Source organism: Triticum urartu, chromosome 1 (genome assembly GCF_003073215.2).
Source record: "Triticum urartu cultivar G1812 chromosome 1, Tu2.1, whole genome shotgun sequence".
Classification (NCBI taxonomy): Eukaryota; Viridiplantae; Streptophyta; class Magnoliopsida; order Poales; family Poaceae; genus Triticum; species Triticum urartu.
The window spans coordinates 11807340-11878755 of NC_053022.1; the positions used below are offsets into that span (position 1 = coordinate 11807340).

A 71416-nucleotide genomic window follows, 5' to 3' on the forward strand; every position below is an offset into this window, starting at 1 on the left:
CGTCGCCGCCGTCCACCAGAAAGGTGCGCTGTTCTTCTGCCAGATCTGGCACTGCGGCCGCGTGTCCACGTTCGAGCTGCAGCCCGGCGGCACCGCACCACTGTCGAGCACAGAGAAGGGGGTCGGCCCGCAGATGAGCTTCGACGGCCGGCTAGAGGAGTTCGCGCCTCCGAGGAGACTGACGGTGGAGGAGATACCTGCCATCGTCGACGACTTCAGGAAGGCCGCCAGGAACGCCATCGACGCCGGTACGTACCTACAGTTGGACGTTGACACGCCAGCCTTCTGTTCAGAAATGCTCGGTCAAACATTGCTTCCCTGGACAGCCAAAAAACATAAATTTACCTTTTTAGCAGAAAATTATACTGTTAGTTATCCAATGAAAATAGTTTCACAGCGAATAATCCTTTACAAATCATCCCTTAACATGTAAAAATATAGAGTAGAGTGTCCAAAGTTTGTATCTCGGATACTGCGTCCATGTCTAAAATGGTCGTATATCTTGGAATGGTGCTCTCATCTCTCGTACATGGATGGTTTGGCCTGGCAGGTTTCGACGGCGTGGAGATCCATGGCGCAAACGGGTACATCATCGAGCAGTTCCTCAAAGATAGTGCCAACGACCGCATAGACGAGTATGGCGGTAGCCTAGAAAACCGGTGTCGTTTCGCTCTCGAGGTGGTTGATGCTGTCGTCAAGGAGGTCGGCGGCCACCGTGTGGGCATCCGCCTCTCTCCATTCACCGACTATATGGAGTGCCATGACTCTGATCCCCACTCCCTTGCACTTTACATGTCCACCAAACTCAACGATCACGGCATCCTGTACATCCACATGATCGAGCCGAGGATGGCCATTGTGGACGGGCGAAGAGTGGTGCCGAAGCGGCTGCTGCCGTACAGAGAGGCGTTCAAAGGGACCTTCATCGCAAATGGTGGATACGACCGTGAAGAAGGGGGCAAGGTGGTCACCGAGGGGTACACTGACTTGGTGGCCTTCGGGCGGCTATTCCTGGCGAATCCCGACCTGCCAAAGCGGTTCGAGGTCGGCGCGGAGCTGAACAAGTATGACAGGATGACCTTCTACACGTCCGACCCCGTCGTTGGCTACACCGACTACCCATTCCTCGAGTAATCATCGGTGGAGCTTCTTTCTTGGATGATGCAATTAATTGTACCACAGGGTCTGTAATTAAATGTATGTGTGAATGATGTGCTTCATCCAGCAATAAACTTTTTATGATGATTGCTGCAGCTGCTCAACTCTTTGTAGAAACATTGCTTTCTCTATCCCAAAGTATAAAACACAATTTTTACAGTCTCCCTACACTATTTCAACTATTATTTCCATTTATAAAAACAGTAAAAGGGCATATGACATAAGGTTCTTTTGCAAGGCAATCATTTCTCAAAAGTCAGAGGGAGATCCTAAGTTATACGAGCTCATATCAAACCTGACATGGAACTGTATCGTGGTCGCTTAACAGAATGTTAGTTTTATCATTGGGATATCTTATGCTCCTTTCATTTTCAAATAGGTGACTTTTAGTCTCTTCATTTCTGAAAAAGTGTCATTGTATTTTCAATGCAATTTTTAGTCACATATGTTTGTATTTTAATAGCCCAAGAAAAAAGTAGAGTCCTCGCCCCTCTCGCAAAAGGACGTGGCAAGAAAATGGTAAGCATTAGTGAAGTTATGCAAGTCCTTCCCTTTTGCTTGGAGGAGCTCACCGTAATCGGTTCTAATGAATAGTGGCTTTTCAATGCCATGCCCATACCTGCATCAGAACCAAACGCCCCATAGAATGGTTGAGAGGAAAAATCGGCCTTAAGTACAAATACTATGTGTAATTCGTTGTTCTAAAAAAAAATGTGTAATTCGTTAGTCCGGTCCGCCCAAGCTTTTTCTTTAGCTTGGCCTCTGATAGGCTAGGAAAACAACGAGAAAAAACCCACCGCGAGAGATGGGGTAAAAAACTCGTTGATTGTGTATGTGTCGTGTGTATGATTCTTGTTGCTTGCTTCACATAAATTAGTGCAATTATGGTGAGGAGTGGCTCAAATAATTCGATCACTAAATTACTATGTGGGAATGCATGTTCATTGTACGAAAAATAGTTATTGATTTTGGATACACTCGGCTAAACTAATTCGGTCAGTGGTTAGCGTGGGATGCAGACTAATTAGTTTATTCATCACAACCACATGGCCATCAGTCGCACCTCTGCTCTCCTTCCTACCTCCCCGACTCATCTTCGACTACTCTACAAGCCGCACGCGTCCTCCCCATGGAGCCCCATGACCTAAAACCCTTTCCCGCCAGTCATGGCTCCGATAGCCGCCGTCGTCCCTCCACGGGAACTCGTCCCCGTCGTCAAGGTCCAACAAAGGGTAGCAACAAGTGTAGGGCGAAGATCCTGGCCTTCTAGTGCCCCACTGCCCTCTGCTTGGTGGTCGCCATAGACGCCGGGCCTCCGTTCTCCTGGGGCTGCCCGTGGTGGTCCTCCGGCAGAGCTCGTTCGACACCGAGCAGGGGGGCCGGTCAGCTACATGAGAGAGACTAGGGATTTGAGAAAAATAAAGGGCTCGGTTGCTTTTTGTAAAAAGTGAGAGAGGGATTCGATAATTGACTTCTAAGCCCAGGCTTAGCTGCACCCACGCCGACGAAAAAAATAAAAAATAAAATACTAGAAAATTCCAAAAACAATTTGTGCCATAGATAATTTTATGCGTGAGGTCCACTTCAATTTTCAAATCATTTGGACACCGGAGCTGCGCTCGGCAAAAAAGACAAATTCAGGATCTGTAAAAAAAGTTATTGTTCATGCACTATTCTGGCCCGATTTGTCTTTCTTTTTTGCCGAGAGCTGCTCAGATGTCCAAACGATCTGAAAATTGGACCGGACCTCACCCAATAAATTTTCTACAATGCAATTTTCTTGAATTTTTTTGTATTTTTTTTCTGACCGGATGCAGATGAGCCTTGGCTTCTATAAAAAGACAGGGACTAGAATGATAGCCCAAAAACATGACAAAAGCAAAAAAAAAACATCTACATCGCACGTCTACTTAGCACAAAATACCCGTAAAATCCAATTTGATGAATTTGGGAGTCAAAATGTGGAAATAATCTTTAATTTTGGTATTAAAATGTGACTGGATCTCGATTTGAGGTCAATTTCTGTCACTAGCGTTAATTTTGGGGGTAAAAAAATGAAATTAACTCTTAAACCAAAGGATCTCTAGCTTAATTTTTTTCTAAGATAAAGTTGAAGGAGCAGTTGCTAGGTGTGCATAATCTATTTTTTCCCTCCAAATACGACTCTAACATGCATCAACTTAGTTTCTTTCCAATAAAATAATTCTATTAGCACTAAGAACTAGACACAGTACCACTTGTATGGTGCCTTTTCTTCTGTTTGCGTATGCGTGTGGAGTCACGTCGTAAGTAGTAGATCATGGATTTCAGGGAAACAAAGCTTTTATTCGTGTTTGTTGGTAGCTCTAGTGTTGCTCCTTGCGCAAATATGAAAAGATAAGAGATGCTCTGGTGCAGCAAAATTTCTGGTCTACCTAATCAGGGCCGGCCCTGGGTAGGGGCAAGAAGTGTGATGCCCTAGGGCCCAATGGGGGGGCCGACCCTGTGCACAATCCGTAGCCCAACAACTAGCTTACTATTATTACTAGGTTACTTGTTTCTGAAAAAAAAAACTATTAGGTTACTTCATTGTGAAAGGCACTAATCCAATTTCAAATCGATGGATCCATCTCATAACACTAGCCGCCGTCGTTTCTTCTTCCTCTGCCTAGCAAATTAATGGCTATTGCCGTTGTAGATGATTTTATTTTGAACCGCTTTCAGTTTCTCCATCTCACCCCCTTATGGATTAGCCTATAAGTTTTCCAATCCAACAGACGGCAGCACGCAGAGGCAACACTTCACCAGCTGAGTTCCTTTGCAAGTTGAAACATGACTGTTTCTTGTGTCAAAGGCTTACAAAGTTCTTGTAATTTATGAGTCTTTTTTCGCTTGATCTTTGTACTGATTGTTTTGGTTTCCTAGTGATTCCTTAACCGGTCTTCTATTTTCTGTAGAGGTTTATAACAAGGGGCCTCAAATTTTACTTTCGCCCCAGGCCTCCGAAATCTCAGGACCGGCCCTGTATCTAATCAGTCCATCTGTACATGCGTTGTACGTATGTCCAAGCATGACGTAGCTAGGCGAGAAGGTGGAGGTCCAGTTTCTGACCGGGCTGAGGTACCTGGCCTTCATGGCCGATCTTGACCATGCTGTTGGCCGGACCGCTAGCGGCATAATCAACGACCACCCGTTTCTTCGCGCTCATAGCAGCTCAGCCTGCCGTGTGCAAACTTTGCAATGATAATTTCTACCTCTCCGCCTTCAAGAACATGCGCGACGATTGGTTCTCTTTCCAGGGCTAATAATCCAACCTACTGGACCTCAGGGGCTATTGTTCACGGGCAACTATGTAGATATTTTCAGACTGAAGGGCCACCCAGGTTTGGACCATGTTGGCGTCAATATAATTCAGTCCCTAGCCCGACACTGTGTGCATCCGAGAAGCCCACTTCAACACAAGGGGTAGGGGGGCAGTGCCCCCCTCCCCTATTACGACGAGTAAGTATTGCGTTGACCAAACCAATTAAAAATGAATTGATGCACTCTGTTGGCACTTCTGTATTCCGAGACACATACACCGAGCGCTAGGACTAATAAATATACAACGAGCTCGACACGGGCGCTACACTTAGATACAAATTGTCGGTTCTGTAGTAGAGCTTCACCATGCGCTGGCCCGTCTGGCTGAGGTCGACATAGTCACGTGGGTCCAGATCGCCGGCGGCCGCGTCAGGTCTTGCCTAGGAGGAGCAACTTTGTACGTGAGCTGAGATTGGAAGGTTTTGTTGATCGCTCGATTTTAAAGGGAGTGAGACCGGAAGTGCTTAGATAGGCAGGAAATGTTAATATACGTACACACGTCCATGCATGCCTATTGATCGACAGTTTTGATGTACTAGCCAATCTATGTCATAGACATGTGAGTAGGAGGGCCTGACTCGCATCTTCCTTCACAACCCCACTGCCCACAACTTCCCCTCTGTTAAGTCTCTTGTTGAATTTCAGGCCGCCACCCACCCCATCTCCGGCCGCCGGAGCCCATCCCATCCCCGGCCGGTGAAAGTGGAACGCACCCCCCCCCCCCCCCCCCCCCCAAGGAACACAGACACAAACTCGGCCGCAATGGAGCACACCAACTCCATGGAGGCCAGATCGAGCCCATCCCTGATGCCAGGCCGCTGGCCCGCTGCCCCGAGCCACACATGCCGACGCTGGGATTATAAATGGGTGATTTCCATCATAATTTTATATGGAATTATCTTGATGGATAATAATGTATGAAAAGCTGTTGTTCTTTTAGAGAAAAACCTGCAGTTAAGATTACCTCAAGCATGTTGTCCTACTTGAGAATTTAAGCATGATCATTTTTTTAACTTTAATATGATTGTTGTGATTACTTTGTTAGTATACCGTGATATAGGTCGTGCGCACATGAACGTTTAAAGATTACACACACACCTAAGATGATCATGTAATACCTATGTGCATTGGATTGCGGCAAGCTGCTAAATATTGTCTGTTACACTTACTCTTTAGAAAGGAAAGGGTTAGCTTAATCTACTGTGGCAGTGATCGAGCCAACCTGTTGATAGAGCCGGGCCAAACTTTATCAAATATTGAGAGGTTGACGAGTTGACGCAAGGGTTCATTTTTACTGTACATTGTAGTGGAAATGCTTCTTTAGTTTGTACTCTTTTTCCCCCTTAAATTACATATCGAGTCATCCATATAACTGAGCTGTTGAGAAAAGTTCCGAGTTTAATGCTTTTTCTTTATTAATTATTTTCATGATCAAATGTTTTACATATCACCTAATCAATATATAACTGAGCTAGGGAGAAAGGCGGAGAGGTACGAGGGGGCCATCAGGCCATGGCGGAGAAGCATGGATGGCAACTGCCAGCACACACATTCCAGGTGAAAATTCCATCGCTTGTCGATTCTTTCTTGCTCTGCTTGAAGATGCGGCGTCAACAGTAGAATTTATTGGGCCAGTTAAACCCCTTGCAGAGTCCCTTCACTTGCAGTGTTGTATCTTGAGTGCCTTGGATTCAGATCAGTTGGGATAGTTTGTCTTCTCCCCCGGTTCTTTTGTGTGCCTAGTGTTTTGATGGAGTTCAATCTCTAGGACGCGATGCTCGCGGGAATTATTCTTGCTCCTAGTCATTAGCAAAAAGGGATTATGTGAACTGTTTCAGAATTGGGCGAATTTTGTGTTATTGAAAAAATTAAGGCAAGATTTGGGTGAGGTATCTAGGGCAGGCTGGTTTAGTCCTTGATTCCTCCATCGTCGGCAACCATACTGATGCTGCGCTGGCAGGGTCTCCGGCGGTAAGGTAAAACATCCTACAACCAGGGGGTCCTCGGCGGTAGGATCGACGGCAGGGACCAACGGACGTTTACTAGCGCTGATGTGAATGAGTGGCCTACCGCCAGGAGCCTCGGCGGTAGGGACCCCGGCGGTAGGAAAAGGGGTCAGATTCTGATTTTTTTTTGAAACGAGCATCAGATCCGGCTAAACTCCGGGCAAAGGATTAAAACATCAAATGTGGCCTCCGCTGGTACTTCCGTATTGCGAAACTTATGACTAAAAGTAGCTAGCTTGCTCGCGGCATGCATGCATGGATCAATCATGAGCGCAACTCCTCCTCGTCTTGATCTTGCCAACTCCAACGAGCCAACGGCCACAGGAACAGGGCTCCAGGTTTCTAGAACAGCACAACACGTGTTAATCTCTACAAACCCTAAAAAAATTCTGTTATTTTTTGTTAATGTTCACAACACATGTGTCTATAATCCTTCAAAATTACAAATCCAGACTCAAAATACACAAGGAGATTTGGGATTATAGATACATGCTTGTTAGCATTTAAGAGAATCAAATATTGTTGAAACTTTAAATTTGTGTATTTAAATATGGGAGCATGTTTTTTTAGAGAAAAACATGTTTGTTTTAGGATAATAGAATCCGCTAAGCTTTATCCTGTGCGGTGGGCCGGTGACCTTCATAGCCTGAGGCGGGCCCAAAGAATTCCCAGCACAGCATGCCCTGTCGTTCGTTGAAGGCCCGTTCGTGTCTCTCTTCTCCCATTCTTCTCCTCTCCAAAATTAAGGTGCTGAGACTTCAGTTGAGGCTTGCATTTGCTGGTCGAATTTCGTCTCGTCACACTTGGACTACATCACTATACTTTGCCATGTTCTACACCAGACTGTTGATTTTTCTTCTCTGTGTTTCTTACTTGCTTGTTTATGTGCTGCCATCCATGCAGCCAATATATTGAAGAGGAGGCAGCCTATTATTTTAGATATGATATTGATGCATGATTTGTTTCATTAGTCCTCAACTTGGAAATGCTACAGAGGAAAAGCTTCCCAGCTGAACTTTGAGTTGCTTGCTTTCTGATCTTGTGCAGGTTAATTTGAGCCCAAATACATGCATGCCTGCTTGCCGGCTCAAACAATGATCCTAGCTAATTTTCTAGAGAAATAGAAAGCTTTACACGTACACATGGGTCTAGAGTGTACTAGCATTATTCAAGCATGAGGAAGAAGTGGCGAATAATGGTTTCGCCTGAATAGTATTTTCTTGACATAGTATTCCTGTCAACCAGTATTCCTGTCTGTGGTCACACTTCGGTAGGCAGCTTTTCTTGATCTTTTGTGTTGCTATCAGTTGAATTTTTACTTGTGTTATTCAATGAACCAAATATTTTTTGCGCGTTGGATTTTAAAAAATTGTATGGTATCACAAATGCCAGATGTCACTAAAATAAGGAAATATCCGTCCTTTTTTTTTTGACAGGGTTGGAAGATCTGCCCGGCAAGCTTGGTGGAAGCCTCGTGGTTCACTTGACCATAGTTGCAGATGGATGATTCCATCGAGCCACCTGATGGAAGCTTTATTGAAGGCTCTCCTTGTAGATAAGCTAACCCAGCACATACTCCCTCCGTAAAGATATATAAGAGCGTTTATATCACTAAAGTAGTGATCTAAACGATCTTATATTCTTTACCTCCAGCACCAGCACCCTCGTCATGTCGAGTGGCAGGACGACCCTGTGCATCATTCTAGTACCATTGGTAAACAGTGTGACTTGCCCCTTGGCAATCCTTGTCATCACGCCGTCCATGAGGGCATCAGCCCGCACGAAGTAAAATTGTGATGATCGTGGCTGCTGGCTGCAACCAGACATATGTTTCCGGGGAGGACTCGGAGTGACGTGCAAAAACAGTTTTGTGTTTGGGTCCTTGGCACCTATGAAACAAATGGCAATCTTTTTGGCCTAAACTGAGCAGTATTTCTAGAATGTGTTGCTAATTTTCACTGTTTAGGCTGCTACCTGCAGGAATTGAGAAGACGGGCGCTTGAAAAAAAAGAAAATGATGGAGAAAAGTCGGGCGCTTTTGTTGGTATGTGCCTTGCCTTTGCCAAGAGGAAATGAAAAGAGAAAAAAGAGAGATTAGATGCGGGAGAGACGTCGAAGCAGGACGATCGGGACGGCTCAATTAGCAGCCGGGAGAATAGTATGTGACTGCACATCAATCATCTATAAATGGATGTCCTGTCAACTCACCACTCACTACCCCACACCACTCATGAGTCTTCTTCCTCCTCCGCCATTGATCAAGAAAAGCTTCAGCTATCAGCAATGGAGCCCATCCCTCTCCTCACGCCGTACAAGATGGGCCAGTTCGACCTCGCCCACAGGTACCTAAACCATCCGCTGAAAACGTCAGCCACATGTTGTACATGTTCGATCACTCATGGTCATGGATCATGCATGGCTGAAACGACGGCCGGCCGGCTACCATACTGATGCAACGATGCTGCAGGGTGGTTCTGGCGCCGCTGACGAGGCAGCGCTCCTATACGAACATGCCGCAGCCGCATGCCGCCGTGTACTACTCCCAGCGCGCCACCGCCGGCGGCCTGCTCATCGCCGAGGCCACAGTGGTCTCCGACACGGGGCGGGGCTACACCCACACCCCAGGGATCTGGACCGCGGAGCATGTCGAGGCGTGGAAGCCCATTGTCACCGCCGTGCATGCCAAGGGCGCGCTCTTCTTCTGCCAGATCTGGCACGTCGGCCGTGTGTCCACCTTCGAGCTGAAGCCCGGCGGGGCCGCGCCGCTGTCGAGCACGGAGAAGGGGGTCGGCCCGCAGATGACCTTCGACGGCCGGCTAGAGGAGTTCTCGCCGCCGAGGAGGCTGACGGTGGAAGAGATACCTGCCATCGTCGACGACTTCAGGAAGGCCGCCAGGAACGCCATCGACGCCGGTACGTACCACGTATATATGCTGTTGATATCGCCAACACGACAAGCATGTATGTTTTAGAAAAAAAAAGTTTAAGTTCAGCTAAATTTTTCCTTTCTTTGGAAACTACTTCCCTGCATAAAAAGAATGATCTAAATGCTCTTGTATTTCTTTACAGATGGAGTAACTAACAAATTATTTAGTGAAGTAGAAATTGTATCATTAGATATTTTTCATAATCTATTTTGAAGATCTGAATTTGTACATTTATTTACTTTTGTTAGGTACAAATTACACATTTATATTTTTTAGAAAGTAGCCTTAGTATTTGCTAACATGTCTATATAAAATACTGCGGTGAAAGTTGGGTGCCGAAGATATCTAAAATGGCATGTATTCTAGATTGATAAAGCAATTCACTTCTTGGTTGTCGCAGGTTTTGACAGCGTGGAGATCCACGGTGCAAACGGGTACATCATTGAGCAGTTTCTGAAGGATAGTGTCAATGACCGCACCGACGAGTATGGTGGTAGTCTTGAGAACCAGTGTCTCTTCGCTCTTGAGGTGGTCGACGCTGTTGTGAAGGAGGTCGGTGGCCACCGTGTGGGAATCCGCCTCTCCCCTTTCGCCGACTACATGGACTGCCACGACTCTGACCCCCACTCTCTTGCGCTCTACATGTCTACAAAGCTCAACGACCACGACATCCTCTACATCCACATGATCGAGCCGAGGATGGCCATCGTGGATGGCCGGCGAGTGGTGCCGAAGCGGTTGCTGCCGTACAGAGAGGCGTTCAAAGGTACCTTCATCGCCAATGGTGGGTACGACCGTGAGGAAGGGGGCAAGGTGGTCGTCGAGGGGTACACTGACCTAGTGGCTTTTGGGAGACTATTCCTAGCGAACCCAGACCTGCCAAAGAGGTTTGAGGTTGGTGCGGATCTGAACAAGTATGATAGGATGACCTTCTACACCCGTGACCCCGTCATTGGCTATACCGACTACCCCTTCCTCGAATGATTTAGATGTAACTTCTCTTTCTTCGACGACGCAATTAATTGTGGTCATAATTAAATTTATGTGTAAGTGTTGTATTTTTTTTTTAAGATCTCAGAGCTAGCGAGTAGCAGAATTGAGCAATCCCGGGACGGTGTGGCTGAGCCTGGGGCCAGCGCACGTAGAGGATAAAGATCTCAGAGGTAGTGTAAGTGTTGTATTTCGTCGAGCAATAAACTTTTGTATAGTGTAAGTGTTCAAGTTTTTTTTATAGAAGCACCACTCTATCCTTCCCAAAATATAAGACTTGTTCAGGTCTGTAATCTTCGATAGTACACTATTTCAACTATGTTTTTCATTTAATAAAAATCAGTAAAAGGACATATTCCAGAAAAAGTCGTTTGCTAGACAATCATTTTTCGTAAGTCAGAGGGGGTCCTAGGTTGCACGAGCTCGAATCAAGCATGCATGCCATTATTAGTCTTTTATTTGAAAAACTAGCCTTATATTTTCAGTGCAAATTTGTAGTTACATGTATTTCCGTTTAAGTAACCAAAGAAAACAGTGTAGACCATACTGTTTATTGGAAAAAGGGTGGCACACTATTAGAAAAAAGCTTTATAGGTTAACTAAAAAAAGTGGCGGGCAGGATGAGGCACCCGCCACTGCAAGTTTTTTTAACACAATACAGACGCAAACGCTTATATATACACGGATACACTCACCCCTATGAACGCGCACACACACCCTACCCCTATGAGCACCTCCGAAAGACTGAGCCGGCATATCATCTTGAAATTTACAAAGTAGTCGTAGGCACCTCTTAGTCGATGAGAACATCTCCTCACACTGAATGCGCATCGCCGAAAATTCTGAAATAAATCCAGAAATAAATGAGAGCACCAGGATTGAAACCCTGATGGGCTAAGGATATCACAGTCCCTCTAATTAACCATCCAACCACAGATTGGTTCGCCGCCACTGCAAGTTAGGAGAAGCAGCAGTGGCGGGTGACACAAACATGACCGCCCGAGCTATCGGTATACCAGCGGCGGGCGAAATACATTACCCCCCACGAAAAAGCACCGTTGAGCTTGGCTACTTTATGAACACTTGCTGTGGCGAGTGACTAGGCGTACCAGCCACTGATGTTATAGGCATCAGTGGCGGGCGGGCCATAGATGAATGTTTGGAACCGATTACTTTTTTATGCTGATATTAGCTATGGCAGGCATCCAATCGTGCCTGCCACACATAGGTTAGCTCTTGATTGTCCAAATTCAACTTGAAGATTGCCGCCCGCCATCCCAAATTAGCGGTGGCAGGTCATCTGGTGCGTCCGTCGCACGTATTGAGCACTATCTGCACCCGCGCGCCCCTCCCCTCCCTACCCCACTCTTACTCTCACTTTCACTCTCTCCCGCATCTCGCCCTCGTCGCGGCCCTCGCCCTCCACCGCGGTGCTGCGCACGAAGTCATCGCCGTCCGCTACCGCCATCGTCCTCGCCGTACTCGTCGCCGCCCTTGCCCTCGATCCGCCGTCCCCGCCGCCCTTGCCTTCGATCCGCCACCCATTCGCCCTCCGCTCCAGCAGGTATTACGTCGCCGTCCCCGCCTCTCTTTCCGGCAATCCTCGTCGCCACCTGCGGCCACGGCCACCACGCACACGGGTAACCATGGCAGCACGCCACGTTCGACTAGGGTTAGGGATAGGGGTTTGATAGTTGAAGTTTTAGTTTTAGTTTCTAGCTAGTTTAGTTTGATAGTTGTAGTTTCTAGTTGTATAGTTTAAGTTGTATAATTTACCATGATCGGTAGGAGTTTTTGGAAGGCGGTCGTTCCCTCCTTCATCTCCATGTTCCTTCTCAGGCTTATCTCCTAGACAGACTTCTTGGAAAGTGCTCCCCTAGATTTTCTCCCATTGCTCGATTATCTCCTCGGATTTGTTTATGAGGTTATGTTCCTACAACATAAAGGCTTGGGAAGCGGCAGTACACTTCTCATAATCTTTAATCAAAGGGGCATTATGGAGGTTGTTAGTAATACACCATTTATAACTACTCTCCATCAAGACCATATATTTCAAGACCTCTTTATGTTGTAGAGAGAGCTCCTTCACCCTGTTCATCAGTTCTAATGTTCTGTAATAGAGCATTAGTCCTCAATAGCTGCAACAAGATCAAATATGTAGCATTCATGGTTATATGCAGCTACAACAGGGTTAGGGTGAAGTTTACAGCTAAAGCTCATATGGCAATTAGTCTTACAATGTTCACACGATGATGGATACGAAAATATACATTTAGCTAATAATCCAATGCCTCCAATGTATCACCCATTTCAATAACTTTAAATGAATATCGTTATTGAGCATATATTGGTCCTCTTTCTTCGTTTTGTTTCCTTGTAGCCTTTCTAATTTCTGCATAAGATATCTCAAAACAAGACATTTTTTGGTTGTTAAATAGCAATGGACATAAATAAACTATATGCAAGCGGGTAGGTAATAACCAAGCGCTATACTCCCCGTCAATGGTGCTATAAAATGCTTGATGGCTTGCAAGTGCAAAGGGATGTTGTAGAACTTTCATGATAAGTGAAATGTCGAACCCATAGGGAGCAAATATGAAAGAATTACAAACCCCACAACTATGCTATCACTTATGTTACGTACGCACCCAAACTGTAGTTTGGAAATAGCCTACTTTAGTAAGTTGCTAGGAACACAGATAAAAAGTATAGTGTTTACTAAACTATCAAAAAAAAGACAGAAAATTAAAAGGACTAAACTACGTGAAACGGTGTTTGAGTAGTAAACATTCTCAAGGGAATTAGAGTCATCACCACAAGTATGATGCTCATAACACATGATAGCCATGGCTCTCTAATTATATCACTAAGCCACTTGTATATGATCTCGCTTGGGCGGAGCCATTAAAGTACGCATCCACACTCGGGTTACCGTGTACACTTGTGCCACCACCGTGCTTCCCCACTCTGGTTATCAGAACGATGATTAAGGGGAGTGAACTCCCCGTGGTCAGGACATTAAGTTCTAGGGTTCTCCAATAATCCCTATTGCAATGATCAGGGACGAAACGAGAATAGGACTGTCGTTACCTACCCTCCACAACTACTACCCTTCTCACCAACATAAATCACCTTAAGTCCATAAGTGGCTAATGTTGTGTGGGCGCCCTTCACAACACCACGAGACAAACAATGCAATACGTATAAAGAGAATATATGATCGCTTATTCAATAAAGTACCAATCATGCAAGGGTTCATCCAATTACTCAAGAACTAACAAAACTACTCAAACATCATAGTGGGAGAGAGCAATTTACAAGCCGACGTGAAGCCGGTGGAGGAGGGGGCATGGCGGCACCGGTGTTGATGATGATGGTGTGCCCACGGTTAAGACCGCTCCGACCCAAAGGTCGGTGCGCATGGTCGAGGCACCCCTTCTTATTCCTCTTCTCTTCTCTATGGAGGTGGTCTTGGAGCAACAATGGAGCGGGATGACGGCTGCGTGGATGAATGAATGTGGAGATAGCGGCGACTAGGGTTGATCGTGCTTATATGAAGGCCTCCCGGTATCTCATCCATTGATGTCGTCATCCAAGGGCTCAAGATGGGACTTATCTTCTCCCAATCCCTTCATTATGAGCCAAGGATCTCATGGGAACAATTTGGGACAAAATTGGCGCAGAACCCTTTCTGGAAGGGCTACTTTCGGAGCTTTCTACACTTCAAATGACTGCCCACTATAATCTCCTCCGGTAAAACGGTCGCCATTTCTTTATACAAAGTCAAAATTTGACGTTCTTGGGCTCGTTGGATTCGTATGAACGATGCCAATACATTTCTGGTCTTAGATCTTGATTTAGAGCACTTTCGAAAAATCACTTTTTCTGACCTTCAAAATGGCTAACTCTGACCCTGGTTGACTGCGTATTGAACCCATCCTTGATCCTTTCATCGTGCTTAGTCCTAGGTTACTCCAATACACCTATGGACACAAGAAAATAAAGGAAACTAATAAAAACATAATATATACACAAATGTGCAATGCTCACAGTGATAAGTGAAAAACGGGTAATCATGCATAATGGACATATATTTGGTTCAACGGGACATGATATATGAAGAGAACATGCAATAAATGAGCTCTTAAAATGCATAAAACATAGAGTCATCACCTTCCACCAAAGGAAATTTGATTCCCCCATAGTTTCCTATGTGGATTTCATTTGGGTGTTTGGCCACCCTAAACGGAAGAGCTCACCTCGGAGCCAAGTGTTTGGCCACCCTAGATGGAAGAGCTCACCTCGAAGCCACATTACATTGTGGTGAAGTTCTGTGGTGGTGTTGGGAGTCTCCAATTAAGTTGTGGAGAGAGCCCCAACCTTGTTTGTAAAGGTTCGGTTGCCGTCTTCAAGGGCATCACTAGTGGAATCACGACATTTTGCATTGTGCGAGGGCGTGAGGAGAATAAAGTGGCCCTAGTGGCATCTTGGGGAGCATTGTGCCTCCACACCGCTTCAATGGAGATGTACTTTCCCCTAAAGAAAAGGAACTTCGATAACACATCCTCCTCTTCACCGACTCCACTTGTGATTATTTCTTACCTTAATTTGTGCAAGCTATTGTGTTGTATCCTTTGCTTGCTTGTGTTGCGATTGTTTGTTAGCATCATATAGATTCTTCACCTAGTTGCATATCTAGACAACCTATTTGTTGATAAACCTAATTTGCTTAGAAGAGCTAAAAATTGCTAGTTGCCTACCCCCCCCCCCCTCCAATCAACCATATCGATCCTTTAAGAAAGGATTGATGGTGCCCGTCAAGGAGAGAAGCAGCTCAGGGCTGAGGTGAGCTCAGTTGGATTGATCCAACATATTAACCTAGTCAAATTGATTAGTTTCTATTGCGAACAGGTTACTTGTGTGCGAGGACATGTCAAATGGGTCCCTTGATGGCATCTGTTTAAGAAGAGCAATAATGTTGATGTTGATGTACTAGACTGGAACATACTATATCAGATAACCCCAGGAGTTGCCAGAGGGCTATCCTACTTGCATCAGAGTTGTTGCGAGTGCATCATACACTGCGATATTAAGCCACAGAACATACTTGTCGATGCGTCATTTATTCGTAAAGTTGCCGACTTTGGTCTATACCACGTTTGTGGGGAGGGATTTTAGCCGAATTCGGACTTCATTCATAGGAACTATATGTTATCTTGCCCCAGAGTGGCTTAGCGGAGTGGCGATCACACCGAAAGCCGATGTCTATAGCTCTAGCATGGTCCTGCTGGAAATTATATCATGAAGGAGGAATTCCTCACTTGAAACATCACATAACACTAACGACAACAGCACCGGTTACCAACATGATGAATATTTCCCCGTGCAAGCCATCAACAAGCTTCATGGTGAAGATGTGAAGATTTGGTGGATCCACAATTACACAACGACTTCTTCTTTCTTTTGCCGGAAAATATCCGATCTATTCATTTTCAATCATGGCAGTACAACGAACATCAAAAATAAAATTACCGAAAGGGTTTGCAAAGTTGCATGTTGGTGCATCCAAGATAGTCAATTTGACCACCCAATGATGGGTGAAGTGGTCCGGGTCCTCAAGGGTATACAGGAGATTGATATGCACCCCTATGCCAAGACTCCTTGCGGCTCTAACAAAAAAAAAATCTGATGCTGCAACTCCTATGTATACGTAATAATGATTCGTACAGAGTAGTTCGCTTTGTTTCAGCATTTTTTTTAGAAGTTCTATTGTGGAGCAGAATGAATAAAGGAAGGAGGCGCGATTGTCAAATCATCCATTATTTACGTTTTTTAATGGTAAACAAGCATTGTAGCAAACTATGCCCGTGCTAGAAATGCTCTGTTGATGGGATAGTTGATATATGTATACTTGGTGCATTCATGGAGATGTGTCACTTGTAAGCTACTTATTCATTACCACATCCAGAACTCAGGCAACTGGTAAAGCAAATGCTGCGTTAGGTCCTCAATAACAGAAGCCACTCGCCAATATTACATCAAGTAAATTCCATTTCCCTGGGAACGTATCTGGTGCACTAGGACAATTGGTGCTACCGGTGCACTGGACCCGGTGCACACTAAAAAATGTTTGAAAAAAAAATAGTGGATTGACACAATATCAATGTATATTGTCACAAAAATTCAAATCAAAATTTGAAACATTGCTCGAGATATAAAAATGAAAATTTTGACACAATATGCTAATGGGCCAACACTGAAGCCCAACTTGTGTTATGTACTATTCAGTGTCAAATTTATTATTTTTATATCTCGAGCAATGTTTTGAATATTAATTTGAATTTTTGCGACAACATACATTGATGTCGAGTCAGTGCACTGTTTTTTGAAAAATTTCAAACATTTTTTAATATGCAACGGGGACTGGTGCACCGGTAGCACCAATTGTCCCAGTGCACCAGATACACCCCCATTTCCCTTTTTGTATCAATAAGGCAAATAGAAGCTAACAGGCTACTCCCTCCGATCCATATTAATTGTCGGTGATTTTTGTGAACTATTTATAAACCCAAGATATACTGTATTGTCTGAGATGGCCTATTGATAAACCTAGACATGCTTCATCAGAAAGTTTTTTGTGAACTCTATTGTCTATGAAAGAAACATGGTTGAAAGCTCAAAATTAGCAAATGTATACATTGTAGATAACAAAGGCAGATTGCGTACTTCAAGAAGTACTACTCCATACTTTCTAACAAAGACCTTTTTAATTAAATGTCTTTCTTGACATGTTTCATATGAGGGATATGCTAATGAGGCATAGGACAAATAAGATCGACTTAACTTTTATTTTGAAAAACCAGAAATGAAGCAAATGTGAGGGAACGCTGGATGTGAGTATTTCTTACTTTTTACTCCTTTACTAGCTTTCTTTGGTAAGGACTCCTTTGGTTCTATAGGATAGGAATACCATAGGAATAGGGAAATAATTAAAAATAAGATGACATGTATCTTAATTCGTATAGGAAATGAAAATCTTATCTAATTGACGTTCCCCAGGGAGCAATTCCTGGCGAACACCCCCAAAACCCTATGTTCTGAATCTAAGGGTGAAAGTTTTCTTTGAAAAATACACTAAAAAGAACAAAAAAAGAAACTGCGACGGCAGTTTTCAAAACTGCCACCCGAATACACATAAAATGCCTCCCTAGCCGGCGACCGTTTGCTAGCTAGCGGGGTCCATAGAAAAGGAGATAACAATTTTTTCTAGGATATAAATTTTTCCGTAGAACCTAGTTAAAAAAAATTCCATTGAAATGTGAAGGATATGAATCAAACCTACACGGGAATAGGAATCCATTCCTATTCAAATCAAAGGGCACAGAAGAAAATTTTCTTATAGGAATCTTATCCAATAGAATTCCTACAAAATTCCAGTAAACCAACAGAGGCTTAATTCTTGAGAAATTACTTTACACTAAAAAATCACATGTTTTTAAAACCTTTAAATTTAAATTTGTTTTTTGAAAGGTGGGAGCATAGGAAACAAAAATCTTATCTAGCTGACGTTCCCCATGGAGCAATTCCTGGCGAACACCCCCAGAGCCGTACGATCTGAATCTAATCCAAGGCTGGCAGTTTTCTATGAAAAACACTAAAAAGAACAAAAAAAAAGGAACTGCCATGACAGTTTTCAAAACTGCCACCCCAATACACATAAAATGCCACCCTAGCGGGCGACCGTTCTCCAGCAAGCAGGGTCCATAGAAAAAGAGATAACAATTTGTTCATAGGATAGAATTTTTCCATAGATCCATTGAAATGTGAAGGATATGAATCAAACCTACACAGGAATAAGAATCCATTTCTATACAAATCAGAAAGCATAGAAGAAAATTTTCTTATAGGAACCTTATCCTACAGAATTCATACAAAATCCTGGTAAACCAACGGATGCTTATAATTATTTAAGGAGTTACTTCACAATTAAAAAATCAAATGTTTTTAAAACATCTAAAATTGTTTTTTGAAAGGTGGGAGCATAGGATTTGTGGTCATGAGCGGTGGGCCGGTGTCCACATGCAGTCGCTGAGGTGGTGGGCCCACGGCAGGCCCGGCCCAGCAGGCGACGCCCCGTTCCCCTCTCTCTCGTCTTCTCCCACCCCTCCGCCGTCGGTCGCTCGCCTCCCAGCCTCGCCGCGGCGGCCGGAGAGAGCGCACCAGCGACCGATGTTGGATATGCAGGCGGGCGTCGTGCACCTCACCTCACCTCACCTCTACGACGACCCCGACCGGCCGCCTCCGCCCGACCCTCCTCGACCCCCACTTGGACGCCGGTAAAAGCTCGAGCGCCTCGTCGACCACTTTCTCCCTCGCAGCTTCGCCGACTCATCTGTGTGCGTGAGGTGCAGGCAGGCAGCGGCGCAGTCGCCGGAGGTGAAGAAGCTCGTCCACCTCTAGCTCCTCCACTACGCCGACAAGTGAAGTAAGCCGCCTCATCTTGAATCTTGGTCAACTAGTTTTCTTTCTTTCTCTAGTTGACATGTGCTACAACAAGGATGCAATTTCTTCTGTAAGTAACAGTAGTAATTAGTTGGTCATGCTGTAGAAATTTCCTCGCTATTGCAGCGGTCACTGCCTAATCTGCTGCTTCAGGCTCGATCCGTACGGTCATGCTACTGCATAACTCTGAATCTTGGTCAACTAGTTGGATTTCGAATAGCATAATTACTTTCTGCAGTTGACATGTAGAAATTTGGTCGCTACTGCCACGGGCGACGAAATGATCCCCTTAACATCTTTAGTTGCGTTCCTAGACCATTGAAGCAAATATTGTGGGCTGGTTAGTAAAATGATTTTTAAAAGTTGTATCTGAAGACAACCCTTGAATATGTCAATACCATGATCATTCAGGCTATTGCCTTGCTGGTTGACCTTTTTTACAGTTAGTATTGCTTGTACTCTGTTTCTTCATATCAATGAAAGATAGACAAAACTTTTTCGTATTCGCGAAATAAAAAGAGCTCACTGTCATAGTGAAAGATACCTAAAATGTCATTTTCCTGTTAAGCTTGGTGGAAAACTCATGATTGACTTGAGCATGGCCCACAGCAGCCTTTGTGGAAGCCTCATGGTTGACCTGACCAAATTCCATGGCCACGTAGTGGAAGCCTCAGGACTGACTTGGACGCTTGGTGGAAAGCATCACTCAAAGTCCTCCTTGGTGTGCGCTGCCGACTAGCACGCAGTTTTCATGGTATACTGCCTGCCTTGTATTATGCAGAGAGGTAGTGGCCCCAATCTGAATTGGGCCACTGCTGTCCTAGTCTAAATTTGATTGGTCCCAAATGGATCGTAGTGACATTCCGCATAATCCAAATTTGGTTGGTCCCAGTCTACATATACATCCTCTTCCTTTGAACAGCAGAGCAGAGCACATTTCACATTCACACTTTTCGAATTGGGCCACTGCTGTCCTAATCCGAATTTGGTTGGTCCCAAATGGATCGTAGTGACATTACGCGTGAGACAGTCAGCTGAGCATATTATTGATTCCTGTTCCAGTCTATATATACATTCTTTTCTTCCTTCTTCGAATAGCAGAGCAGAGCAGAGCACATTATTCACACTCTTTCCCATGCCTCCCCTCTACATATTAGCTCTTGGGCTTCTCCTCTCACACACTCCTCGCTGCTCCTCGTCTGCACCTGCTGGTGATACCCTCACTGAAGGCCAAGTGCTTGCCGTCGGTGACAAGCTCGTCTCGACGAACGGCAAGTTCGCGCTCGGCTTCTTCCAGCCTGCAACGACCACCATCAGTAAGTCCCAGAATGCCACCAGCTCCAGCTCCAGCTGGTACCTTGGCATATGGTTCAATAAGATACCGGTTTTTACTGTTGTGTGGGTTGCTAATCGGGAGGAGCCCATCGCCCATTCCAACATCAACTCAACAAAGCTCAAGTTCTCAAGTGACGGCAATCTGGTCATTGTCACAAACCGTGGTGATGCCATCACTGAATCCCTTGTTTGGTCCACTCATATTGTCAATAGGACACAAACCAGTAGCATAAACACCACCACCTCTGGTTCAGCTGTTCTCCTGAACAGTGGAAACCTTGCCCTGCTCACAAATAGCAAAGTGATGTTGTGGCAGAGTTTCGACTACCCAACAGACATCGCACTTGCTGGCGCCAAGCTTGGCTGGAACAAGGTCACTGGTTTCAGTCGCAAGTTCATATCAAAGAAGAGCCTCATTGATATGGGTCTTGGCTCATACAGCCTAGAACTAGACACCAGCGGCGTCGCCGTCCTCAAGCGCCGCAACAATCCCTCTGTAGTCTATTGGCATTGGGCATCCTCCAAAACATCATCACTGAGTGTTTTACCAACACTAAAGACAATTATAGATTTGGATCCACGCACCAAAGGCTTGATGAACCCAATATATGTCGACAACGAGCAAGAGGAGTACTACATGTACACATCACCGGAGGAATCATCGTCTTCCCTCTTTGTCTCACTAGACATCTCTGGTCAGGTCAAGCTGAATGTTTGGTCGCAAGCCGACCAGTCTTGGCAAACCATATGTGCTGAGCCTGCCGATGCCTGCACTCCAGCTGCTACCTGCGGACCTTTCACAGTCTGCAATGGCAATGCTCAGCCATCCTGTGACTGTATGGAGAGCTTCTCTCAGAAGTCACCACAGGATTGGGAGTTTGAGGATCGAACAGGAGGCTGCATCAGAAACACACCTTTGCATTGCAGCACTAGTGGTAACAACAAAAACATGACAAGTTCAACAGACATATTCCACCCCATTTCTCAAGTTGTGTTACCCTACAACCCACAAAGCATAGATGTTGCTACCACTCAGAGCAAATGCGAAGAAGCTTGTCTCAGTTCCTGCTCCTGCACTGCTTATTCCTATAACAATAGCAGATGCTCTGTCTGGCATGGTGAATTGCTCAGTGTAAATCTGAATGATGGCATTGACAATAATTCTAAAGATGCCCTTTACCTCCGTCTTGCCGCGGCTGCAAAGTTTGAAAAGAAGAAGAATCAAACAAACATAAGAGTTGTAACTGCTGCAAGCATTATTGGTTTTGGATTATTGCTAATGCTCGTGCTGCTGTTAGTGATTTGGAAGAACAAATTCAAACCATTATACAACAATCAAGGTACTGGTGGTGGGATAATAGCCTTTAGATACACTGATTTAGTTCGTGCTACTAAAAACTTCTCAGAGAAACTGGGAGGAGGTGGTTTTGGTTCTGTATACAAAGGAGTCTTAAGCGACTCGACTAGTATAGCAGTGAAAAGGCTTGATGGTGCCCGTCAAGGAGAGAAGCAATTCAGGGCTGAGGTGAGCTCAATTGGACTGATCCAGCATATTAACATAGTAAAATTGATCGGTTTCTGCTGCGAAGGTGATCACAGGTTACTTGTGTATGAACACATGTTAAATGGTTCTCTTGATGGTCATCTATTTGGGAAGAGAAACATTGCTGTTGCTGTCCTAAATTGGAACACCAGATATCAAATAGCCCTAGGAGTTGCCAAAGGATTGTCCTACTTGCATCAGGGTTGTCACAAATGCATCATACATTGCGACATTAAGCCTGGAAACATACTTGTGGATCCATCTTTTGTTCCTAAAATTGCAGACTTTGGGTTGGCAGCGTTTGTGGGAAGGGATTTTAGCCGAGTTCTGACAACATTCAGAGGAACTGCTGGTTATCTTGCCCCAGAGTGGCTTAGCGGAGTTGCAATCACACCGAAAATTGACGTTTATGGCTTTGGCATGGTACTTCTGGAAATCATTTCAGGAAGGAGGAATTCCTCACTTGAAACATCATACAACACTAGTGGCAGTAGCAGTTACCAGAATGTTGAATATTTCCCTGTGCAAGCCATCAGCAAGCTTCACAGCGGAGATGTGAAGAGTTTGGTGGATCCACAATTGCATGGGGATTTCAATTTGGAAGAGGCTGAAAGAGTTTGCAAAGTTGCATGCTGGTGCATCCAAGATAATGAGTTTGATCGGCCGCCTATGGTTGAAGTGGTCCGGGTTCTTGAGGGTCTGCAAAAGATTGATATGCCCCCGATGCCAAGACTACTTGCAGCTCTAATGGTCTAACGGAACTGTCTGAATCTGCAACTTCAATGTAATATAATAACTCATAGAGTGTTTCGCATGCAATCAATGTTATTCATCTTTGTTTCAGCACATTCTTGAAAACTGTAATGTTGAGTGGAAGGAATAAAGCAAGCTTGCAGTTGCTAAATCATCTATTATTTGCGTTTTTGTGATAAGCAAGCATTGCAGCAAAATATGGCAGAACTAGAAATATGCATATGTTTTGTTGTTGGGATAGTTCGATAGCCTGGTCATGCCTCATGCTCCCTCGATGGCGGGGCCTCTTCATGCACGACGTCAGCAGCCTGGACCCACAGTGCCGGTGTGGCTGTCTGGCTGCGAAGGAAACATGCTCAGACGAATGATAAAATGAATCCAGCCTTGAAGATGGCCAAAGATGACATGAAGGTATGTAATATGTTGACAATTACTACATATAAATGCACTTGTTCTGTGTTGATTTTTCTCCTATCACCATCTTCTCTTGAGGATATTATTGCCTTTCTTGGAGATTATAATGATGATAGAATTCTTATTTCATAATATTCACCATATTATATAGTAATGCAATGCATTCTTTCTTTCCTTGAATTATTTTTCTCAGAAGTAACTTGGCTAACAATGTCATTTTTATATGCTGCAACCTAGAAGAAACAGCCACCAGTGGACGGGAATTCGTCACATAAAGTGCTCTGTCTCCTTGAGTCCATGCTGACAAAGCAATGCAGAAGCATCCCTCCTACTGTAATAACTACATCTGGGCTTTTAAACATCCTAAATTTTACAAATTTGGTAAAGGATTCTCTACCAGCAGCAAAGAACTGTTTCTTTTTCGATTGCCCCTTTTTTTTTCTGCCTTTCTACTGTTTGCAAATGTCCTGATGTATTTATGTGCTGTGTTTTGGCATCTGGAACGAAGCATGAAGCATAAGCTTCTCAAGGTACTGCATTGCACTGTGCTTACACACTCATACTAAATTGCTGAGAAAAAGCTGCAGAAATTCATCCTCAATAAAAACCTTTACGTGATAATTCAGGTGTTCTTTTTAGACCTGGGATTGGAACTTCGAAACTTCTGTTTACAGTGCAGGTCAAACTGTATCTAATCAGGAAAATGCATAAGCTGTATAATCACCTGGTATTTTCAAATGTCTGTCTGATTCCTATATAGTCCTGGATAAGCCAATTCATACTGTAAAGATGGTCGAATCTCGGGCTCTCCGTCTAACGAGTTGCTTCCGGCACTGAGTGTTCATGCCAGACATGCCAGCGGCTGTACGACGGCCTCCCTGCCTCTGGTTTCTGGTTCTACAAGTTGAGCAATGGCTGCTGGTGGTGGTGAGCTCTCTCTTCCCCTGCCCCCACCCCGCTCTTCCGAAATTGCATTTTCCACCATTGCAGGTCCAACTTGCGTAGACTTGTTATGAGCACTATAGCTTAAAGTAAAAGCTTCCACAAGGCTTGCGGGTCAGAATTAATCTCTTCTTCACTCACACTTGGGGACATTACATTGCATTTTGCCATGCTTCCATATTTCCTGTTCTGACAGTAGAGGTGGCAGCCTGTTCTATGGGTGCTCTGCTTTCAGATATATTGATATATTGATGTTGCGGATTTTGCCGAGTGAGGAGTTGAGTTTATCCAAGTAATCCTTGATCGATGGCTCTCGGGTAGCGGCTTGTAAATTGCGAGTCTTCGTGACGCAGGCTCCGTTCTCTTCCCCTCTGCAGGTTAACTTGAGCCCAAATACATGCATGCGTGCTTGCCGGCTCACACCATGATCCTAGCTAATTTTCTAGAGAAATAGAAAGCTTTACATGTACACATGGGTGTAGAGTGTACTAGTATTATTCAAGCATGAGGAAGAAGTGGCGAATAGTAGTTTCGCATGAATTGTATTTTCTTGACATAGGTTACACGTTTACAAAATTTCGTCAAACAATATTCCTGTCTTTCTGTGGTCACACTTCTGTACGCAACTTTTCTTGGTATTTTGTGTTGCTATCAGTTGAATTTTCACCTGTGGTTCCATCCAGCCACTTGATGGAAGCTTCATTGAAGGTTCTCCTTGTAGACAAGCTAACCCAGTACATACTTTTTATCGTAATACTTCCTTGTATTATGTACATATAGAGATAGCACTAAGTGGGTGTACATCAACCTAGTTCAAGTTGCAGCCAAAGTCTGAATTGAATGGGTCCAAAATGGACTGTGGTGACTTTTCTGGACAGTCAGCAGAACATAATTGTTCAGCTCAACCTCTTCCATTCTATCTTATATATACAGCATCTTCTTCCTTCTCCAAATATCATAGCAGAGCAGCAATGTTCTCCATGCCTCCGCTCTACATATTATCACTCGGGCTTCTCCTCTTCCACACTACTCCTTGGTGTTCCTCCTTTGCAGCCGCATACAATGATACTCTCATGGAAGGCCAAGTGCTCGCTGTCGGGGGCAAGCTCTTCTCGAGAAACAGCAAGTTCGCGCTCGGCTTCTTCCAGTTCCAGCCAGCAAGCACCATCAGTAAGTCGTCTCAGAACACCGCATCTCCCAGCCCTAGCTTGTGGTACCTTGGCATATGGTTCAATAAGATCCCAGTTTGCACTTCTGTATGGGTTGCTAATAGGGATCAGCCCATCACTGACCCCATCATCAACCAAAAACGGTTCAAGATATCAAGTGATGGCAATCTTGTCATTGTAAACCATGCCGCCAACAATGAATCCATTGTTTGGTCCACCCGCGTTGTAAATAATAGGACACACCTCAGCAGAAACTACACTAGTACTGCCGTTCTCTTGAACAGTGGAAACCTTGCCCTCAAAGAGAGCCCATCATCCGGCCTACCGGTGTGGCAGAGCTTCGACTACCCAACAGATGTTATACTTCCTGGTGCAAAGTTTGGCCGGAACAAGGTCACTGGTTTCAGTCACCAGGCCATCTCAAAGAAGAGCCTCATTGATCCGGGTCCTGGCTCATACAGCTATGAACTAGAACAGACCAAGGGGCTCGTCCTCAAGCGTCTCAATCCCTTGGTAGAATATTGGCTTTATGCATCCTCCACAAAATCATCGTTCAATCTTGTACCAATGCTCAAGGCAGTGCTAGATATGGATCCACGCACCAAAGGTTTGATGAACCCAACATATGTTAATAACGACCAAGAGGAGTACTACATGTACACTTCACTTGATGAGTCGTCTTCCTTTTTTATCTCACTAGACATCTCTGGTCAGGAAAAGCTGAATCTTTGGTCGCAAGCTAATCAATCTTGGCAAACCATATATGCCTCACCTAACAATCCCTGCATTCCTCCTGCTACTTGTGGACCTTACACGGTCTGCAATGGCAATGCACAGCTATCCTGTGACTGTATGAAGAGCTTCTCTCAGCAATCACCGCAAGATTGGGAGTTTGAGGACCGAACAGGAGGATGCATCAGAGATACACCATTACATTGCACTAGTGACAGAAACATCACAAGTTCAACAGACATGTTCCACCCAATTGCTCAAGTTACATTGCCCTACAACCCGCAGAGCATAGTCGTTGCTTCTACTCAGATCAAATGTGAAGAAGCTTGTCTCAGTTCCTGCTCCTGCACTGCTTACTCCTATAAGAATAACAGATGCTATGTCTGGAATGGGGAATTGCTTAGCGTAAATCTGAACAACGGCATTGATATCACTTCTGAAGATGTTCTTTACCTCCGTCTTTCTGCCAAAGATTTCTTGCCAAGTTTGAGAAAAAACAAAATAAAACCAAATGTTGGAGTTGTTACTGTCACAAGCATTGTTGGGTTTGGGCTACTCATGCTCCTGTTGTTGCTGTTACTGGATTGGAGGAACAAATTCATGTGGTGTGGTTTGCTGCCATTATACTATGACACTCAAGGTAGTGCTGGCGGGATTATAGCCTTCAAATATACTGATTTAGTTAGTGCTACTAAAAACTTCTCTGAAAAGATAGGTGTCGGAAGTTTTGGTTCAGTATACAAGGGGGTGTTAAGTGACTCGAAGACTATTGTAGCAGTGAAAAGGCTTGATGGGGCCCGTCAAGGAGAGAAGCAATTCAGGACAGAGGTGAGCTCAGTTGGACTTATCCAACACATAAACCTAGTCAAATTGATTGGTTTCTGCTGTGAAGGTGATCACAGATTACTTGTGTATGAACACATGTTAAATGGGTCTCTTGATGGTCATCTATTTAAGAAGAGCAATGCAAATGCTGTCGTCCTGAATTGGAACATCAGATATCAGATATCCCTAGGAGTTGCTAGAGGACTGTCCTACTTGCATCATCGTTGTCATGAGAGCATCATACACTGCGATATTAAGCCAGAGAACATACTTGTGGATGCATCATTTATTCCTAAAGTTGCAGACTTTGGGCTGGCAGCATTTGTGGGAAGGGATTTTAGCCGAATTCTGACTTCATTCAGAGGAACTGCAGGTTATCTTGCCCCAGAGTGGCTTAGCGGAGTGGCAATCACACCGAAAGTCGACGTCTACGGCTTCGGCATGGTACTGCTGGAAATAATATCAGGAAGGAGGAATTCCTCACCTCAAACATCACACAATACTAGGAGCAGCAGCAGTTACCAACATGATGAATATTTCCCTGTGCAAGCCATCAGCAAGCTTCATGGTGGAGATGTGAAGAGTATAGTGGATCCACGTTTACATGGTGGCTTCAATTTGGAAGAGGCTGAAAGGGTTTGCAAAGTTGCATGTTGGTGCATCCAAGATAATGAGGTCGATCGGCCAACGATGGGTGAAGTGGTCCGGGTCCTCGAGGGTCTACAGGAGATCGATATGCCCCCTATGCCAAGACTCCTTGCAGCTCTAACAGAACAATCTGATGCTGCAACTTCAGTGTACTCCCTCTGATCCAATTTGGTTGTCGTTCAAACGGATGTATATAGCACTGAAATACGTCGAGATACATCTGTTTCAGCAACAACTAATATTTATCGGAGGGAGTAATAAACTTAATTCATAGAGAGTAGGCCGCTTTGTCTCAGCAAAAAAAATAAAAATTGAGGTTCTATTGTTGAGGAGAAGGAATAAAGGAAGCAAGCACTGAGCAAAATATGGCCATACTATAGTTGTGTCACTTGTAAGCTGGGATAGTTGATATATGTATTTATACTTGCGGCATTCATAGAGATGTGTCACTTGTAAGCTGCTTCTTCATTACTTTGATGGTAAACTTGGACAACAAGGAGTTAACACAACCAACAGGAACAAAGAGATGCATGTTCTCAGACAACCTGTAAAGGAAATACTGCACTATGTTCTCAAGAGCAGAAGCCACTCGCCAATATTACATCAGATAAATTCTATTTCCTTTTTATATCAACAAGGCCGACAATGACAAAAAGCTACTCCCTCATCCAAAAAAAGTGTCGTGGATTTAGTTTAGCTTTAGTTCAAATTTGAACTAAAGCCATGAAGCTTTTTTTGGATAAGAGTGAGTATTACATTTCTTTAGGCCTTTCTCTACATGGCGAGTACTCAATTAACCATAGTTACTAGTACCAGTCATCTGAGCATTGCCTGCCTTAACCAAGCCCCTGAGACGAGCAGTGAGATACCATCATGACAGCCGGCCACAGCTCTAGTGTGTGTTCGTTGCAGGAAAAGAAATAAAAATGGAGCGACGCGCACCACACCTCACATCTACGACGACCCCGACCCTCCTCGACCCCCGCTTCAACGCCCGGCAAGCTCGAGCGCCTCATCAACCACTTCCTCCCCCGCAGGCGCAGGTGGGCAGCAGTGCAGTCGCCGGAGATGTAGAAGCCTGTCCACCTCTAGCTCCCCCACTACGCCGACAAGTGAGCCGCCTCGTCTGCATTTCTTCCTACTGCACTTGATTAGTCGAACCACATCAGACTAGTTACTGCTGCTTCAGGCTTGATTCATACTGTCATGCTACTGCACAACCCTGAATCTGGGTCAACTAGTTTTATTTTGAGGAATGCTATATTTTTCTGTAGTTGACATGTGCTACAAGGATGCAATTTCTGCAAGTAACAGCAAGGGCTCTTTTGATTCAAAGGATTTTCATAGAAATTTTTAAGGATTAGAAATTTCCTCGCTGTTGGAAGTGATAGTAGAAATTTCCTCGCTATTGCAGCGGTCGCCAAAACGAAGCTCTCTTTTCCGCTAACATTTTCCACAAGGATCATATCAGACGTAATACCGTTAGTGACGGCTTGGGCCTTATGCGCAATGGTCGGTATCGGATTGCGCATTGTCGCCCCACTTGTATTAGTGGCTGTAAAGGAATGTGACAGGGAGGGATCCATCAGCCACAATGTGGTCATATGCTCTGCTACTTGCTTCCAGAAGAAAACACAGTGCTTCTTATTTTGCAGTTATGATTAACACCATATGCATCTGAAGCCTTCTAAATGTTATTGCAGATGTGGACTGACCCCCTCCAGAGTAATGGGAGCTGCCGCTGTTGCATTTTAGTCAATTTGTACCTCGTGATGGGGTGCCGGCTTCATGCGCCGGAGTTCCAACCGATGCTGTCACGGCTCTGCCTCCAGATCAGCTCGGCAATAAAACCAGGCACCATTGTCCCCGTTCATTTCAGTTGCCACTGTCCTCAACCAGTACACCTCCTGCACCAGCCGTAGGTAAAACAGTTCTGTTCTTTTATGTTGTTGCTCTAAGTCTCTAACAACGTGCAGGCTGTGCTGGTATGAAGACCGATGGTAGGTTAAGGACAGCCTTGTGTGCTGCCATTTGCACTATTCTGCCAGCCTGCGACGGCCCCAAAGCTTGTCTAGGTATAAGTTGAATTTCAGTACTGAAGATGTGCGTCTGATATTGGCACTAGGACCACTCCCTTTTTGTTAATTTGTCTCTTCTTTTCAAGTTTGCCTACTTTAGCTTACGACATCTCTCGTATTTCTGTCTCTGTTGCACCTTTTCAGTGTTGGTCTTTTGTATTTATATGCCTTCAATTTGCATTTGTAGTACTCGATCATCAAAGCAAACATTTCTGGGTTGGAACTAAAATGAGTTTTTTTTAATTGTATTCGAAGAAAACCCTTGAATATGTTAGGTGTATATATTTTAGTTTATGTCAATAGCATGATCATTCAGTCCATTTGCTTGTTGTCTGACCTTTTGACAATAGTATGCCATGAGGGGTATGGTTAGCACTTCCCAGGGCTCGCTAACATATTGGAAGACTCCAAAAAATACAGCTTTCCAGGAAAGCTTGGTGGAAGCCCCATGGTCGACTTAAGATGACCCACAACAGCTTTTGTGGAAGCCTCATGGTTGACTTGAAAATACTCCATGGCCGCTTAGTGCATGCATTATTTACTGACTTGACCTAGGTCCATGGTCACTTAGTGGAAGCATCATGACTGACTTAACCTAGGTAACACTTCAGCTTACAACATTTGTCGTATTCCTGTCTGCGGTAACACTTTTTAAGTGTTGGTCTTTTGTATGGATATCCCCTGATTTGCATTTGTAGTATTTGACCATCAAAGCAAATATTTCTGGGTTGGTCAGTAAAATGATTTAAAAAATATATATTAGAAGATAACCCTTGAATATGTGAGATGCGTTTTCTGGTTTAGGTCAATGGCATGATCATTCAGGCCATTGCCTTGTTGGCTGGCCTTTTGACAATTAGCATGCTGTGAGGGGTATGGTTAGCACTTCCGAGAGCTCACTAACATAGTGGAGGATTACAAGAATACAGCTTTCCTGGTGGAAGCCCCATGATTGACTTGACGATAGCCCACGGCAGCTTTTGTGGGACCGTCATGCTTGACTTGAACAGAGTCCATAGTAGCATCATGACTGAGTTGACCTAGGTGCATGGCCACTCGGTGGAAAGCATCATTCAAAGTCCTCCTTGGTGTGCTAGGGAGCTCGTAAATCCTGCCGATTAGCAAATACTCCCTCTATAAACTAATATAAGAGCGTTTAGATCACTATTTTAGTATTCTAAACGCTCTTATATTAGTTTACGGAGGGAGTAGTTTTCATGATAACAGTGCCTGCCTTGTATTGTATAGAGAGGTAGTGGTCGCTACTGCTGTCCTAATCTGAATTTTCTTAGTCCCAAATGGATCACAGTGACATTCCGCGTGAGACACTCAGCTGAATAGCAGAGAAGAGCAGAGCACATTCCAGTCCATATATACATCATTTTCTTCCTTGTTTGAAAACATTGACACTCTTCTCCATGCCTCCCCTCTACATATTATTACTTGGGCTTCTCCTCTTGCCCACTCCTTGCTGCTCCTCATCTGCACCTACAAATGATAATCTCATGGTGGGGCGAGCACTCACTGTCGGAGATAAACTCGTCTAAAGAAACGGCAAATTCACGCTCGGTTTCTTCGAGCCAACAGTAAGCACCATCAGTAAGTCGTCCCAGAACAGCTGGTACCTTGGCATATGATTCAATAGGATCCCAGTTTTCACTACTGTGTGGGTTGCTAATAGGGAGAAGCCCATTGCCCACCCTAACACCAACTCAACACAGCTCAAGATCTCATGTGACGGCAATCTTGTAATTGTCGTAAACCATGCTGATGCTGGCTCTGAATCCCTTGTTTGGTCCACTCACATCGCCAATAGGGCACAAACCAGCAGCACAAACACCACCACTAGTGCTGCTGTTCTCTTGAACAGTGGAAACCTTGGCCTCAAAGTCATAGATAGCCCATCATCTGACCTACTGTTGTGGCAGAGCTTCGACTACCCAGCAGATGTTGTGCTTCCTAGCGCCAAGCTTGGCTGGAACAAGGTTACCAATTTAATCGCCATGCCATCTCAAAGAAGAGCCACATCGATCTGGGTCTCGGCTCATACAGCCTTGTGTTGAAATATATTGCCCACTTCCCTCCATCAGTTCGGACTTTTGGATGAGTTGATTGGAGCATGAATTCAATATGGTATATCCGAGCCAAGAGGTCTTGAGTGAATGTTTGGTCACAAGACGACCAGTCTTGGCAAACCATATATGCTGAGCCTTCCGATCCCTGCACTCCGGCTGCTACCTGTGGACCTTGCATGGTCTGTGACGACTGACGGCAATAAGCAGCCATCCTGTGACTTTATGGAGAGCTTCTCTCAGAAGTCACCGCAGGATTGGGAAATTAATGTTCGAACAGGAGGATGCATCAGAAATACACCTTTATATTGCAGCACTAGTGGTAGCAACACAAACATGACAAGTTCAACAGATATGTTCTACCCCATTGCTCAAGTTACATTGCCATACAACCCGCAAAGCTTAGATAAAATATAAAAGAGGTGTACATGATTTACATGTCCTTAGGAAAAAGATAAAATATATAAAAAAGAAGGTTTAAACAAGGGACTCAAACAAAAAGATGAAGCAACCAGAGAAGGCAACTTAAAATCGATGAAACTGTAGATCACTCTGAAACTTCTGTAGCTCATATGTGTTTTAAGTTTGCCAACTGCAGCTTACATCATTTCTTGTATTTCTTCTTTTGTTTGTTTTTCTAGGGAGCTTCTGTATACACGTGGAATTTGTATTTGTAGAATATAATCCTCATACAAGTGAGGTGTTTTTTCTTTCTGGTTTAGGCTAATAACATGGTCATTCAGGCCATTGCGTTGTTGTCTGACCACTGACTGACAAGCAACATATATACTTCCAGTTGTAGCAACGGACTGGAGGAGATTCAGAAGGTAGCTCCCTCGCTGTAACTTATCTAGGATTTGCTGACATTCCCAAATTACATCTAGCATTATATTGATGATTTTTCTCCCTCAAAAACAGAGCGCTACTGTTCTGTGTGTTGCCATTTCCCCTATTCTGCCAGCGCGCCATGCTCATTGAAGCCATTGCCATGAGGGCGAACATTATCGTATTTCTGTGGTAGTGCTTTTCTGGGGAGGGAGCCATTGCCATGAGGGTTGATCTTCTGTGTTGATATGCCTTGAATTTGCATTTGTAGTGTTCGACTATGCATTGAAGAAAATATTTTGTTGGTTAGTTAGTAAAAAGTGTTCCGAAAATATGTGAGGTACCTTTTCTGGTTTAGGTTAATATTAATATGAAGGTTGGTGAATAGTAAGCTTGGTAAATGCCTCGTGATTGACCTGACCATGGCCCGTTGAAAGTCCTGCCTTGCAATTAGGTTAGTACAGCCTTGTATTTCTGGTACCACTGTTGTTTGTTTATGCTAATTCTGTCCCAATACTGGCGCAATGTGAACTTAATTGACTTCCCCGTCAGCTTCAGTCGGCTGAACACTTGGCCTTCCATTCTATATATACATCCTCTCTTCTTCTCCAAATCAGTCCTTTCCACCATGTCTCCCTTCTACATACTACTCGGGCTTTTCCTCTTGCACACACTGCTTCTTGGTGCGCCTCTGCAGCTGCAAATAAAGACATTCTCGCGGCAGGCTAAGCACTCGCCGTCGGTGAGAAGCTCGTCTTAAGAAACGCGAAGTTCGCCCTCGGCTTCTTCCAGCCAGCAGCAAGCAGCATCAGTAAGTCGCCCCGCAATGCCACCTCCCCCAGCTCCAGCTGGTACCTTGGCATATGGTTCAGTAATCATGAGGTTATTACATCCGGATCCCTCGAAGAAAACAGCCATCAGTGGACGATAAGTGCTTGGACTTCTTCAGTCCATGCTGACAAATTAAAGCAACGAAGAGGCATTCTCCTACTGTACAAGACAACACCTGGGGTTTTAAGTATCCTAAATTTTGCAAATTCGGTAAAGATTCCACACCAGCAACGGAGAACTGTTTCTCTTCTGATTTTTCGTTTTGTACTGTTTGCAAATGATTTGACGAATTTATGTGCTGCGTTTAGGTATTTGCCTGTGGGTGGATAAGCATCTGGAAGGGAGCATCGAGCACATGCTTTTCAGGGTACTGCACTGCAGTGTATTTGCGCACTCATACTAAATCGACGAGCTAGAAAACCTGCAGCCAATCATCCTCAATAAAAAAAAACATCAAGGTGATAGTTCAGGTGTTCTTTTCAGAGCTAGGATGGTAATAGCATGCTTGGACAAAGTGTCAGCTAAGAATAAATAATTGATTTTTAAAAACTGTACCTCATCAAGTGACTGCATAAGCTGTATAATCGCTTGGCATATCCAAATTTCTGTTTGATGCCATTTTGTCTTATTCTGCCAATGTGTAAGAGGCAGCCTATTCCACTCTATGGGTGCTATGCATTATTTTATTTATCCTGAACTTGGAAATGCTATGAGGGAGAACAGCCTGCCAGTTAGGTTCCTGACTAGGTTGCTTTCCTTTTTCTGTTTTTTGAAAAAAGGTTGCTTTCTTTCTGACATTTTGTAGAATTAGCCACCACTGCCACTTGCCAGAGTGATGCAGAGAGAGTTGACTGACTTCACAAAAGTCGTTTGATCGACCGGATGAGAGTGACTGGGGAAATAGTCAGCTGAACTCATAGCGAATGAGACATGCTGGTCCAATGAACCTGGGACTTTGACTGGCTTCACAAAAGTCGTGTGATCGGCCAAATGAGTTTGACTGGGGAAGAGACATTTTAGTAAAATGAGCCTGGGACTTTGACTGGCTTCACAAAAGGCATGTGATTGGCAATATGAGAGCGACCAAGGAAATAATCCGCCGAACTCATTGCAAAAGAGATTTTGGTTCAATGAGCCTGAGCCTGTGCAAGTAATTTCATTCCTGAAGAGGTGAGTCTGATACCGGCACTACTACCACCACCCCTTTTGGTTAATTTGTGTTCCTTTTCTAGCTCTCTCTTATGTGTTAAACTTTGCCAACTTTAACTTCAACATTTGTTGTATTCCTGTCTGGTCACACTTTCATAGGGAGCTTTCCTTGGTCTTTTGTGTTGCTATCGGTTGAATTTGCATTTGTGATATTCAGTGAGCAAATATTTGCGAGTTGGATTTAAAAGAATTATATGGTATGGCACTCGCCAGATATTAGTAATCCATGGGTGGCTGCATCTAGCCGCCTGGTGGAAGCTTCGAAGGTCCACATCCCAGTTTGAATTGAATGAGTCCAAAATGGATTGTAGCGACTCGTCTGGTCAGTCAGCTGAACATACTTGTTCAGCTCAACCTCTTACATTCTATCTATATATACAACACCTTCTTCCTTCTCCAAATATCAGAGCAGAGCAGCAATGTTCTCCATGCCTCCGCTCTACATATTATCACTCGGGCTTCTCCTCTTCCACACCACTCCTTGGTCATCCTCCTTTGTAGCTGCAAACAATGATACTCTCATGGCAGGCCAAGTTCTCGCCGTCGGGGGCAGGATCGTCTCAAGAAATGGCAAGTTTGCGCTTGGCTTCTTTCAGTTCCAGCCAGCAAGCACCATCAGTAAGTCGTCCTACAACACCACATCTCCAATCCCCAGCTTGTGGTACCTTGGCATATGGTTCAATAAGATCCCAGTTTTCACAACAGTATGGGTTGCTAATAGGGATCAGCCCATCACCAACCCCAGCATCAACCAAACACGGTTCAAGATATCAAGTGATGCCAATCTTGTCATCGTAAACCATGCCGCCAACAATGAATCCATTGTTTGGTCCTCTCACATTGTAAATAATAGGACACACATCAACACAAACAACACTAGTGTCGCTGTTCTCTTGAACAGTGGAAACCTTGCCTTCAAAGAGAGCCCGTCATCTGACCTACCGGTCTGGCAGAGCTTCGACTACCCAACAGATGTTATACTTCCTGGTGCAAAGTTTGGTCGGGACAAGGTCACTGGTTTCAGTCACCAGGCCATCTCAAAGAAGAGCCTGATTGACCCGGGTCTTGGCTCATACTATTATGAACTAGAACAAACCAAGGGGCTCGTCCTCAAGCGCCACAACCCCTCGGTAGAATATTGGCTTTATGCATCCTCCACAAAATCATCGTTGAATCTTGTACCAATGCTCAAGGCAGTGCTAGATATGGATCCTCGCACCAAAGGTTTGATAAATGCAACATATGTTGATAACAACCAAGAGGAGTACTACATGTACATATCGCTTGATGAGTCGTCTTCCTTTTTTATCTTACTGGATATCTCTGGTCAGATAAAGTTTAATCTTTGGTCACAAGCTAAACAATCTTGGCAAACCATATATGCCATACCCGATGATCCCTGCATTCCTCCTGCTACTTGTGGACCTTACACGGTCTGCAATGGCAATGCACATCCATCATGTGACTGTATGAAGAGCTTCTCTCAGAAGTCACCGCAGGATTGGGAATTTGAGGACAGAACAGAAGGATGCATCAGAAATAGACCATTGCATTGCACTAGTGACAGAAACATCACAAGTTGAACGGACATGTTCCATCCCATTTCTCAAGTTACATTGCCCTACAACCCGCAGAGCAGAGTCGTTGCTTCTACTCAGAGCAAATGTGAAGAAGCTTGTCTCAGTTCCTGCTCCTGCACTGCTTATTCCTATAACAATAGCAGATGCTATGTCTGGAATGGGGAATTGCTTAGTGTAAATCTTAACAACGGCTTTACTATCACTTCTAAAGATGTTCTTTATCTCCGTCTTTCTGCCAAAGATTTCTTGCCAAGTTTGAGAAAAAACAAAAGAAAACCAAACGTTGGAGTTGTTATTGCCACAAGCATTACTGGGTTTGGGTTACTCATTCTCCTGTTCTTGTTACTGAATTGGAGGAACAAATTCATGTGGTGTGGTTTGCTGCCATTATACTATGACAATCAAGGTAGTGCTGGCGGGATTATAGCCTTCAAATATACTGATTTAGTTCGTGCTACTAAAAACTTCTATGAAAAGTTAGGTGTTGGAAGTTTTGGTTCTGTATACAAGGGAGTGTTAAGTGACTCGAAGACTATTGTAGCAGTGAAAAGGCTTGATGGTGCCCGTCAAGGAGAGAAGCAATTCAGGGCTGAGATGAGCTTAGTTGGACTTATCCAACACATAAACCTAGTCAAATTGATAGGTTTTTGCTGCGAAGGTGATCACAGATTACTTGTGTATGAGCACATGTTAAATGGGTCTCTTGATGGTCATCTATTTAAGAAGAGCAATGCAAATGTTGTGGTCCTGAATTGGAACATCAGATGTCAGATAGCCCTAGGAGTTGCTAGAGGATTGTGCTACCTGCATCAGGGTTGTCGTGAGTGCATCATACACTGTGATATTAAGCCGGAGAACATACTTCTGGATGAATCATTTGTTCCTAAAATCGCAGACTTTGGGTTGGCTGCGTTTATGGGAAGGGATTTTAGCCGAGTTATGACTACATTCAGAGGGACTGCTGGTTATCTTGCCCCAGAGTGGCTTACCGGAGTTGCAATCACACCAAAAATTGATGTTTATGGCTTTGGCATGGTACTTTTGGAAATCATATCAGGAAGGAGGAATTCCCCAATAGAAATACCATACAACACTAGAAGCAGCAGCACCAGGTACCAGAATGTTGAGGAGTATTTCCCTGTGCAAGCCATCAGCAAGCTTCATGGTGGAGATGTCAAGAGTTTGGTGGATCCACAGTTGGATGGTGACTTCAATTTGGAAGAGGCTGAGAGGGTTTGCAAAGTTGCATGCTGGTGCATCCAAGATAATGAGTTTGATCGGCCGACTATGGGTGAAGTGGTCCGGATTCTCGAGGGTCTACAGGAGATTAATATGCCCCCAATGCTGAGACTACTTGCAGCTCTAACAGAACAGTTTGGTGCTGTAACTTCAGTGTAATATTAATAATTCATAGGGTGCTTCACATACGATCGATGTTATTCATCTTTGTTTCAGCAACTTCTCTTTAAAATTGTAATCTGGAGTGGAAGGAATAAAGGAAGAAGGCAAGCTTTCAGTTGCGAAACCATCTGTTATTTAGGTTTTTGTGTTCTGAGTTCGTGCTACTAACAACTTCTCAGAAAAGCGTCGCTGAGTGATGTGTTGAGCATTATGAAGTTGTTGATTTTCTTTCTTCTCCCACAAAAAGGTTTGTTTTTTTACTTGCTGCTCTCGTTTTTTTTTCATATTTCCTGTTCTGACAATAGTGGCAGCCTGTTCTATGGGTGCTCTGCTTTTGTTGGTGTATAGATAATGTAATTAGAGGAATCTTTAGGGTCTAAATGTAAATTGTACAAACAAATATAAATCAGAATACAGAGAAGGGATCGGGGAGGAACGATCCAGAATTTCTCCAAATGCTCTTCACGCTCCCTCCAATCCCTAGCTCAAATCCCTCGAATCTCAGACGATTTTTAACATGGCGTCGGAGCAGGTTAATCCTGTGTGATTTCGACCTTGGTGACGGCTAATTGCGGTGCTGTGTCGCCGTGATTTACTGCCGTGCGCACTCGAGCTGCCGCCAAGACCTGCGGCATCATCTGCAAGGTACGGCACGGAGTGCTGCGACCAACCTAAGGTAGCCTGTTGAACTGCCTCCTGGTGAATCTGTGCTCTCGCGGAAAAATTGCTGGCTGCCGCTGTGCCGTCCCTGTCCAAGCAGTAAGCTGGCTTCTGTAGTTAATTGATAGTGGTACTAGTACTTGTGGCTGCCGTTGAAGAACCGTGATTAGTGCAGCCGGATAGCTCATCTTTGCCTAGTCACCAGATTAAAATACTTGTGCAGTCTGTGTGCATTTGAGAGCAACCGGCACAGTTATATCTACTTGGCTAGTACCAACTCTGCTTTGTACTCAGCTCGTACTGTCTGTGTGTTGTTGTTAGTGGAGATCTGCAAAAACCAAGTCTTGTCTGTCTGGTTTTTTCTTTGTGTGTGGTGGTAAATCATGGCAGATCCAACAAAGGGGAAATTAGGGGATACTAGTGTGGATAAGTTGTATGAAATTTTAAGCAAAGTATTTGAGCAGCAACAACAACTCAAAGTGGTTCCTGGAGCTGTCAAGTATGCACTTGAGCCTAATCCAGTGAAGTTGGTTGGACCAGGCAATTACATCAACTGGGCACAGCATGCCCAGTTAATTCTGAGTTCTCATGGCTATCAAGAATTGCTTAGCGCCGATGAAGAGAAACTGAAAAGTGGTACTATCACCAAACAGATCAATGATAGAGTTTTGGTGTGGTTATTAGGAAGCATGGAACCATCGATACGAGAACAAGTTGAGACTATAACCACTGTATTTGAAGTGTGGAAAGCTTTGGAGAAGCAAGTTTCAGCGCATCATGCAAGCATGAAATCAGCGACTAAGTATGCAGGTGAGATGGAGAGATTGTACATGGAGTTGCATTATTACCATCCTTTTCAACCCGTTGACAAGAATGATGTGGCTGTTCACCATACCTGGTTTGAACCATTTGTGGGTAAGCTCTTCCTTGATGGCCTAAATCAGGAGTTTGATCTCCGCCACCAGCTAATATTCTTCAAAACTGAATTGCTAAGCCTTGATGATATCGTGTGATTGAGGAGGAGACTCATCTTGCTCAACCCAATGAGCATGTTCAAGAAAAATCAGATGCACGTGCAGCCCTATCCATACAAGCTCGTCGTGCTCCTAAGACCTTTGCTAAAACAGATAAAAGCAAACTTTTTTGCAACCACTGCAAAAGGCCTGGACACACAAAGGATTCATGCTTAGAGCTGCAGGGTTATCCAACTTGATGGGAAAAAGGAAAGTCTCAGCCAGGGGAAGGTCAGGGAGCTCATAAAAGATAGGCGAACCTCACTACATCCAAGAGGGAGCTACCGGTAGTAGATGTGTGAGCTCTTGAGGATTTCACCTCCAAGATCAGACTCTCAGAAGACTTGCCTTCCTTCCAGGATTCCTCTAAAGCTGAAACTAGTTTGCATGCCACTTCACACCAAGGTATGACACCTCATCAGACCCACAATTCTACAACGCATTCAAAATCTTAGATTATTGATACAGGAGCTACCAATCACATGACACGAGCTTCAAATATATTCACTTCCTATACACACTATTAGGGAAAAGCTTATACACCGAGGCTAATCAGTAGCGCTTGTTAAAACAAAACACCACTGCTATCTAGCAGTAGCGCGGCATGGAAAAGCACATTACTACTACATAAATAGCAGTAGCGCGTCCGTCATAAAAAGCGCTACTACTATAACTATTACACCGTTGCCGCCAGGCTTGGTATAGTAGTAGCGCCCTTCTAAGGACAGCGCTACTGCTACCAAAATAAAAGCAGCGCGTTTTAAGGCAACAGTGCTGCAACTAAGAAAAGGAAAAGGAAAGAAAAAAGAAAAAGAAAATTAAAGAAAAAGAAAAAATGTAACCAATAGTAGCAGCACGTTTTCACGGAAGCGCTATAGCTACTTTAGCTATAGCGCGTTTTCATGAACAAGCGATATAGCTAACTTATCCATAGCAGTAGCGCGTTCCGTCAAAAAGCACTATAGCTAAGTAGCTATAGCGCTTGTCGGGAAACAACGCTACTACTAAGTTTGACTTGCCCCTGTGCGGGCGTTCCTCCTTCCCCCAATTCCCCATTTTTCTCGTGTCTCCCCTACCTCTCCCTCGCCGTCCCTGCCTCCGTCGTCGTCACTGGAGCCGCCACCGAAGCCGCGCGCCATCCCCGCCAACGGAGCTGCATGCCCTCGACGCCCCCGGAGCCACCCTCGTCCGGTCCTCGCCGCCCCTGCCTCCCTCGCCATCACCAGAGATGCCGTAGACGCCACCGGAGCCACCCTCGACGCCCTCCACGCCACCGTCTCCCCCAAGCACCTCCCCGCAACCGTTCCCCTGAGCACCCTCTCTATAAGCCCCCACCCCTCCTCTCTAGGTTAATTTACTTAGGTGAATTTAGTTATGAACCCTAGGAATTAGCTAGGTTAAGTAGGTTAACTAGGTAGGTTAAGTAACAAAGTGAACTAGCTAGGTTAATTTGGTTCATTAGGTTAACTAGTTAGGTAAACTAGGTTGTCTAGGTTAGAGCAAAAATTTAGTTAGGGCAGTAGGGTTTAGAGTAAAAATTTAGTCAGGGCAGTAGGGTTTAATTATGGTTTTTGTTTTCATAAATGTTCTTTCAATTTAAAAGAACAAAATGAAGAAAATGTTACAGCTGTTCTGCTAGTAGTATATATAGTGGTACTAGTAGATGTTAATTAGGTTAGGGCAGTAGTGGTACTAGTAGATGTTAATTAGCCGTTTTTTAGTTAGGGCAATAGGGTTTTACTAGGTTAATTAGGTTAGTAGTGCTGCTAGTAGTAGTGGTACATTAGGTTAATTAGGTGAAGTTAAATGAATGACCTAAATGAATGAAATTAGTAGTTAACTGGATTTTTTTTCATTTCATCATTATAGAGCACTAAAGTTAACTGAATTTTGTTCTATTAGTAGTTAACTGAATTTTCTTCTAACTTAGTTTTTGAATTAGATGTTAATTAGGGTAGTAGTCTTTAGTTTAGAGAAAATAATTCGATATAAAAATATAAATTTCTATTAAACCGTCCTCCTCAACTAGCGAAGATCACTCTAGTTAGGTCATTTTGGGTACGATGAACTTTGTTATTTATGCTTATGATATGTTGCTTCTATTTTTGCCAAGTCTGTCTCTTTCTGTTGCTCAACTATATATGTTCCATATCATCGACTCATGTGATGATGCAGGTGCATAGATCATCGATGACGAAGAAGTGCTACGCCAAGAGTATACGATGAGTGGCCGGAGTGTCAGGCTCAGGTGTACCGGTTTCCGAGCGACAGCCAGAAAGGGTTCGATAGCAGAGCCGAAGCAGAATGTAGTCAGGTTAGGTTCATGCTAGTGCGAGGGATACGAACCGATGCCCCAAGAAGTACTACATTATGTATGATGAGACATGTCATGAAACTTGTATAGCTATATCGTGATTATGATGTGACGGCATGATTTGTGTTGGATGATATGATGAGACTATTATGTGTATGATATGATGAGCATATTGCATGTTTAAGATATGATTAGAATACTGTATAAAATATGTACAAAAACATCGCAAATACGTAGGAAAAAAGATATGATAAAATATAGTAGTACCACTCTTTAGCGCTGGACAAGAAAATGCTACCGCTAAAGAACTTAGCAGTAGCGCTTGTATGGAAAGCGCTACTACTAAGTACGTGTAGCAGTAGCGTGTTTTGATCTTTAGCGTTGGACAGGAAAACGCTACCGCTAAAGAACGTTAGTTGTAGCGCCGCCCCGCGCTACTGATAGCCCTTAGACCCGCGCTACTGCTAGGATTTTTCCTAGTAGTGACACTTTGTTCAGGTAAGGACAAACTACGTGTAGCTGATGGATCCATAGCACCTATCACAGGACGTGGATCCGGTTCGCCGCTGTGCTTCTCCGTCCAGCACCGGCGCCGCCTCCCAGCATGAGAAAGAGAGTGCGGAGAGGTGGATAAACTGAGATGCTTTTTGTTCGGGAGAGCCAACTCGAAAGAAACGATTCGGTTGCGACGCGAGCGTGGCTGGCTGTCTGCCCTCATCCGCCATATTTTGCCCGCTCTTGTCGACCAGTTTTTTGAGGAATATTCTCAGCATCTTGGCTATCCCTATCCTATCATCCCTCTAAACCAAACAGGTGGCATCCCTTAGAAAATTGGCTATCCATGTCCAACCGAGGGATAGCCGATGAACCAAACGCCACCTAAGACATTGTCCTTTATCTCATGTTTTGCATGTTCCTAAATTTCCAATCAATCTCTTGTCAGTTAGCTCTATGTAGAGGTTTGTTTTATCCTACCTGGTGTGCTTTTCAGGAGCTAGAGACAGGGAGACTGTTGGGGACTAGGACCGTGCATGATGGACTCTACTATCTTGATGAAGGGAGTGATGAAGTTGCTTTTGCATAATGCTTGTCTCCTAGTCAAGAACTACTACTACACCATCGCAGGCTTGGGCATCTCTCTTTTGCTGCATTGTTTCGTATTTACCCCTCTCTTTTCAAGTTGTGCCCTAGGGACTTGTGAATTGGCTAAACATACAAGAGGTTCATATCCTAGTATAGGATTAAGAAGTTCCAAACCATTTGAAATGATTCACTCGGATGTTAGGGGACCCTGTGAGGTTCGTTCGATTTCAGGGCATCGATGGTTTGTAACTTTTATCGATTGCTTTAGTCATTACACCTCGCTCTACTCTTGAAGCATAAGAGTGATGTGTGCTCAGTTTTTAAAGATCTATGTGCTCTCATTAAAAATCAACATGAGGCAACTATTAAAACCTTACATTCAGACAATGGTATAGAATGCATGCACTAGGAGTTTGGACAGTTCCTTCTCTCAAACGGCATTGAACATCAAACTACCCGTGTTAACACTCCAGAACAAAATGGTGTTGCAGAGCATTAAAATAGACATTTTCTTGAGGTTGCACGCTCACTTATGTTTACAATGAACGTGCCTAAATTTCTTTGGGGGGAAGCAATAAAAACTGCAACATATTTGATAAACCGTATGCCTCTTCGAGTTCTTGGCCATAAGACTCCTGTTGAGTGTCTCTTGAAATCTAATGATTTTGTAGTTCCTCCAAAGGTCTTTGGGTTGTGTTTTCTTTGTGCATGATTATAGAACTCTGTTGGAAAATTAGACCCCCATGCTCTCAAATGTGTTTTCACGGGTTATTCTCCCTCTCAAAAGGGTTATAGGTGTTGGTGCCTTTCGAAGCACCGTTTTTTTGTGAGCATGGAGGTGACATTCCGTGAACATGAATCATATTATGGCTCAACCAGTGACACTGGCATTGCCCTATCCCCACCTGAAGTGCAACAAGAAGGGGAGAGGGGTAATGAAGGCTCTCCATTAAGTCGTAATCTTGTTTCAACTTCGGATGGTTTACCCACTCTAGATAATGTTCAAAATCAGGGGGAGGACCCACATAGTGATGGGTGTAATCATGGTTCTAGTCATGGAGACATACAAGATGCAACAGGAAACTCTTCACTTCCTTCACAAGATGGTGAGCTTCACAGGCATGAGGACCCAGGTACTAACAATATAATAACCCCTCTAGTCCTGTCGCTCCTATTAGCACCACAAGACAGGGTGATAACCAATTATCTATTCTTGCTCCTGAAAATGATCTACCTATTGCTGTGAGGAAATCTACTAGAAATCTAAAAATTTCAGGACACCTCAAAGATTTTAAACATGATATAGCCAATTTCATTTCCTATGAATATTTTACTCCACCCTTCAAAAGCTTTATTGCATCTTTAGATTCTATCTCCATACCATCAAACTGGAAAATAGCTATAGAGGACCCAAATTGGAAGGAAGCAATGCTTGATGAGATGAAAGCCTTGGAGAAGAATGGGACTTGGGAGCTTGTGGATCTACCACCAAGTAAGCAGCCTGTAGGTTGTAAGTTGGTCTTCACTATTAAACACACCCTGAGGGCAAGGTGGAGAGGTACAAAGCCTTCCTTGTAACAAAAGGCTACAGACAAACATATGGAATCGATTATGAAGAGACCACCTTTGCACCGGTGGCAAAGATGAATTCAGTAACGACACTTATATCATGTGCTGTAAACCTTGATTGGGATATTTACCAGATGGATGTGAAGAATGCTTTCCTTCATGGTGATCTCCAAGAAGAAGTATACATGCATATACCGCCTAGATTTGAGTCAAGTCAAACTGTTGGAAAGGTATTGCGCCTACATCGTTCTTTATATGGCTTAAAGCAATCCCCACGAGTTTGGTTTGATCGGTTTAGACATGATATGCTAAAGAGGGGTTATCTTCAAAGTAATGCTGACCATACACTATTTTACAAGCATATTAATGGCAAGGTTGCAATCTTGATAGTGTATGTCGATGACATTGTGATTACTGGAGATGATTCCAAGGAAGTTGCAGATCTGAAGTGTCATCTTGCACATGAGTTTGAAGTGAAGGACTTGGGTCAAAGGTATTTTTCTCTCATAGCGAAAATATATCTGGGATCTGCTCAAGGAAACATGTATGCTTGGTAGTCGACCTGCTGCTACACCGATTGAGCAAAATCACCATTTATGTAGTGATGCTGGGACACCAGTGGATCGAGAGCGCTACCAGAGACTAGTTGGAAGATTAATATATTTATCTCATTCCCGTCCAGATATTGCCTTTGCTGTGAGTGTAGTTAGCCAATACATGCATGACCCAAAACAAGTTCATATGGAAGCTGTAAATAGGATCCTACAGTATCTTAAAGGGTGCCCAGGAAAAGGCCTCTTATATACCAGACAAGGGGACTTGCAAGTTGAGTGCTATACTGATGCTGATTGGGCTGGTTACCTAGATGACATGCGCTCAACATCTGGTTACTGTGCATTTATTTGAGGAAACCTAGTTTCATGGTGAAGTAAGAAACAAAATGTGGTGGCTCGGTCTACTGCGGAGGCCACGTTTAGGTCTATGGCTCACGGCATATGTGAGTTATTATGGTTGCAGATTCTCCTAGCAGAGCTGCGGTTGTACAAGCACAAACCTCTGATGTTGTACTGTGACAACACAGCTGCCATTGATATTGCAAATAACCCTGTTCAGCATGATGAAACCAAGCACATAGAAATTGATCGTCATTTCATCGAGGAGAAGCTTGATAGAGGATAATTTGCCTACCATATGTAACTTCAGCCAGTCAAGTAGCAGATGTACTTACACAAGGACTCCCTGAAAAAAACTTTTTCCATGTTTTGTAAGAAGATGGGTCTGTACAACATATTTGCCCCATCTTGACTTGGCAATGCTATAAAAGAAAAGCTGCACATAAGTTGCTTTCTTTCTGACCTTCTGTAGATTAACCATTCACACTTACAAGTTCATTGAGAGGAAGAATCGACTGCCTTCACAGTAGGCATGTGATCGACCTAATGAGAGGGATTGATGAATCTTATGTCTGTGTTGGACCATGGTCCAATGAGCCTAGGATGGTTACATAACAGTCCTGAAGAGGTGGCCTGGCACTCTAATATTGCCACTGCTTCCACTGTTCCTTTTTTTGGGACTGAAATACTACTGGGGAAGCACCTGCAGTGTGATTTTCTATAGATAAAAAAAGGTGCCCTGCAATGGACTGGGGGAGATATAGAAGGAAGCTCCCTCGCTGTCACTTATTTAGGATTTATCGAAATTGCCAAATTACTTTGCTGTTCTCTGTGTTGCCATTTCCCTATTCTGCCAGCTGTCATGCTCATTGAAGCCATTGCCATGAGGGTTGGTGAATTTAAGCTTAGGTTAATACCATGATCGAGATATGTGTATGTTTGGTTCTTGTCCGACCTGGGATGGGAACTTGAGAATTTCTAGTGAAATAATTGTTTTAAAAGTGTGCACAATCAAACTGCAACTGTTGTTGCAGTTGGGTGAGGAGGAAGATGTCAGATCTGAAAGTTGTCGGTGGATATGACCAAGAGACAACATAAGCTGTATAATTTTCACGTATTTTCAAATTTCCGTGTGATTTGTATAATCCTGGATAAGCCAATCATGGCATCTATGATTCTAATGTTGTTCTGAAATGACACCAGTAGGATATGTAGGTGTTAGTCCGAAGTGCATTCTAGGCTTTGATAAGGTGAATATGAACTGTTTTTCTTTTCCACAGCCCGCATACAAATATTTTCTCATAAGGTAAATCTCCTTTCTTTGGTGAAGTTGGGAGGTTATTTGTTAATCTCATTAGGTAGAAATTGTTTATGCAGATCATCTTTTTCACTATAATTACAGGCTATCATTTTTAATCCGTATCATTATTTATTTATTTCAGGCACATATGGTGCACTCTGGTCATGATGCCAACGTTTTTGGCTCTTAATAAAGAGGTTTTTTAGGCACTTCTGATTTTCTGTTTGGTTCTTATCTCTTCAGTTTAAATTTTCTGCGATTCTAAAGATACATTTATTATCTATTCAGTTGAATGAGGAAGCTGCTTCCTTGGACTGGACCAAGTCAAGAGGTCATGTGCTGAGGGGCCGAAGAATCTTTTTTCCGGGAGCCAGACGAGCGCTGATGTTGCCGGTCACCTGCAAGTTGGCTAGCAATTGTCCATGTGTTGTTAGAGCAACTCCAATGAGGCGACCCATTTCGTCCGCCCGCGTCCGTTTGGTCGGCACGGACAAAAGTGGCGGCCCAACGCACCGATCCAAACTCAAATCGTGTCAGTTTGGCGTCCGTGCCGACCCATTTCCGGCCCAAAATTGCGCCTGGAATATGTCGGCGCGAACGCGAAGCGGACGCGCCGCGCGTCTCCTCGCCGTCCGCCGCGTCCCCACATGGCGGCCACCCAACCGCCACCGGTCGTCTTATTTATGATGACCGCCGACAGCGGGCCCACGCGTCAGCCACCCAACCGCCACCGGTCGTCTTATTTATGATGACCGCCGACACGGCAGCCATTGTCGTACCCCGATGTCACGCTGTCGCACCGTTGGCATCTGGATCCGCAGCGGATCCCGATGCTGGCTGTTCCGCGTACCAAGCGGGCGCACGGCGATGAGGTGCGCAGGCGCCACGTGCAGCTCACGCCGGAGCAGCGTCGGTTGCCAGAGTACGCCACCAACTCCCCTAACTGGGAGGCGTGGTTCGCCCGCGAACACGAGGAGCAACGGCGCTCAGGTGTCGACGCCGTCCCTCGCCGTTCCCATCGCCGCCACCGTAGGTAGAGCCGGAGGACATGGAGGCGGAGGCGGAGTATCAAGCCGTCCACGAGGAGGCCCTACAGCACGCACTGGAGGCTAGCCGCCTCGAGGAGGACGCGCACTGGGATGGGCTAGAGCAAGCCCTTGCCCTGTCGGCGGCGGGGGACTCCGTCCACACCCCGCTCTTCATGCCGCCACCGCCACTGTCGCCGCCCATCCAGCCAAGCCGGAGCCGGAGCCGACGCGTAAGCGCTCCCCGCCTCAACCCACTTGGCCGGAGGAGGCCTACTCATGGACGGGCCAGTACCGCGAGTGGGTGAGCGTGCCTTCCGTCCACTTCGCCGCGACGCCGCAGGAGGAGGTGGCCCACCTCGAGCGATGGAAGGAGCACTGGCTCCGCCAGGAGCAGGCCGACGGCGAGGAGCAGATGCGCTACGAGGCCATGCTCCAACGCGATGCGGAGGCGCTCCGGCTCGAGGAGGAGGAGGAGGAGTGTGCACGGCTGGCCGCAATGCCGCTGCCCCAGTAGACGCCGGAGGAGGCTGCCCTGGCAGCGTACCAGGCGTCGTTCGGGTGGGCTGGCCCTGTTCCGGTCTTCATCGACCTCACCGACGACGGCGGCATCGATGGAAAGGGCAAGAGCAAGGCCGACGACATCTAGGGTAGCGTGCGGGATGGCAGCAGGCGGGCGCAGACTTTTATTTAATGTTCTATTTAATGTTTATTAGATGTAGGTGGCCTTTGGCCGGTGTTTGATCAGCCACTTTTATGTTTAATTACGTTTATTATGTTTACTAGTAAACATGCTGATTTTTTATTACTAATAATTAGTAATGACGTAATTACGATAGTGGAAAAGGTTAGCCAAAATCTGAAAAATAGAAAGGACGCGAGGGAAAACAGCGTCCACAGCTGGACGCTATTGTGAAGAACGTCCGGTTTGGACGCCAATACAAACAACGTCCAACAAATGGTTTGGTCTGCACCCTAAATAGATTAAACCGAGTCGTTTTCCTCTAATAGACGGATGTTATGTCTCCATTAAACCCTAGTACGCATGGATTCGTCGCTCCTCAACGTCGCCATGTGCTAACCAGCCTCCAACACTCACATCTCTAATCATCACGGCATCTCTATCTCTCTTGTTCCCCGCTCACGGTTAAGATCCTCCAATCTATCTCGTGGTTGGCGCATATGATTTGGGGTAAGGTCGTTTTGCATTCCGTTGGTTTCAGTCTTTGTTTAATTGACGCATGTGATTTGTTGAAATTTGGACACAAAACCATATGATGACTAGTATTCTGGGAAAATTCCATTGAGCTTAGCGCCAAGGAGGAGTGACATAGCTTGAAAGGATTACAACCCATGTCTGGCATGTTACAAAGCAGAACCATGAACTGTTTTTCTTGAGAAAAAAGAAAGAAACATCTAGTCAGTTACACTTCTAGGTCGGTGCAGATGTTCATAGCATATCAGCATATGATCCATTCTAATTTACTACTTGTGAAGAACTCCTTGACCGAAAACTGGGAGCTTGACTTGCATCTTGTGTTGTCCGTCCTCCATCTCCTATGGCTTCTTCAACCTTGAGATATGTTGTAAAACCTCTCCCAGAGTAATTCCACTCATTAAATACATCGGAGTTGCTTTCCTTTGGGGGACTCGGTGGGTGAGCAATATCTGACACCTCATCATCAGATGGGATATCTTCAATATTCAGCGGCAATCTAGCCTCAGCGAGCATGCTTCATAGCCTAGGCTCCATGTTCAGATCCATCAGGTTTCCTACACAAGACCTCAATATAGATCTTCCTATCTTCTTGCATCCAGTAGTAGTAGCACATTTGATCCCCCATGCAGCATCCTTTATCTCACGTAGGCTCTACAAGAGACAATACAAATTTCAACTCATGTGATTGTTAATGTGTTGCAAAGAAATAATTAAAATCTTGCACACACTTACATTGTGAGCCAATGGCGGGCCGCTAGGCATGTAGCCGGTCCATTCGATGCTATCTCGAGGATATGTGATAGGTTCATTTAGGCCTCCTAAGCATTGAGAGTCAAATAATATTGTGTACATACCATTTTGCTGGAACCAATGTCTATACTCAGGTAAACTAGCTACATCAAAGTGAATGTCCTCTGGCCACACTCTTGCTTCAACACGATTGTATTCTTGAACATAATTCGCATGGACTAACTCCCAATCATTTGATTTTCCTGCAGAATGCTTAAGTTTTCGAAGTCTCCGAACCTCTGCCTCGCCACGTGGAAGAGAAGGTGGAATGGGTTGTCTTAATCCAAATTGCCGCATCACCTTATGTGGATAGTGGAACTCCACAATCCAAAAATGCATGAGCGGTACTCTAGCAAACCACCAATCAGAATCTTGATGAACTTCGAAAGGCATCTGCTCTAGAAGATCATCATATGGTTGCCAATCAACTACACCTTCTCGAATCAAATCAATTTGATTTCGATAATATTCAGTACCTATATATTTGATTGCAAGTTACTAAAATTGTTTGTCATACCACAAATGATGTGTAACAAATTTGGTGAGAAGAATACAAACCAGCATTGTGAGGGACATCAAACGCATGTGCATCACACCACTTTGCTCCAAAAACAGGGTTATAATCCAAGTGTACTTCGTGTTCATCTTCTTCTTCATCAGGTTCATCTCCTTCTTTGGGCTTCTCAAAAATAACTTTAGGGCGACCAAGTGGCAAACGGGACCAAGACCATAACTGTAGCGGCAATAAAGGCCCTGAAATTTCTAGTCTCCCCTTCTTAGCACCCATGCTCAATTGTCTATACAGCACATCAAGGGCAGCTACTCTCCAATTATACTCTGTTTGTTGTCCTAAATCCTGCATAAATTGGAGATACATGGTTGGCACTCCATCTCCAGATGTATCAGTAAAGACTATGGAGCCAAGGATATCTAGAACAAGTGCTCGAGCATGCCAATGAATCTCCCTATCCATTCGAGTATCCGGCAACACATGGAAGCGTTCCCGCAGTTTACCCAAATTTAGAGAGTATTGTGAATTCCTAACAACAATATTATCATCGCCTTTTCGCCTTTTTTTGTTTCATGTGTTGTTCATCCACAGGAATCCCAAACAACCTCTCAACTAATTCTGACCATTGTGCATCAGCTTTGCCAACAAGTGGTTTACCCTGGATAGGCAACCCCCACCAACAACTGACATCTTGCAACGTAATAGTCATTTCTCCTACAGGTAGGTGAAAACTATTTGTCTCGGGCCGCCAACGCTCCACCAATGCCGATATCAAGTATTTGCCGACATTGATTTTCCTCATCTTAGCAATCTGATAAAAACCAAGGTTCTCTAAAGCTGATGTACATAGAGGATCAAATGGGATGCCAACACGGTGACACCGTACATTCAAGCAAATGTTAGGCTGCATCAATACACACAAAAATTAGTCTTTATTTAACCACTAAGTCCAACAAATGACATGCGAAATCACTCACATTTTGCCAAGTTTTGGATATTTTGTGCTGGCTGTGAGGCACCCATAGCAAATCACTGAAACATCCATTTCTATCCATTTCAAAACCCTGTTACAGCATAAAAGGAGCGAGTAAATGTTGAGGTAAAATATCAAAGCAATCATTTGAATTTATTCTTCACAATCTACACTGATAAATAAAGGTCAAACAATCTAATGTTTTCAGCTATGCCTAGGCAGTAAGTGAAATTAGTAAAGCTACAACAAGATGCAATCAATGGTTTGGGCGATGTACAGAGAAGCAGTGGAGAGAAGAGAGAGGGACGACCACCTTCGACCGACTTGCTGATGTAGCCGCGGCGGCGCCCTCAACCCACCACTTTGGCCGTGAGGAGGTTGGGGGTAGCCGTGAGGGTGTGGTCATAGGGGATGAGCCGGCGGTTGGGGAGGTCGTGAGGATGTCGGCAGCGACGCCGAGGCTGAGGCGGTCCGTGGGAAGGTGGGCGGCGGGGATCAGTCGGAGGCCAGGGCCGGCCGTGGTAGGCAGGGAGATGGAGGTGGGAGATGGGGACGAGATGGGTGTGGAGGCCAGGGCCGGCCGTGGCAGGCAGGTAGATGGATGTGGGAGATGGAGACCAGATGGGTGCGGCGGCCGCCAGTCAAACCAGATAATGGATGCTAGCAAAAACAGCGACCACACTAGGACGTTGTTAGCATCTGCGTCCAGGTCGGGACGCTCTTGTCCATAGCGTCCTTACTATTTTTAAAATTTGCATGTATCCTTTATTACTTTCGTAATTATGGAAATATTAATTACTATTTATAAAACAATCGGGTAAACATGCCCGTGCGTTGCAACGGCATAACAAAAAGCACCCGATCCCAACGCACATGTCCATGCTCTTTATTTCAATGTGTCACCCCATCTATGTCACCGCTTATCCTCCCCCGGTCGAGATCTCCTCTGTGTTCTTAAGTGTGATCATTCAATACGACATGGAAATACCCCTTTAGCAAAGAAAAATAGACAGGATGTCGCTTTATTTTATCGCATTGAAAAAGACTATCCATATCCTATGTACCTAACATTTCTAGGGGATTCTGTGTGAGAAAGCACGGATATTTATTTCATTCCATATCAGTATATTAGTAAATTTGTCACATATACACTGTTTGTCGAACCAATTCCAATAATATCTATAGACATGCATATCTCTGGAAAGAAAAGGAACACACACACATACAATGGAAGTGTCTCAAGGGCCAAACTGTTCTGGAAACTATCATAGCAGAAATCATATTTTTCTAAATCTGGACTAAAAGGGGATGCGCGCACACTTATCTTGGCCTTATCAGCTGAACAATCAGATCTTACTACTCGACATTGGTATTGTTTGATGCTTCCAATCGAATATCAGGCAATTTGTGATTCACCATTGCCCTAGGGACTCGACATCCCAGCTATCTTGCTCTGGCAGCTTACTGGTAGCAGACGAAAATACTTGGATGCCTGATCTGGAAGTTGTTCCAAATTTGTACAGCTCCCTAGGTGGACTCATAGAAGGTTGAACAATGTTTTATTAATCAGTTATAGCATCCGTAAACTTCAAAGAAAATGCACAAACAAAATCTACCTCATTAGGTGCATCCTTTTATGATTCGTTGCAGTTAGGTGAACACAGACACTAGTAGAAAACGGAGCTTTAGCGCCGGTTCGTAAGGGCCTTTAGTGCCGGTTCCATAACCGGCACTAAAGGGTGGTCACTAAAGGCCCCCCCCTTTAGTACCGGTTCGGCAAGAACCGGCGCTAAAGTGCCACCACGTGGCATGAGCTCGCGCCCTGGTATGGGGGACCTTTAGTACCGGTTGCTGTTACCAACCGGTACTAAAGGTTTTTCGTTTTTGAATTTTATTTTTGAAAATTTTGGAACTTTTTTTTCGATTTTTAATTTTTCTGAATTATTTGATGATTTAGTCTCTAATCACCTCTCATAACTGCTCAAGTGTGGATCACTCATTCCAAATCGCCTGACTTCCCGGCCGGTCACCCATCCTCTCACTCCCCCAGCCTGAGCACGCTTAACTTCGGAGTTCTATTCCCCCTACATTCCAAGTCTGCACTTGTTGTTTTCCTGACAAATGTAAGCTGTCAATCCTATTAACCCTCAGTAGTTTAGCTTGAGCATGAAGTCACACGTTTCATCGTTTGAGTTTGAAACTATTATTCTAAAAAACAGTAATTATGTATTAACACTAATATTTCTTGAATAAGTAGTTTGACCATAGTTTGACCACAGTTTGACCAGATTTGGCCAAAATTCAAAAAAACTGAGATACTTATTTAGTAACACTAATAGTATTGTGTAATTATTTAGTAACACTCTATATTTCTTGAATCAGTTGTTTGACCGGTTTGACAAGATTTAACCAAAATTCAAAAAAACATAAATTAGAGCATATCTTTTTTTCCTTTTACAATTTTTTCATTTCAAAAATTGTCCTAAACCCTAAACCCGGGACTTCAAACGTCAGAAACTCTATGCTAAACAGTAAAAACTAAGGGTTTAAACCATAAAACCTAACCCTAAACTCTAAAATCTAAACCCTAGCACTAAACGCTAAAAACGTCTAAAAAACGTCTAAAACGCCCAAAAACTCTATTTTCCCTTTGGAATTTTATGATTTTAAAAAATTGTCGAAACGGAAAACACGGTTCAAGAAACAGTATGGGTTGCTAATAGGGATCAGCCCATCACCAACCCCAGCATCAACCAAACACGGTTCAAGATATCAAGTGATGGCAATCTTGTCATCGTAAACCATGCCGCAACAATGAATCCATTGTTTGGTCCTCTCACATTGTAAATAATAGGACACACATCAACACAAACAACACTAGTGTCGCTGTTCTCTTGAACAGTGGAAACCTTGCCTTCAAAGAGAGCCCGTCATCTGACCTACCGGTCTGGCAGAGCTTCGACTACCCAACAGATGTTATACTTCCTGGTGCAAAGTTTGGTCGGGACAAGGTCACTGGTTTCAGTCACCAGGCCATCTCAAAGAAGAGCCTGATTGACCCGGGTCTTGGCTCATACTATTATGAACTAGAACAAACCAAGGGGCTCGTCCTCAAGCGCCACAACCCCTCGGTAGAATATTGGCTTTATGCATCCTCCACAAAATCATCGTTGAATCTTGTACCAATGCTCAAGGCAGTGCTAGATATGGATCCTGGCACCAAAGGTTTGATAAATGCAACATATGTTGATAACAACCAAGAGGAGTACTACATGTACATATCGCTTGATGAGTCGTCTTCCTTTTTTATCTTACTGGATATCTCTGGTCAGATAAAGCTTAATCTTTGGTCACAAGCTAAACAATCTTGGCAAACCATATATGCCATACCCGATGATCCCTGCATTCCTCCTGCTACTTGTGGACCTTACACGGTCTGCAATGGCAATGCACATCCATCATGTGACTGTATGAAGACCTTCTCTCAGAAGTCACCGCAGGATTGGGAATTTGAGGACAAAACAGAAGGATGCATCAGAAATAGACCATTGTATTGCACTAGTGACAGAAACATCACAAGTTCAACGGACATGTTCCATCCCATTTCTCAAGTTACATTGCCCTACAACCCGTAGAGCATAGTCGTTGCTTCTACTCAGAGCAAATGTGAAGAAGCTTGTCTCAGTTCCTGCTCCTGCACTGCTTATTCCTATAACAATAGCAGATGCTATGTCTGGAATGGGGAATTGCTTAGTGTAAATCTTAACAACGGCATTACTATCACTTCTAAAGATGTTCTTTATCTCCGTCTTTCTGCCAAAGGTTTCTTGCCAAGTTTGAGAAAAAACAAAAGAATACCAAACGTTGGAGTTGTTATTGCCACAAGCATTACTGGGTTTGGGTTACTCATTCTCCTGTTCTTGTTACTGAATTGGAGGAACAAATTCATGTGGTGTGGTTTGCTGCCATTATACTATGTCAATCAAGGTAGTGTTGGCGGGATTATAGCCTTCAAATATACTGATTTAGTTCGTGCTACTAAAAACTTCTATGAAAAGTTAGGTGTTGGATGTTTTGGTTCTGTATACAAGGGAGTGTTAAGTGACTCGAAGACTATTGTAGCAGTGAAAAGGCTTGATGGTGCCCATCAAGGAGAGAAGCAATTCAGGGCTGAGGTGAGCTCAGTTGGACTTATCCAATGCATAAAACTAGTCAAATTGATAGGTTTTTGCTGCGCAGGTGATCACAGATTACTTGTGTATGAGCACATGTTAAATGGGTCTCTTGATGGTCATCTATTTAAGAAGAGCAATGCAAATATTGTGGTCCTGAATTGGAACATCAGATGTCAGATAGCCCTAGGAGTTGCTAGAGGATTGTGCTACCTGCATCAGGGTTGTCGTGAGTGCATCATACACTGCGATATTAAGCCAGAGAACATACTTCTGGATGAATCATTTTGTCAGGACCCCGATTCCAAGTCACGTCGATCTAGCCGGTAACACCTCATATCACTTTGCGGCCTCACGCACGGTATCCCACGGGTGTCGCCTTACCATGGCCCGGGACCGTTTGCGCCTTTTGGCTCACGTATATGATAGTGTCGCTAGCATCCATATGACAGAGAACCCGGGCTGACATGGCTAGTCGTGAACCCAAAGCGGCGCTAACCTATGGGGACAGGCATACATGATTCACATCGAGCGTGTCGGTCAACAGCGTGTGAATCCGGGCTGTAGCACTGGGCTAGCAGGACTCCGGGAACCCGGGCTGTAGCAGGCTAGGCAGGACTCCGGATGTCACTGCGTGACATTTCCCCGAAGGGACAGACACAAGAACGAAGTGTAACACATGCCGGCCAGTCAAGTGTCCTGAGCAGTAGTGCTGGGCTAACAGGACTCTGGTGAACCGGGCTGTAGCGGACTACTATGGCTCATGGAAGCACTAGACTACATTTCCCCATAAGAGAAGCTGCCAAGGATAAACAAATAGATTGTCGGATCCCACACATACCAAGCATTTCAATCATACACACAATATGCTCGATATGTGTAAATACAACATGGCATCACAACATAACTCTACGACTCAAGTATTTATTCACTAGGCTCCGAGGAGCGTGATATTACAAACATGGGTCTCATGACCCAACAATCACAGCATACAAGTCAAAACACAAGCGGAAGCTTAACATGTCTGGGTACAGACATCTACAAATGAAAAAGGCTAAGAAGCCTGACTATCTACTAGATCCTGCCGAGGGCACAAGATCGTAGCTGACGTATCAAGCTAAACGTCGAAGTCCACGTGGATCTACTAGTGAGACTGAAATCTCTCTGCGAAACATAAATTAAGCAAACGTGAGTACAAAGGTACTCAGCAAGACTTACATCAGAACTAAACTACATATGCATCGGTATCAACAAGGGGGGGTGGTGGAGTTTAACTGCAGCAAGCCAGCTTTGACTCAGTGGCTAACCTGAACTACGATTGCAAGCAACTCTTTTGAGGTGGAGAGCACGAGTCCACATATTCACCATTCAATACACCACTATGGATCCACTCCCGTCCCCCTACGAGAAGGCCATCCATAGCACTCACACTTATCTTGCGAGTTTTAGAGTATCCACTTTCACTTGTCTATGAACTGTTATAGGCAACCCAGAAGTCCATTACCGCGGACACGGCTATTCGAATAGATGATGTTATGTTCCTAAAATCGCAGACTTTGGGTTGGCTGCGTTTATGGGAAGGGATTTTAGCCGAGTTATGACTACATTCAGAGGGACTGCTGGTTATCTTGCCCCAGAGTGGCTTACCGGAGTTGCAATCACTCCCAAAATTGATGTTTATGGCTTTGGCATGGTACTTTTGGAAATCATATCAGGAAGGAGGAATTCCCCAATAGAAATACCATACAACACTAGAAGCAGCAGCACCAGGTACCAGAATGTTGAGGAGTATTTCCCTGTGCAAGCCATCAGCAAGCTTCATGGTGGAGATGTCAAGAGTTTGGTGGATCCATGGTTGGATGGTGACTTCAATTTGGAAGAGGCTGAGAGGATTTGCAAAGTTGCATGCTGGTGCATCCAAGATAATGAGTTTGATCGGCCGACTATGGGTGAAGTGGTCCGGATTCTCGAGGGTCTACAGGAGATTAATATGCCCCCAATGCTGAGACTACTTGCAGCTCTAACAGAACAGTTTGGTGCTGTAACTTCAGTGTAATATTAATAATTCATAGGGTGCTTCACATACGATCGATGTTATTCATCTTTGTTTCAGCAACTTCTCTTTAAAATTGTAATCTGGAGTGGAAGGAATGAAGGAAGAAGGCAAGCTTTCAGTTGCGAAACCATCTGTTATTTAGGTTTTTGTGTTCTGAGTTCGTGCTACTAACAACTTCTCAGAAAAGCGTCGCTGAGTGATGTGTTGAGCATTATGAAGTTGTTGATTTTCTTTCTTCTCCCACAAAAAGGTTTGTTTTTTACTTGCTGCTCTCGTTTTTTTTCATATTTCCTGTTCTGACAATAGTGGCAGCCTGTTCTATGGGTGCTCTGCTTTTGTTGGTGTATAGATAATGTAATTAGAGGAATCCTTAGGGTCTAAAATGTAAATTGTACAAACAAATATAAATCAGAATATAGAGAAGGGATCGGGGAGGAACGATCCAGAATTTCTCCAAATGCTCTTCACGCTCCCTCCAATCCCTAGCTCAAATCCCTCGAATCTCAGACGATTTTTAACATGGCATCGGAGCAGGTTAATCCTGTGTGATTTCGACCTTGGTGACAGCTAATTGCGGTGCTGTGTCGCCGTGATTTACTGCCGTGTGCACTCGAGCTGCCGCCGAGACCTGCGACATCATCTGCAAGGTACGGCATGGAGTGCTGCGACCAACCTAAGGTAGCCTGTTGAACTGCCTCCTGGTGAATCTGTGCTCTCGCGGAAAAATTGCTGGCTGCCGTTGTGCCGTCCCTGTCCAAGCAGTAAGCTGGTTTCTGTAGTTAATTGATAGTGGTACTAATACTTGTGGCTGCCGTTGAAGAACCGTGATTAGTGCAGCCGGATAGCTCATCTTTGCCTAGTGGCCGGATTAAAATACTTGTGCAGTCTGTGTGCATTTGAGAGCAACCGGCACAGTTATATCTACTTGGCTAGTACTGTCTATATCTACTAGGCTAGTACTGTCTGTGTGTTGTTGTTAGTGGAGATCTACAAAAACCAAGTCTTGTCTGTCTGGTTTTTTCTTTGTGTGTGGTGGTAAATCATGGCAGATCCAACAAAGGGGAAATTAGGGGATACTAGTGTGGATAAGTTGTATGAAATTTTAAGCAAAGTATTTGAGCAGCAACAACAACTCAAAGTGGTTCCTGGAGCTGTCAAGTTTGCACTGGAGCCTAATCTAGTGAAGTTGGTTGGACCAGGCAATTACATCAAGTGGGCACGGCATGCCCAGTTAATTCTGAGTTCTCATGGCTATCAAGAATTGCTTAGCGCTGATGAAGAGAAACTGAAAAGTGGTACTATTACCAAACAGATCAATGATAGAGTTTTGGTGTGGTTATTAGGAAGCATGGAACCACCGATACGAGAACAAGTTGAGACTATAACCACTGTATTTGAAGTGTGGAAAGCTTTGGAGAAGCAAGTTTCAGGAAAATCAAATAAGATGCATGCTACTCGCATCATGCAAGCATGAAATCAGCGACTAAGTATGCAGGTGAGATGGAGAGATTGTACATGGAGTTGCATTATTACCATCCTTTTCAACCCGTTGACAAGAATGATGTGGCTGTTCACCATACCTGGTTTGAACCATTTGTGGGTAAGCTCTTCCTTGATGGCCTAAATCAGGAGTTTGATCTCCGCCGCCAGCTAATATTCTTCAAAACTGAATTGCTAAGCCTTGATGATATCGTGTGATTGAGGAGTAGACTCATCTTGCTCAACCCAATGAGCATGTTCAAGAAAAATCAGATGCACGTGCAGCCCTATCCATACAAGCTCGTTGTGCTCCTAAGACCTTTGCTAAAACAGATAAAAGCAAACTTTTTTGCAACCACTGCAAAAGGCCTGGACACACAAAGGATTCATGCTTAGAGCTGAAGGGTTATCCAACTTAAAGGGAAAAAGGAAAGTCTCAGCCAGGGGAAGGTCAGGGAGCTCATAAAAGATAGGCGAACCTCACTACATCCAAGAGGGAGCTACCGGTAGTAGATGTGCGAGCTCTTGAGGATTTCACCTCCAAGATCAGACTCTCAGAAGACTTGCCTTCCTTCCAGGATTCCTCTAAAGCTGAAACTAGTTTGCATGCCACTTCACACCAAGGTATGACACCTCACCAGACCCACAATTCTACAACGCGTTCAAAATCTTAGATTATTGATACAGGAGCTACCAATCACATGACAGGAGCTTCAAATATATTCACTTCCTATACACACTATTAGGGAAAAGCTTATACACAGAGGCTAATCAGTAGCGCTTGTTAAAACACCACCACTGTTATCTAGCAGTAGCGTGGCATGAAAAAGCACACTACTGCTACATAAATAGCAGTAGCGCGTCCGTCATAAAAAGCGCTACTACTATAACTATTACACCGTTGCCGCCAGGCTTGGTATAGTAGTAGCGCCCTTCTAAGGACAGCGCTACTGCTACCAAAATAAAAGCAGCGCATTTTAAGGCAACAGTGCTGCAACTAAGAAAAGGAAAAGGAAAGAAAAAAGAAAAAGAAAATTAAAGAAAAAGAAAAAATGTAAGCAATAGTAGCAGCACGTTTTCACGGAAGCGCTATAGCTACTTTAGCTATAGCGCTTTTTCACGAACAAGCGATATAGCTAACTTATCCATAGCAGTAGCGCGTTCCGTCAAAAAGCACTATAGCTAAGTAGCTATAGCGCTTGTCGGGAAACAACGCTACTACTAAGTTTGACTTGCCCCCGCGCGGGCATTCCTCCTTCCCCCAATTCCCCATATTTCTCGCGTCTCCCCTACCTCTCCCTCACCGTCCCTGCCTCCGTCGTCGTCACCGGAGCCGCCACCGAAGCCGCGCGCCATCCCCGCCAACGGAGCTACATGCCCTCGATGCCCCCGGAGCCACCCTCGTCCGGTCCTCGCCGCCCCTGCCTCCCTCGCCATCACCGGAGACGCCGTAGACGCCACCGGAGCCACCCTCGACGCCCTCCACGCCACCGTCTCCCCCAAGCACCTCCCCGCAACCATTCCCCCGAGCACCCTCTCTGTAAGCCCCCACCCCTCCTCTCTAGGTTAATTTACTTAGGTGAATTTAGTTATGAACCCTAGGAATTAGCTAGGTTAAGTAGGTTAAGTAGGTTAACTAGGTAGGTTAAGTAACTAAGTGAACTAGCTAGGTTAATTTGGTTCATTAGGTTAACTAGTTAGGTAACTAGGTTGTCTAGGTTAGAGCAAAAATTTAGTTAGGGCAGTAGGGTTTAGAGTAATTTAGTTAGGGCAGTAGGGTTTAATTATGGTTTTTGTTTTCATAAATGTTCTTTTAATTTAAAAGAACAAAATGAAGAAAATGTTACAGCTGTTCTGCTAGTAGTATATATAGTGGTACTAGTAGATGTTAATTAGCCGTTTTTTAGCTAGGGCAATAGGGTTTTACTAGGTTAATTAGGTTAGTAGTGCTCCTAGTAGTAGTGGTATAGTAGGTTAATTAGGTGAAGTTAAATGAATGACCTAAATGAATGAAATTAGTAGTTAACTGGATTTTTTTCATTTCATCATTATAGAGCACTAAAGTTAACTGAATTTTGTTCTATCAGTAGTTAACTGAATTTTCTTCTAACTTAGTTTTTGAATTAGATGTTAATTAGGGCAGTAGTATTTAGTTTAGAGAAAATAATTCGATATAAAAATATAAATTTCTATTAAACCGTCCTCCTCAACTAGCAAAGATCACTCTAGTTAGGTCATTTTGGATACGATGAACTTTGTTATTTATGCTTATGATATGTTGCTTCTATTTTTGCCAAGTCTGTCTCTTTCTGTTGCTCAACTAGATATGTTTCATATCATCGACTCATGTGATGATGCAGGTACATAGATCATCGATGACGAAGAAGTGCTACACCAAGAGTATACGATGAGTGGCCGGAGTGTCAGGTTCAGGTGTACCGGTTTCTGAGCGACAGCCAGAGAGGGTTCGATAGCAGAGCCGAAGCGGAATGTAGTCAGGTTAGGTTCATGCTAGTGCGAGGGATACGAACCGATGCCCCAAGAAGTACTACATTATGTATGATGAGACATGTCATGTAACTTGTATAGCTATATCGTGATTATGATGTGACGGCATGATTTGTGTTGGATGATATGATGAGACTATTATGTGTATGATATGATGAGCATATTGCATGTTTAAGATATGATTAGAATATTGTATAAAATATGTACAAAAACATCGCAAATACGTAGGAAAAAAGATATGATAAAATATAGTAGTACCACTCTTTAGCGCTGGACAAGAAAATGCTACCGCTAAAGAACTTAGCAGTAGCGCTTGTATGGAAAGCGCTACTACTAAGTACATGTAGCAGTAGCGCGTTTTGATCTTTAGCGTTGGACAGGAAAACGCTACCGCTAAAGAACGTTAGTTGTAGCGCCGCCCTGCGCTACTGATAGCCCTTAGACCCGCGCTACTGCTAGGATTTTTCCTAGTAGTGACACTTTGTTCAGGTAAGGACAAACTACGTGTAGCTGATGGATCCATAGCACCTATCACAGGACGTGGATCCGGTTCACCGCTGTGCTTCTCCGTCCAGCACCGGCGCCGCCGCCCAGCACGAGAAAGAGAGTGCGGAGAGGTGGATAAACTGAGATGCTTTTTGTTCGGGAGAGCCAACTCGAAAGAAACGATTCGGTTGCGACGCGAGCGTGGCTGGCTGTCTGCCCTCATCCGCCATATTTTGCCGGCTCTTGTCGACCAGTTTTTTGAGGAATATTCTCAGCATCTTGGCTATCCCTATCCTATCATCCCTCTAAACCAAACAGGTGGCATCCCTTAGAAAATTGGCTATCCCTGTCCAACCGAGGGATAGCCGATGAACCTAACGCCACCTAAGACATTGTCCTTTATCTCATGTTTTGCATGTTCCTAAATTTCCAATCAATCTCTTGTCAGTTAGCTCTATTACCGAATATCTCAATTGTAGAGGTTTGTTTTATCCTACTTGTTGAGCTTTTCAGGAGCTAGAGACAGGCAGACTAATGGGGTCTGGGACCGTGCATGATGGACTCTACTATCTTGATGAAGGGAGTGATGAAGTTGCTTCCTGGTCAAGTGCTACTACTACACCATCGCGAGCTTGGGAATGTCTCTTTTGCAGCATTGTTTTGTATATACCCCTCTCTTTTCAAGTTGTGTCCTAGGGAGCTACTTGTATGTGATGCTTGTGAATTGGCTAAACATACAAGAGGTTCATATCCTAGTATAGGATTAAGATGTTCCAAACCATTTGAAATGATTCACCCGGATGTTAGGGGACCCTGTGAGGTTCGTTCGATTTCAGGGCATCGATGGTTTGTAACTTTTATCGATTGCTTTAGTCATTACACCTGGCTCTACTCTTGAAGCATAAGAGTGATGTGTGCTCAGTTTTTAAAGATCTATGAGCTCTCATTAAAAATCAACATGAGGCAACTATTAAAACCTTACATTCAGACAATGGTATAGAATGCATGCACTAGGAGTTTGGACAGTTCCTTCTCTCAAACGGCATTGAACATCAAACTACCCGTGTTAACACTCCAGAACAAAATGGTGTTGCAGAGCATAAAAATAGACATTTTCTTGAGGTTGCACGCTCACTTATGTTTACAATGAACGTGCCTAAATTTCTTTGGGGGGAAGCAATAAAAACTGCAACATATTTGATAAACCGTATGCCTCTTCGGGTTCTTGGCCATAAGACTCCTGTTGAGTGTCTCTTGAAATCTAATGATTTTGTAGTTCCTCCAAAGGTCTTTGGGTGTGTTTTCTTTGTGCATGATTATAGAACTCTGTTGGAAAATTAGACCCCATGCTCTCAAATGTGTTTTCACGGGTTATTCTCCCTCTCAAAAGGGTTATAGGTGTTGGTGCCTTTCGAAGCACCGTTTTTTTGTGAGCATGGAGGTGACATTCCGTGAACATGAATCATATTATGGCTCAACCAGTGACACTGGCATTGCCCTATCCCCACCTGAAGTGCAACAAGAAGGGGAGAGGGGTAATGAAGGCTATCCATTAAGTCGTAATCTTGTTTCAACTTCGGATGGTTTACCCACTCTAGATAATGTTCAAAATCAGGGGGAGGACCCACATAGTGATGGGTGTAATCATGGTTCTGGTCATGGAGACATACAAGATGCAACAGGAAACTCTTCACTTCCTTCACAAGATGGTGAGCTTCACAGGCATGAGGACCCAGGTACTATTAGCACCACAAGACAGGGTGATAACCAATTATCTATTCTTGCTCCTGAAAATGATCTACCTATTGCTGTCCAGATATTGCCTTTGCTGTGAGTGTAGTTAGCCAATACATGCATGACCCAAAACAAGTCCATATGGAAGCTGTAAATAGGATCCTACAGTATCTTAAAGGGTGCGCAGGAAAAGGCCTCTTATATACCAGACAAGGGGACTTGCAAGTTGAGTGCTATACTGATGCTGATTGGGCTGGTTCCCTAGATGACATGCGCTCAACATCTGGTTACTGTGCATTTATTTGAGGAAACCTAGTTTCATGGTGAAGTAAGAAACAAAATGTGGTGGCTCGGTCTACTGCGGAGGCCAAGTTTAGGTCTATGGCTCACGGCATATGTGAGTTATTATGGTTGCAGATTCTCCTAGCAGAGCTGCGGTTGTACAAGCACAAACCTCTGATGTTGTACTGTGACAACGCAGCTGCCATTGATATTGCAAATAACCCTGTTCAGCATGATGAAACCAAGCACATAGAAATTGATCATCATTTCATCGAGGAGAAGCTTGATAGAGGATAATTTGCCTACCATATGTAACTTCAGCCAGTCAAGTAGCAGATGTACTTACACAAGGACTCCCTGAAAAAAACTTTTTCCATGTTTTGTAACAAGATGGGTCTGTACAACATCTTTGCCCCATCTTGACTTGGCAATTCTATAAAAGAAAAGCTGCACATAAGTTGCTTTCTTTCTGACCTTCTGTAGATTAACCATTCACACTTACAAGTTCATTGAGAGGAAAGAATCGACTGCCTTCACAGTAGGCATGTGATCGACCTAATGAGAGGGATTGATGAATCTTATGTCTGGGTTGGACCATGGTCCAATGAGCCTAGGATGGTTACATAACAGTCCTGAAGAGGTGGCCTGGCACTCTAATATTGCCACTGCTTCCACTGTTCCTTTTTTTTGGGACTGAAATACTACTGGGGAAGCACCTGCAGTGTGATTTTCTATAGATAAAAAAAGGTGCCCTGCAATGGACTGGAGGAGATATAGAAGGAAGCTCCCTCGCTGTCACTTATTTAGGATTTATCGAAATTGCCAAATTACTTTGCTGTTCTCTGTGTTGCCATTTCCCTATTCTGCCAGCTGTCATGCTCATTGAAGCCATTGCCATGAGGGTTGGTGAATTTAAGCTTAGGTTAATACCATGATCGAGATATGTGTATGTTTGGTTCTTGTCCGACCTGGGATGGGAACTTGAGAATTTCTAGTGAAATAATTGTTTTAAAAGTGTGCACAATCAAACTGCAACTGTTGTTGCAGTTGGGTGAGGAGGAAGATGTCAGATCTGAAAGTTGTCGGTGGATATGACCAAGAGACAACATAAGCTGTATAATTTTCACGTATTTTCAAATTTCCGTGTGATTTGTATAATCCTGGATAAGCCAATCATGGCATCTATGATTCTAATGTTGTTCTGAAATGACACCAGTAGGATATGTAGGTGTTAGTCTGAAGTGCATTCTAGGCTTTGATAAGGTGAATATGAACTGTTTTTCTTTTCCACAGCCCGCATACAAATATTTTCTCATAAGGTAAATCTCCTTTCTTTGGTGAAGTTGGGAGGTTATTTGTTAATCTCATTAGGTAGAAATTGTTTATGCAGATCATCTTTTTCACTATAATTACAGGCTATCATTTTTAATCCGTATCATTATTTATTTATTTCAGGCACATATGGTGCACTCTGGTCATGATGCCAACGTTTTTGGCTCTTAATAAAGAGGTTTTTTAGGCACTTCTGATTTTCTGTTTGGTTCTTATCTCTTCAGTTTAAATTTTCTGCGATTCTAAAGATACATTTATTATCTATTCAGTTGAATGAGGAAGCTGCTTCCTTGGACTGGACCAAGTCAAGAGGTCATGTGCTGAGGGGCCGAAGAATCTTTTTTCCGGGAGCCAGACGAGCGCTGATGTTGCCGGTCACCTGCAAGTTGGCTAGCAATTGTCCATGTGTTGTTAGAGCAACTCCAATGAGGCGACCCATTTCGTCCCCCCGCGTCCGTTTGGTCGGCACGGACAAAAGTGGCGGCCCAACGCACCGATCCAAACTCAAATCGTGTTAGTTTGGATCTACTAGCGAGACTGAAATCTCTCTGCAAAACATAAATTAAGCAAACGTGAGTACAAAGGTACTCAGCAAGACTTACGTCAGAACTAAACTACATATGCATCGGTATCAACAAGGGGGGGTGGTGGAGTTTAACTGCAGCAAGCCAGCTTTGACTTAGTGGCTAACCTGAACTACGATTGCAAGCAACTCTTTTGAGGTGGCGAGCACGAGTCCACATATTCACCATTCAATACACCACTATGGATCCACTCCCGTCCCCCTACGAGAAGGCCATCCATAGCACTCACACTTATCTTGCGAGTTTTAGAGTATCCACTTTCACTTGTCTATGAACTGTTATAGGCAACCCAGAAGTCCATTACCGCGGACACGGCTATTCGAATAGATGATGTTAACCCTGCAGGGGTGTACTTCTTCACACACGCTCTCACCACTTACCGCCGTTTACACGACATGTACTCGGCAACCTTCAAGCGGAAGCCCAACGAGGGTGTCGGCCACGGCCTACCTAAACACTCAAGTCTCTAGTCCAGGTTTATCGCCTATCCAGGTTCCATCCGCAGGGAGTCCGGCCGAGGTTTCCACATACGGCCCCGAACGATGTGAACAGGGTTCCCGAGACACCAAACGGGCGCCCGGTACACCGTGCCACGGTGTATCTACCGCATCATAGCCCACCCCTAGGGTCAGCGCTACGCACGACCGCCAACACATATCCTATAAACACCAGAAACTAGTTGCAACTCCTGGACAGAGGACAAGGGTGATCAAGAAGCCGAGAGGGTCCATTGGTTTCGGGCCCAATGCGTGGTAGTAACTGTTTCATGGATCACAAACACAGAACTCAGTTCCTAAGGACGGCTTTAATGAGACAACCCACCATGTACTCCTACATGGCCTCTCACCGCTACCTTTACCAAATCGTGTTCACACACTTAGCTCACACACAGTAGGACATGTTCACACATCTCCGATTCATCCCCGATGAATCAGAACTGACTCAACTCTAAGCAGTAGCAGGCATGACAAACAAGCATGAATGAGTAGGCACATCAGGGCTCAAACAACTCCTACTCATGCTAGTGGGTTTCATCTATTTACTGTGGCAATGACAGGTCATGCAGAGGATAAGGGGTTCAACTACCGCAACAAGTAACAGATGATCGTTGTTTTCCTAATGCAGTAAAAGAGAGCAGGAGCGAGAGAGTGGGCTTGTATCAGAATGAACAAGGGGGTTGTGCTTGCCTGACACTTCTGAAGATAGTATAGTTCTTCATCGGTGTCATCGATCTCATCGTTGAAACCACGTCTATCGAGAGGGGACAAATACCGGCAGCAGAGAAATGAATCACAATCAATGCAATGCACAATATGATGCATGATCGTGTCATGGCAATATGCTGTTGTTTGAGCTAATGCAACTAGTGACCATATTAAATGAAGTTGGTTTGAACCCTAGGTTCAAATTCAAATTCAAACTATGAATTCAAATAGTGCATTATCATGTTTTGGACTAAACAGTGAGGTTAAGTTGTTCAAACATGCATGAAAATGCCATAAACAGAATCCTTGAATTTTTCTGATAATTTTTCATATATAATTTATTTCATTTGGAGTTATGGTTGATTTTCTATGATTTTTAGAAGTTTTGGGCATTTTCTGGAATTTTCTGAATTATTTAGAATTAACTAATTCCAGAAAATGAATTATTGCGTCAGCATTACGTCACCGTGACATCAGCAGGTCAAAGGCGTCAGCCCAGGTCAAACCTGACGGCTGGGACCCACACGTCACTGTCTCTGGCTGGTTTGGGTGGATGACAAGTGGGACCGGCCAACGTTGACTTGACCAAAGTCAAAGCTGACACGTGGGGTCCATAGGGTTAGCACTAATCTAAACAGGAAACTAAACCCGGGGTTAATTAGGTGTGGGGTCCATTCATCAGTGAGCTAGGGGGTAGTTTAGTGGCGTCATTAGCCACTAATGATGGTGCCACGTCGGCACGGTCGGAGTTAAGTCGCCGGCGACCAAAACCGTGGCGGCAACTCGCCGGAGTTGCTCGGGTTTCGGGTACAGGCCGCGGCTTGAGCCACGATTGGGCTCTACGGGTAGCTGGCGTTGCAGCGCGTCGCCTGGTGGTAGTAGCCGGGCCTGGGGTGGCCGGAGTCGACGGCCACGAGTTCAAAGGCGGCGGCCGGAGTTCGGGGTTGGTGCGGGCTCGGCGTTAGGGTGCTCGGGAGGAGGAGCTGGTGGGAGCTGCGTGCTCCTGGAAGGCACCGAACGCGTTGACGCAATCAGGCATGAGCTATGGTGGCTAAAACGACGGCGGCACCATGGACGGCGGCGATGAGCTCTCGGCTCCGGCGGAATCGAGCTAGCGAAGAGAAACGGAGAGGGGGCGAGCATAGGGAAGGTGCAGGAGCTCACAAGGGGTCGGGAGAGAAACTCAGCGGGCTCGGGGAAGCTTGTGCGACGGCGAATTGACGGCGGCGATCTCGGTTGGCCGTGGTTGGAGATGACGTTGAGGGCGTCGCTTCTGGGCTCTCCTGGTGGCGTGAGTCAGTGAGGAGGTTGGCGACGAGGTGTAGGAGCTCGGGAACAGCTCGGGGCATCGTCGGGACGGCGGTGGTCGCGGCAAATAGCGTCGGCGACGACGAGCTCCGCTCGGGTGTGCTCGGGAGAGGGAGCAGAGAGCGAGGGAGAGAGCGAGAGCGTCAAGGGGGGTCCAGGGGGGTAGCATGGCATCGCAGAGGGAGTCCAGGGCGACGAGGGGGCAGCCAGGCAGGCAGCTGCCGGCGTGGCACACCGCGGCGCCGTGGCTGTCTTCTCCTCTGCCTTCTAGTAGGAGGAAGAAGACGCCCCTGCCCTCGGTGGGCTGGCCAGCTGGCTGGGCCGCCAGCTGGGCCGACTAGGTGGGCTGCACAGTGAGGCCAGGTGAGGTTCTCTCTCTCCATTTCTATTTTATTTCTCTTTTCTATTTTGTTATTTTGTTCTGGGCTTTATTAAAAATATTTAGGCACACTCAAAAATCTCCAAACTGCTCATGGCCACTGTTTGGAATATATCCAACATGGAACATTTCAGTTTAGGATTATTTGAACATTTTAATTATTTTATAGTATTTAAATGCCGAAATTCAAATACTATATGATTTAGTTCAAAAATCCAGAATGGCCTAGGAATATGTGCATGACTTTTGGTAGAGGTTTTCACCTTTAACAAAAATCATGAACTTTTCTAAAGGGCAATTGGGATCATTGAAAATATTTTTTTATTGAACCTAGTTGAATTCATTTGGTGCTAGGGTTTAGGCAATCCCCATTTCAGGTTTAACTGAAATTTAAAGATGATGCAACACCAAATGCTAGCACTAGGCATTAATAGAACTAGGGATGTGACAACTCACCCCCACTAGACAAGAATCTCGGCCCGAGATTCAAGACGTGAGGTAAGAAGGAAGGGGGGGGGGTCACAAAACTATCGCAGTCTTCTCGATCCAACTGCCCTTCCCAAGGATGTTGATTCATTTCGTCATCTTGATCTTGACGTCTTTGCTTTCGGGATCTTCATCCAGCATGATGACGGCAGAAAGAAATTCTACAGAAATCGATCTCCTTGAAGATCGAGCACTCAAGATCAACTCATGGAGTGAGATATAAAACATCTCTTGAGCTGAGACACGAAAAACACATCAGGGGTGATGGATAGAAGCGGATGATAAGGTTCAAATTTGGTAGGCAACAATTCCACGCTTAAGTAGGATGATGCATGGTTTCAAAGTAGCAAGGAGATAATTGCCATGATACCATAACGAAACATCTTAAGGAAAGTGACTCACAGAAATATTCCATTAAGTGGCAAAAAGAATTACTTTTGATTCAGAGATCATTGAAACTCTTCATACCAGCTTAAGGCAATTTACAATTGATCGTTTGAGGTAGCTTGAAGAGATGGCATACTTGGACTAGGATGGATGATGTGGACTACCTTGTTGAAGACAACGCAATGGATGATTTTTGCTTATCATCGGAGATGGATGGAACTCGTGGTATGTCCACTTTGAAGATGATCCTGAAAAACAACTACTGAGGTGCAAGCTGGGAACAAAATGCAAATGTTGGGAATGATTCTGGTAACTGGGGAGAAGGTTCACCGGCAAAGGTGATTCCACCAATTGGATGGCTATCGAACAACTGAGAGAACGGAGGCACATTCCAGTTAACGACAACATCAGAACCTAGTGCCTGAGCGTGCTCTCAAGAACTTGAGCATTTCCATACTCATCAAGGTCTTACCAACATCCGTGCCGAGGATCCTGGGAAGACATCTTACTACCATGATGAATGGTGATGGATAATGTAGATGCAAAGGAAGATAACACTTTCCCAGATTTCACCTTAGCGAGGCCAAGGAAACAAAATCTGGATGATCGACCGAGAGACATATAGCACTCCGCTTCTAATGTTCTCCTTGATGTGCTAGTGTATCCCAATCATAGATATGGTTTGATATATAGAACATCAAGTAAAAGATCGGACTTCGGAAGCACAAGAATCCGTAAAAATTAACTACGGAGGTAAATCCTACGAAATCCTCATGGGAAGGTGGCCAACTTTCTTCAACCGAGATACTTCAATAATAGGTCTTCTGGCTGGGTGTGTTGGCCATGACATCCACTTTACCAATTATCGAGAGACCAATATTATAGTTCTTGGAAAATGCTCCAACCATCATATCTGCCTGAGATTCAGATCTGGTTGGTGTCAGGATATTCCAGACTCATCGAGTCTAGAAAGGAAAATGAAGGTTTGCAACACAATTTGACGAGATGACGTTGCGAGATTCTCGGGGAATGAACTACGATAGCAAGCTCCAAAACATGAGCTGGCTATGCTACACACATGTGAACATGCGGTCCTAGACAAGCATGACCACCTAGTAGTCTTATAATAAACACTACCGAGTTCAGGTTGGGAACCATCATTCAGGATAATGATGTCCTAACATAAGTCATGACTAGTTGTTATGAAGGAACTCCTTCTCCTTGAACAAATCAATCAGTGGCTTGGTGTGCTAGGAACACATATGGAGTGGAGGTAATTAATCTACCAAACCATAGAATACTTCGCACATATGCATGACTGATTTGGGATGATTCCAAGGAAAACAAAACAAACCTTTCTCAAATTCATGGCGGCAACTTACATCGAGTGCACATGAATTAGAGGAAGTCACTTCTTTCATCCAAACATATGCCTCATGAACGGGGCATGAAGAAAATGCTCACACAGGTTCCCAGCACTAGCTCAATGTTCAACATGAATCATGGAGGAGACAAGATGCTGTTGATGGGCTCAACAACAACTCATTGGAATTTCCATATCACTGGACTTCCACCATCATGTGAACACGAGGATAGTATTGGTCAGACCAAAAGAGGTAATGGTGTATGCTCGAGGGATCAACCACGGGTAAGACAACATTACGAACATCATTGGTTCTGATTTGACTTGACGATAGCCCATACTCAAGTCAAAGTTTTGACAAGGCGATAGATCCAACAACTGATCACGAGGACCAAATTGATGGAGATATCATCTTTCTTCAACACACACACACACACAGAAAGATATCCCTTAACATGAACTAAGTCAGACAAGCTTTTATCTTCCAATTCTCGAAGTTGTTGTCTAGCTCAACCAACTAGCTCAGGGATATCCAACACAGATTCTTGGAGAAGGGGTGGTTTATAAGAAACCACTTGATCACGAAACCTTCAACATAGCGGTTAGGTGACAGCCAAGTAATACTCCGAGAAGATCTTCGGAAATCATGACCACGATATGTTACTAAGCTCGAGAACAATCTTGCCTTTTCAGGGGCAAGATGATTATGATCAAAAGAGTGAGGAATTGAATAATCTAACTCCATTGATCGAAGTGCACCGGAAATAAGACTTGTAGCACAATCTATCTTAGATGATGAGTCAAAACCAACACGGTAAGAATGAGAATATTGTCATTTACTACCAGTAATGGGGTGCTAAGCAGTATTTGATTTCACATATCACGTCACTTGTCAGAATTCCGCGATTACAATAACACGGGAACCCGAGAAGTACAATGATGGCAAGAAGTATTACTGCGTCAAGAATTCATAAGAGGTGGTGCAATTCTCATGACACTCTTGACATAAATATGGTAACACTCC

General features: G+C 44.3%; 5 protein-coding genes and 3 pseudogenes across 7 annotated transcripts in view; 7 read left to right on the forward strand and 1 right to left on the reverse strand.

Annotated features, from left to right (window-relative positions):
* The window catches only part of LOC125535603 (putative 12-oxophytodienoate reductase 5), a 1695-nt gene extending 442 nt beyond the window's left edge, over window positions 1-1253 (forward strand). The window contains exons 2-3 of the mRNA XM_048698688.1: window positions 1-248; window positions 551-1253. The exon at window positions 1-248 is cut by the window's left edge and continues 198 nt beyond it. Coding sequence (XP_048554645.1) covers window positions 1-248; window positions 551-1134 — 832 coding nt within the window. The 3' untranslated portion in view covers window positions 1135-1253. The remainder of the gene's footprint in view (window positions 249-550) is intronic.
* A 7450-nt stretch (window positions 1254-8703) lies between these two features.
* Window positions 8704-10667, forward strand: LOC125535689 (putative 12-oxophytodienoate reductase 5). Its single transcript, XM_048698783.1, has 3 exons — window positions 8704-8848; window positions 8974-9419; window positions 9834-10667. The coding sequence occupies exons 1-3, from the start codon at window positions 8790-8792 to the stop codon at window positions 10415-10417; spliced, it is 1089 nt and encodes a 362-aa protein (XP_048554740.1). The 5' UTR covers window positions 8704-8789; the 3' UTR covers window positions 10418-10667.
* A 3105-nt stretch (window positions 10668-13772) lies between these two features.
* Window positions 13773-15728, forward strand: LOC125532523 (annotated as a pseudogene).
* Window positions 15729-18403: 2675 nt separating this feature from the next.
* LOC125542534 (G-type lectin S-receptor-like serine/threonine-protein kinase At2g19130) lies at window positions 18404-27742 on the forward strand. 3 transcript variants are annotated; one of them, XM_048705605.1, is made up of 3 exons: window positions 18404-18759; window positions 18835-18908; window positions 23208-27742. In XM_048705605.1, exon 3 carries the CDS (start codon window positions 24764-24766, stop codon window positions 27446-27448), a length of 2685 nt encoding a protein of 894 aa, XP_048561562.1. In that variant the 5' UTR covers window positions 18404-18759; window positions 18835-18908; window positions 23208-24763; the 3' UTR covers window positions 27449-27742. The 3 variants fall into 3 exon arrangements, with proteins under 3 accessions (XP_048561562.1, XP_048561572.1, XP_048561579.1); XM_048705615.1 differs by lacking the exons at window positions 18404-18759; window positions 18835-18908 and adding an exon at window positions 22828-22967; XM_048705622.1 differs by lacking the exons at window positions 18404-18759; window positions 18835-18908 and adding an exon at window positions 22859-22967 and having other exon boundaries at window positions 23217-27742.
* On the forward strand, window positions 19999-22712 carry LOC125542559 (G-type lectin S-receptor-like serine/threonine-protein kinase At2g19130). The gene has a single exon (XM_048705639.1). It carries the CDS (start codon window positions 20061-20063, stop codon window positions 22557-22559), a length of 2499 nt encoding a protein of 832 aa, XP_048561596.1. The 5' UTR covers window positions 19999-20060; the 3' UTR covers window positions 22560-22712.
* LOC125542551 lies at window positions 24949-37400 on the forward strand (annotated as a pseudogene).
* An 11474-nt stretch (window positions 37401-48874) lies between these two features.
* LOC125532524 (serine/threonine-protein phosphatase 7 long form homolog) lies at window positions 48875-50542 on the reverse strand. Its single transcript, XM_048696564.1, has 4 exons — window positions 50218-50542; window positions 49706-50003; window positions 49091-49623; window positions 48875-49009 (listed from the first exon to the last, which is right to left on the reverse strand). The coding sequence occupies exons 1-4, from the start codon at window positions 50458-50460 to the stop codon at window positions 48875-48877; spliced, it is 1209 nt and encodes a 402-aa protein (XP_048552521.1). The 5' UTR covers window positions 50461-50542.
* A 529-nt stretch (window positions 50543-51071) lies between these two features.
* LOC125532525 lies at window positions 51072-56946 on the forward strand (annotated as a pseudogene).
* Window positions 56947-71416: the final 14470 nt, after the last annotated feature.

Bases quoted from the DNA above. Each gene is read 5' to 3' on its own strand.
- LOC125535689 (XM_048698783.1), top strand. From the start codon at position 8,790: ATGGAGCCCATCCCTCTCCTCACGCCGTACAAGATGGGCCAGTTCGAC. The intron at 8,849-8,973 runs GTACCTAAACCA...ACGATGCTGCAG, and splicing joins CAGTTCGACCTCGCCCACAG to GGTGGTTCTGGCGCCGCTGA. The intron at 9,420-9,833 runs GTACGTACCACG...TGGTTGTCGCAG, and splicing joins CAGGAACGCCATCGACGCCG to GTTTTGACAGCGTGGAGATC.
- LOC125542559 (XM_048705639.1), top strand. From the start codon at position 20,061: ATGCCTCCCCTCTACATATTAGCTCTTGGGCTTCTCCTCTCACACACT.
- LOC125542534 (XM_048705605.1), top strand. From the start codon at position 24,764: ATGGACTGTGGTGACTTTTCTGGACAGTCAGCAGAACATAATTGTTCA.
- LOC125532524 (XM_048696564.1), bottom strand. From the start codon at position 50,460: ATGAGGAAAATCAATGTCGGCAAATACTTGATATCGGCATTGGTGGAG. The intron at 50,004-50,217 runs GCGAAAAGGCGA...CAATTTATGCAG, and splicing joins AACACATGAAACAAAAAAAG to GATTTAGGACAACAAACAGA. The intron at 49,624-49,705 runs GTTTGTATTCTT...TCAAATATATAG, and splicing joins TGATGTCCCTCACAATGCTG to GTACTGAATATTATCGAAAT.